General features: G+C 30.4%; 3 protein-coding genes across 4 annotated transcripts; 1 reads left to right on the top strand and 2 right to left on the bottom strand.

Annotated features, from left to right (window-relative positions):
* Positions 1–22,829: 22,829 nt before the first annotated feature.
* On the bottom strand, positions 22,830–39,040 carry LOC129976430 (uncharacterized). Its single transcript, XM_056089996.1, has 2 exons — positions 37,189–39,040; positions 22,830–23,633 (listed from the first exon to the last, which is right to left on the bottom strand). The coding sequence occupies exon 1, from the start codon at positions 38,719–38,721 to the stop codon at positions 37,648–37,650; it is 1,074 nt and encodes a 357-aa protein (XP_055945971.1). The 5' UTR covers positions 38,722–39,040; the 3' UTR covers positions 22,830–23,633; positions 37,189–37,647.
* Positions 37,189–37,596, bottom strand: LOC129975437 (speckle-type POZ protein B-like). The gene has a single exon (XM_056088500.1). It carries the CDS (start codon positions 37,594–37,596, stop codon positions 37,189–37,191), a length of 408 nt encoding a protein of 135 aa, XP_055944475.1.
* A 4,583-nt stretch (positions 39,041–43,623) lies between the features above and the next one.
* Positions 43,624–52,024, top strand: LOC129976721 (TD and POZ domain-containing protein 1-like). 2 transcript variants are annotated; one of them, XM_056090424.1, is made up of 3 exons: positions 43,624–43,685; positions 45,098–49,450; positions 51,669–52,024. In XM_056090424.1, exon 2 carries the CDS (start codon positions 47,948–47,950, stop codon positions 49,448–49,450), a length of 1,503 nt encoding a protein of 500 aa, XP_055946399.1. In that variant the 5' UTR covers positions 43,624–43,685; positions 45,098–47,947; the 3' UTR covers positions 51,669–52,024. The 2 variants fall into 2 exon arrangements, with proteins under 2 accessions (XP_055946399.1, XP_055946398.1); XM_056090423.1 differs by having other exon boundaries at positions 43,642–43,884.
* The last annotated feature ends 20,065 nt before the right edge of the window (positions 52,025–72,089 follow it).

Below are 72,089 nucleotides of genomic sequence, written 5' to 3' on the forward strand. Positions count from 1 at the left end.
TTATATTAATTGAAGATAAATTCTTTCCACTTTAATTTTAAGCTTAAATTCTACCGTTTTCAACCGTTTATTTTAAACGATTCGTTTTATTTTCTTAGTGTTTGATGCGTTTAAATTTAAACATTGTTAATGAATCGATCTGCTCATAATGAATCTAAGAAAATTTTGTTGACCAACTCTTGAGATATTACATAAATTAAAAAAGATATTCTTTAGTGCCCATAAAGTTTAAACGCTGAGTGACTCTATTTTCAGTAATCAGATTATAAAAAAATGCTTTGTTTCAGTAAAAAATATTATTATATTAATTGAATATAAATTCTTTCCACTTTAATTTTAAGCTTAAATTCTACCGTTTTCAACCGTTTATTTTAAACGATTCGTTTTATTTTCTTAGTGTTTGATGCGTTTAAATTTAAACATTGTTAATGAATCGATCTGCTCATAATGAATCTAAGAAAATTTTGTTGACCAACTCTTGAGATATTACATAAATTAAAAAAGATATTCTTTAGTGCCCATAAAGTTTAAACGCTGAGTGACTCTATTTTCAGTAATCAGATTATAAAAAAATGCTTTGTTTCAGTAAAAAATATTATTATATTAATTGAAGATAAATTCTTTCCACTTTAATTTTAAGCTTAAATTCTACCGTTTTCAACCGTTTATTTTAAACGATTCGTTTTATTTTCTTAGTGTTTGATGCGTTTAAATTTAAACATTGTTAATGAATCGATCTGCTCATAATGAATCTAAGAAAATTTTGTTGACCAACTCTTGAGATATTACATAAATTAAAAAAGATATTCTTTAGTGCCCATAAAGTTTAAACGCTGAGTGACTCTATTTTCAGTAATCAGATTATAAAAAAATGCTTTGTTTCAGTAAAAAATATTATTATATTAATTGAAGATAAATTCTTTCCACTTTAATTTTAAGCTTAAATTCTACCGTTTTCAACCGTTTATTTTAAACGATTCGTTTTATTTTCTTAGTGTTTGATGCGTTTAAATTTAAACATTGTTAATGAATCGATCTGCTCATAATGAATCTAAGAAAATTTTGTTGACCAACTCTTGAGATATTACATAAATTAAAAAAGATATTCTTTAGTGCCCATAAAGTTTAAACGCTGAGTGACTCTATTTTCAGTAATCAGATTATAAAAAAATGCTTTGTTTCAGTAAAAAATATTATTATATTAATTGAAGATAAATTCTTTCCACTTTAATTTAAAGCATAAATTCTACGGGTGCTAACAGAAAATGAGAGAGATACATATTACGTTATGACTGAAGGCCTTTATAATATTATGAATGAATTATATGATAATCAAAATTTGACGTTTTAAAATATTTTGATGAAGAAGCTATTAAAGTAGAAATTGCATAAAATATTTAATTATTAAAATTTTAATGAACATTAAGATTGGCGAACCGGCTGGTCGCCAAAGGCGGCTAGTCAGTATATAAATTTATACTAGATTTCTATCCACCAGATATTTTTTGGATTACTGAATTACTTGACATTGTCCCTTCATATGATACATTACGTCATCGTAAATATGTTAGCAAATAAAATCATTGGCTTATGAAATATAGTGATATCTTTTGATAATTAAAACTGACTGAGTGGATGGATCTGTGTGCAGTGGGAACTCTTCAGGCTGGAAATATAAACTGTCATATAATGTATGTATAGTGGCTTTCCGCCGGATGAGGATGAAAAGTGGTTATAGATGCCACTTACAGGGGTCTTGGAGAATTCAAAGAGACAAATTTTAATGTTTTAATGCCATTCTTTTAAATACGGGAAAAATTAAAAACTAATACCATACTTCGGGCACCATTTCCTGAGTGTATCTGTGCGTATTAGGAACTCTTCAGGTTAGAATTATATAGCTGGCGCATAAAGTACGTTCGAATGATAGCGTTGCCCTAGATGGGGTGCAAAGGGGTTATGGAACAAATTTTAATGCTTTAATGTCATTTGTTTAAAGAAAAATATGAGAAAAGTTAAAAACTAATACCATGCTTTGGGGTAAAATTGTGCTAAGAAAGTCACGGATCATGCCTACGGTATATAAAAATAAATCATTGTATTATATTCACCTAGGGCAATTACTTTGGCAATTATTGATAGGGCAATAATTAGGCAATTATTGCCCTATTACTTTGGATGCTGCAACTTTAGGGCTATGTTTCAAAGTTAGTTAGCATCGTTATTGATAGTTAGAATTTTTTTAAATTAAAAATTGAACCATTATTTATGCCTTCCTGATGTTCATTAGAAATTATCATTGAATAAAAATAACGCCAGCTTACAATACATGTCTTTTTAATGATTTTAATCTAATACTCCTCTAATTTCATTCTTAATAAATTTTTCAAAAATTGTATGCATATTTAAAATTTTTCATTGTTTCAATGAAATTTAAACCTTTTCTTTATTTTTACAAATTTTTAAATGTATATTTACACATGGCAGTTTTGAAAACAGATGAAATGTTAAAGTGAATTTTACTTGCTTACTTAACTTCATCAACATTTTTTTCCTGTGAAATCTCTAAACAAATTCTTTAAAAAAATAGATGTTCAGAAATATATTCTTAAAATTTCAAATATTATGATTGAATTTTTTCATTTTATTTTATCTGCATTTTTTAAAAATATAAGTAACCTGGTGCTGGGCTTAACACGCTCTTCGTGATTGAAATGTCGTAATCAAATTAATAGGTTGCATAATAAAAAAAAAGTTGATAACTCGTCTATCCGATCTATTTTCCGTCTGATCTCTTTAAAAATATTTATTACATAAGGAAATATTTACTTTGCCAAAATATTTTTCAAGTGTATCTCCTGCAATTTTGTAACGCTTAATGCAAGTTGTGACCCTTATATTTTGACTTTTACATTTCAATCAATCTTTTTATATAAGTGTAATCATTCTTAAGGGAACAGTAAATTGTTCAAATAATTTATATGAAAGACAAAACCTTACATTAGGCGTAATATTTTTGTTAAGTCAATTCCTTAAGATAATATTTAAGTATAGTTATCTCTTACTATATTTAAATATTACCTTTCCAATGATTCTTAAAGCAGATTTATCTTACCCTTGTATTATTGTTACTAAAAGTATCAAAATATGAAAAAAATACATAACAACAATTACCTTATAACCAGTGATGTATTTCTAATTATACAACATCGGATCGATTTAAAAAATATAATTAAGTATTTGCATAATAAAGAAATTCATAAAAATGAATTAAAAATATTAGAACTGTATGAAATTTAATTAATTAGCTCGGTATTCGTTACATTACGTTCGCTTATTTTTTTAGCATTTAAAACACAAAGCGTCTACTTAAATATAATTGCGTACGAGAGTGTAGCGCAGACATTAATCAGAACACATTAATTTTTTCAAAAATAATAATTTTTGCAGAGTTACAGGAATGAAAAAATAACAAAATAAATTACTAACATATTAATTAAGTTTAAAAATGTGACAACAAATTGACCAGTTTATTAAAAGAGAAACATAACATGCAATTCTTAGAACCACTAAATATTAATGTCTGCCATCGTTACAAATAGTGACAGATAATATTTAACATTTCTGTGTTCAGTTAGCTAAAAGTTCCATACTGTGTATGCTATTATTTTCGTCGAACCAATTGTTACAGAATTTGAAATTTAGCCAAATTTATATCCTGCACATATAAAAAAAATTAGAGGTGAAACAATAATATTTTTACCCATATTTAATTTCGATTTTAAACAGATTTTTTCCCACCAATTAGAAAACTTTATGTAGGTCTTTCTATATTTATTGTATTCACAAACAAATTAAAATTCAAAATTCATTTATGATGCATTGATTCATCTCATTTAATCCAAAATAAATTTACTAACTAGAAAATAAAACAAATGAGATGGTATAACATCTAAAAATTTTGATGAAACTGCGAACTTAGGAGACAGAAAACATAAAGAATGTGCGATACTTAATAGAAAACACAGTAACATAATACCTGTGATACATAGAAAACATGGAGAATAAAATTATCAGAGAAGTCCATTTTGTTTCACATAATTTCGAAAAACTTATTTTAGTCAAGATGTCTAAAGATCTAGAATATGTTAATACGATAAATATGATGTAATTTAATAATATTTCTTCATGCAGAGAAAGAATTTTTCATAGTATATTACGTAACTCCATATCCATAGTATGAGAGACAACCAAATAAAAATCCATTTTAATTATCCATTACCTAGCAGATAATAAGAAAAACTAAAAAGACAGAACAATAGCAGCAAATAATATACATTGTATATTTATTTGAGGTAAGTACTCAGTAATATTAATTAGTATTGTTACGGTAAGTTTATCTCTCTTTTTCCGAAACAGAATATTACTACATAAGTGATTAAAACAATACTTACATTTTCTCTCAGATTTATACCATAATTGAAATCTGGTTGCCTGCAACGTGCACTGAATTATTTTTCTGAAACTGCAAATTTCAATATAGAAAATTTTGCACATGGAATCAACTAGAATATTTCGCATTTGATCATTTTTCTTTTTACGTGTTTTTATTTGATTACAGAACAAAAGTACTTTTTTTGTACAAGAAAGATGAATCATATTTTTGATGTACTACTTTTTATTCCCTTCGTAGCGAGAATAAACTTCACCAAGCAATAAAATAAATGATTCAGTAATTATTTGATAAATATTTTGCCACATTTAAATTTCATTCATAAGTAAAAAACAGTGACGAAATTGTCTGATAATTTTGATAATCTGGGAAGAGGGAAAAGTATGTATTGTCGCCAAAATTGCCAATCTTTAATGGCGCAATGTGGAAACAAAACTGGGTTTTTTTATTACATTTGTTGAAACACCGATAAAAATCATCACAAAACTATTAACACATTAGACTTGGTTAACAATTATGAACGAAACACATGTTTTCGCCTATTTCTGCCAAACTCGCGACATATAAAATACAGACTATAATTACATGTCACATTTGGCTATTTATCGCTTTCAAAAGAATATAGTTTGGCGACTGCAGCAAATTCATTACTTTAACAAAGAGCTGTCGACAATGAGAAACAAAACAAAAATATCCCATATACTACTTACCATTACTTCGCCTCAGTAATGAGATAAACATTTGAACGTGGGCATAATAAAAAAAACCCACTTATATGTGTAATGCTAATAATATATTATGAAAATTTAAAATGATAATGACACAGTAAATTATAATTCATAATTTTCATTTGCTATATCGTTGAATAATTTAACTTGACACATAACAAATGATCATATTGTAGTAATCATTTTTCGCCCACCTATAATTGAGAATATGATCTTTTTAGATGCTAAATTTTAAAATTGAAATCAAAGAATTTTTAACATGAACTATTAACTGATAATTAAAATATAGGCCAATTAAAAGCATTTGATTTAAAATCGAAAAATTTTGATATTAATTTTAAAGTAAGAACAAAAAAAATATGTTTCTATTCGATGTAATTAATTAATAGCAAATTTAAACAATAAACAATTAAATTCTAGAGATTACTTTTGCATCTGAAATATAATATTTTTTTAATCAATAACTGATATTCAATATTAATTTTTTCAAAGTTTAAAGAGTTTGAAAAATAAAATAATGGAAACTTGTAATTATAAAATTACATTACGATGTGGAATTGCTTTTAAATATATTTTTACACTTTCAATAATTTTCATACAATTGAAAATTCAAATTAAATTTTAAACATATGAACGCATTTAATAGACAAAAAATAAATTTATTGAATATATCAAAGGAAAATACTCTTTTAACATTTCTTGTGCATAAAATAGAACTATAAAATATAGAAACCAAATACTTTTAATCATTATTACACTTTCATGTATAGGTAATGTTCGATTATTTTATTTCATAATTAGCAACAGAGTATCGTTTCTGGTAGAGATCAAATCTTATGCATTATAATGCGAATACATGAAAGAATTCAAATTCTTAATAAGACAATTCGTAATTATGAAAGAGATTCATTTATATAAATACAATAAAAATCAATTTCAAAATTAATCAAAAAAGAATATTAAAGTTCCTAAATTCTAACATTAAAATTTTACAAAATAAAATGAGCTTAACGAGTAATTAGTACAATCAATAGAACATCAATATTTTAAGAAATATTTTGTGTTTGTTGTGCAAAATTTTTAATCATTTAATACAAAACATTTATATCCGCGATTTCAAAAGGAAGATACAAAAAAAATCCTTTATTTTGCATCTTACATTTATATAGAAATTTAGCATTATAATAAGTTCATATGTAGTAAAATATGATAAACAAAAATTCAGATATTACTGTAAGTATATATTTTTATTTAAATATGTGAACACTCGTAGAAATAATATAAAACAATGCACTCTAATGTAAAATTATTCATTTCAATTATTTCAAAATTCACATTTATTATTAAAGAAAACCAATCAGTCCTTAGATTTTTCATGAAATAAAAATAGCAGAAGCATCTTTATTTTTTCAGAAGTAAATATAACAATATTAAAATATTTTCATCTTATGTATATAAGTGGACTGATATTAAAATACAAACAATATTTTTAAGAATTAAATTTAGTAAATAATCTAATATAATCTAGTATTCTTACTATTGGGAGTTTACATTTCAGTGAAATAACTATTTCTAATAATTAGGCACTAAAACGGATATATGGAAAATATAAAAAAATTAACAAGTTTAATAACAAAGCAGACAAATCAAACTGTAACTGTTTAATAACTAATTTAACTAACTAATATTTTAATACGGTTTGAACACCCGCAATATGTTTGTGTTTACATAAAAAAAGTAAAAAAGAAAATCATGCATTAAGTGATTATTAAACAGCATGTTATTAAACTACTAGTAAAACAAATTACTTTTAAAGTACCTTATTTCGTTTGTATTTCAAATGCATTGTTTTTATAACCAATTGAGGGTCTGTTTCTATAAGTTTTTCCCATTCCACAGAACCAAAAACCTCTTGTTCGTGTTCCAAGATAAAATCTTCGGCAACTTTCTTCAAATTAAAATCGTTATATGCATTTGCTAGAACTAAAAGTTCGGTAGCAGTGGATGTACTGAGATTATCTTCAAAAAATTCCGAGCATATTACTTTTAGTTTTTTTATTTCATATTTATCCGCTGCGTAGTATAATTTAGTTGCTGATTCCCAGTGTAGATTTTCGAGATGATCAGAGTAGAGAAAAAGCAACAATTGCTGCACAGTATCATTGTCTAAATCATCTATTTGGATGCAACCGGTATTTTTTTCTTTCATGTCGTTGCTCATCATAACTTTGAAGACGGAGGATCTAGCACACAACATTATTTTGTGAGCAAAAAACGATTTTGTCTTCGTTTTCAACTCCACATCAGTAAGGAATTGATTGTTGTAAACAGCTATCAGATCATCAAGCGCCGTAGTATAATCAGACGAGTCTTCTTCATCACTATTTTGATCATCGTCATTTAACTGATTTAACAGCACAGTAGGTATTTCATACAAAGTTTTTTCATGCATCTTATACTCCTCTCCAGTGGAAAAAACACATTCACAAAACACTGACAATCTATCATCCGGTAAATATTCACTTTTGTTGTTCATAATGGCCTCCTGTGTGAGGGTCAGGGGAAGGTTATCAATATTCTGCCTGTCAGGATCACATCGATCTGCCTCTCCACATTTCACAAAAACTCCAGATGCATTTAGCAAAGAAAGTTTATATTTGCAGAGGATTTGTTTTAAACTATGTGGCATAGTTTTCACTATTATCTTTCTTTCACAACATCAGGCATCTGTAACGTATACACTATTCGATACGGCACATTTCTTTTTAGAAGGATGTTTTATCTGCACAGTTTTCATTTGATTCGATTTGAGAGCGCTGAAATTTTCGATCACATGAAGAAAAGAAAACTGTTCAATTTCAATGCGAGTTCGGGCTCTAATCTCTGTAACATGTTCAGTGATCCCTTCTCCCCTCCATATCTTGCAGCGTACACTCAAAGTGTCTTGTGGTAAAAATTCAACTTTTCTTCGCAAAAGTACATCATCCATCCTTATCAGGTTTGACATTACATGTCCAATTCTTTTCTTGAATGTGAATTCCATTTCTTTCGACATAAGAGATGATCCATCTGCTGCAAGAATTGCCAGTTCGAACTTAAGCGGAAAATCTTCTGGACCATCATCTTCCCAAGATCTACGTAGAGAAAGACTAATGCTGTTTGGTTGCTTATCAGTTCCTCCTCTTGGATACAGATTTAGGCACCAGACAGTTCCCTCCAAGTCATCGTCAGTAAATTCTGGACTAATCAATTTTTCTCCATTCTTGCGCCAACAATAACTGTAATTTTCAATGAACCACTTGAATACAATTTCCTTTCTTCGGTTACTCATTATATCCACTTTCAAACCACACCGAGCTTCAACGAAAAGTAAAAATCGATTATCAAAATAACTTCCAGACGCATCGCGTTTTTCCCATGCTTGTCCTTGAAATATTAACCAATCACAATTCCTCAGAAATATTAACCAATCACAATTCCTCAATGAGGTCAGAGTTCGCCTTTCTTCCAATCTCAGTATAATGTGCCTCCTTTTTTTTTTTATTCACCGGAAATCAAAGCTACTTATGATGCATTTTCGATCCTTGTAATAAATATTCTTTTTTAAAAACTCTTGTACACTGCATATACATTTAGTAATGAGGAAAAAAAACTGTGCGTAAATAATAAAAGGATTCATTTTATAAATATATTACGTTGATTGAAACAAAAAACTGCACTACACGAACTTGGAAATCTACGTAATAAATTAGATAAATTGATATATCTTCGTAATAAATTATATATTTTTATACCCATCACCATAAATTACTTTAGATATCTAAATTAAAGTTGTAAAGAATAGTTTCGTTCTAATGTCAGTAAAATGCATTATGATTCAATCCTGAATCATTGACCTGATTCTTTCGATAATAATAAATTCATTCGATTTTAATAATAATGTAAATCATATCTAATCAACAGTCGAGTTTAGAAGCGATAGATTTGTGACTAGAAGAGGGGTGGAAATAGTCGAACAAATTTGTAAAAAAAAATTACGTACAAAACTATGAATTTTAAAAATGAGAACTTTGATGTATATTTCCATTGAAGTACTATAATCATTATTATGTAAAATTTCATCAGTTACTTATTTATTATATAACGAGATATTAATTATATATTTGATTGGTTATATTATATAACATTTGGCAAGACCTATTTAATAATAATTTTTAATTTAATATTTGTTTGAAGTTTAGTTATTACATCATGAATTATCAAAGTAATTAAATATTATTATTAAAATCCAAGGAAATTAGTAATTATTAATTAGTTTTTCAAGATTTTAATCATTTTTGTTTCTTTTTTTATCTACGATATTAAATTATATATTATATATAAAACTATATCCATTCAAAATTTGAAAAATTGATTAGATTTGATAGCAGAAGATAAAAACGTTTATTCATTTATTTAAAAGTTGGAGTGTCAAGATTATTTCGCAGAATGTGATTCCTTAGGGCCAAAGGATGTATAAAATTTAAATTTCATAATTTTTTGAAGTATATTTATAGACCGAAACAAAACAAAATATTATTATTGACATCATTCAAATCCTTTGGAGAGTTAAACTAAAAACTTAATTTTATGATGAATTGGAAATTTTTGCTGAATAATTCTTGAGACATTATATAAATTATGGAAATTATTCTGTAGTGAACATAAGACTTAAATGCTGAACGACTCTGTTTCCAGTACTCATAATTTCTTTTTAATTCTTAATCTCAGTAAAAAAAAAAAAAAATGTTTTGCATATTAATTGCAGTTTGATCATTTCCACTTTAAAGAAATTTAGAGAAATACATAGTACATTATGGCTTAAAGCCTTTATAATAGAATGAATGAATTATATGACTATCAAACTTTGAAGCTTAAAAATATTTTGAAGAAGAAGCTATTCAAATATTTAATTAAAATTTTTAACTATTATTAAAATAGGCGAACCGGATGAATGCCAAACATGTTAAATAAATAAAAACATACATATATTCACCAAGTTACTAAAATAAAAATAAAATACCGAAAATAACTTACTGTATTTTAATTTTTTGTTAATATGTGATACCAAATTGACCAATTTTTAAATGTAAGAATTTAAATGTGATTACATCGGGAAACAAAATGCTGAAATAAACAGTATAAATCAGGTTCAAGTCGCGATTATGTACAATATTTTTTATAATAATTAATAGTGTGGATTATAATCTAATGATGCAAAAATATTTTGCTCTGCAACATAATCAAAGGTCAATTGTTTCTTTTGGATATATAATTAGGCGCAATTCGATTTCAACGGCTACCAAAAAGCGCCAAGGAAAAATTTCGCCAAATTATAAAAATATACTCAAGTGCATTATTACTTATTATGAAAAATTTTGAACATGCGAATTGCATCTTATATAATTTGATGATTGAAATCGCTAAACTGGCGAAATTTTTTATCGGCGCTTGTTGGTCGCCGTTACAATTGACAAGTACCTATAATTATATTCTTTCTTCAGAACAAAAATTTGTATATGTTATGAATCTTGATTTTTTTTTATAATAGCGGGTTTCCGGCAAGGTACATGTGTTTAGGGCCGCTGGATTGAAGAGAGGATCCACAAGGGGAGGGTACGAAATTGAAATCTGAATTCGGGATGAGATTTAGTATAATGATAGCATTCATTTAGAAAAGTCATTCATGAAAATATTAAAACGCAATGGCCAGTCAATTTCGAGAAAATGGTCTTCAAACTTTTGGTAAAGCTTATATACTGATAACTTGACTCTCCTTTGGATGATTCTAATACCGTGGTTGTCTAGGTAACCGTCTCGTATGAGGAAGGTCAGTGTTCGAACCTGGTTGGGAATTTGTTTCTTTTTCAATAATTCTTATTTAATTAAAAATTCCCAAATATTCTAATTAATATGTTTTTAATTTTTTTTTATCCAAAAGTAAATATTTATTATTGAAATTCATAATAATAAAATTAAAATTTTTTTAAAAATATAAATACAGATGCAATTTTTAAAAAAAAATAACATTATTTAAATTTAATTAACTATTTACATATAGTTTTAATTAATATGCTACTTATTTTTATGCAAGGATAAATGCTTATTACTTTAATACTTAAATTGTAGTTTAATATTTAAAAAGTAGTAATAAATATAGCATAAATGGTGATAGCTATTAATTAATTATAAATACTCGTATCGTAAAAAAAAATATTCAATATTTCTAAAAAAGTATCCTATATATATTTTTTTTCAATTATATACAAGAACCAGAATCGCAACTATAGTAAAAACATTGGAAACAAAATATATTTCGGCATCTTGCACAACTGATAAATGATGATTGTCCACAAGAGCAAGGTTTCTTTAAGAGATATATGGGAAAAGAAACTTCATTTACATTTAAAAATATCTGTCTTTCGTCAGAAAGTTAAGCAGGTACCATGCATCCTTATCATCTTATTAAAAATTGGTGATGACAATTTATGGTGTACAATTGATTGAATTTTTATACTATTTTTCGGGAGAGTTTATTTCTGGATCATGTTCGTTAAAATAAGAAGAATTTTGTAGACGCTTTGAACCATCTACTTACGCATTCAATAAATTAACACCTGCTCTCTACTATTTCTTTTGATTACTGCAGTTGGGGACGTTTGCTTACATATTTAATAAATATCAGCTGCCCCCTTCAATTTTTGATATAAATACAGCTTCATTGAGTTAGAATTGATAATTTTTATTATTATTAAAATACAAGAATTTGAAAATTGTTTAAAAATGATGCAAGCAAGTTAAATTATCTGTAGCCATTAATGTTACATTTTTAATTATTTTCCTTTAAACATTAAATTATAATTTAAGTATTAAAATAATAAACATTTATCCTTGCATAAAAATAAGTAGCATATTAATTAAAACTATCTATAAATCGTTAATTGAATTTAAATAATTTTATTTTTTTTTAAAAATGCATCTGTATTTATAATTTTTTTTAAATTTTAATTTTATTATTATGTATTTCGATAGTAAATATTTATTTTTGCATAAAAAAATTAAAACATATTAATTAAAAGTATTTGTAAATTTTTAATTGAATAAGAATTATTAAAAGAAAAGATAGATAGAAATTCCCAACCAGGTTCGAACCCTGACCATCCGCAGCCGAAATGGTTACCTCGACAACCATGCCGTTGAGATCACCCTGACACATATTTCACAACCACCAACATTTAGAAAAACCATGGTTTTTGACTTCAAAAATAATCGAGTTATAAAATTCATTTCCCGTGGCCAGACATTTTTTTCCCTGAAGAAACCAATTTAAACCGGTTTGAAACAATCATGTGATTATCAGATTATGTCGATATTTAGAAAACGATAGCTTTTTTTCATCTCAAAATCGTTCCAGCTCCAAAACTTTTTTTGACAGCTAGATATATAACTTTCGATACCTTACCTCGCTGTTTCGCATTTATTCCCATTTTCTTCTATGTGCTTTATTTGCTTTCCTTTATTATCCTTCCCCTTCATTGGCCTGACAGGAGAATCGGGTATATGGAGGACATTCGCGCCAAATTACAACTTTTTCTTGTTGATGAACCACCAAATGTGACAATCTTCTTAATCATTTTGAAATAACTCTAAAAGCGAAAAATTGGTACCTCAAAAGCGATAAATTTCTAATTTATTGCCCGTGCATTTTGTGACCAATTTACTGCCCTTGCATTTTGTGACCAATTTACTGCCCGTGCATTTTTAACATCATATTCTCGCATGATAATTAAAATAAATCTTGAATATAGTTATTAAAAATGCATTGAAATAAGAAATTAAATTAGTCATTTATTAAAAAAAGCGCCATGTAATGTGCATTGCCTAAGGGCATCAAAATGATTAAATCCACCACTGTTTTTTCATCAGATTTCTAACACATTGCATATCTAAAAGCTGATTTTCTTTTACTTGAAATATTATTTACCGGAATGACCAAAACAGAAAACTGAACTTTTATGCAAGTATCATTTGCCAAGTTTGCAGAAAAGAAGTTATCATAAAGTGATACCCAGGGAAGACACGTTAGATCAGACATTATTAGTGTTACAGAAATATTTTAAGAAATATATAAATAAGAACAAATATATATATATATATATATAAATTTTTCAAAACCATATATAAAGTCTGATGCATTTTTAAAAAAAAGTTAAATAGTCAGTTTATGATATATATATATATATATATATATATATATATATATATATATATATATATATATATATATATATATATATATATATATATATATATATATATATATATATATATATATATATATATATATATATACATATACATAAGTCTCGCTTAAAGAGCACTGTAAAAAAAGCAATGAACAAAGAGCAAAGAGCAAAAGAGTGTTAACGAGCAATGTAAAAAACTGACTCTCTTAATGAGCGATGTTTCGCAGAACGAGTGACGAAGAGACACCATAACGTCACGTGCCGAATTCACCTTCATCAATCTGAATTGACCACTTATTTAAAGAAAATTCTTATATTTATACATAAAAAGTTTTTGCTGGATAGTGTTGTCGAGTTCGTCTCCGAAGGGTTGGAGTAATTGGTCCTGGAGGCGTATTGTATGTCTGGTCAAGATTAGAGGTGGATAGTAATAACAACTATGAGGTTGTGGAAGTACACAGCCAGAACTACCAAAAAGTTAAGTAGCTGCATTCTAAGTCACAGTAAAAAGCTGCGGAGGAGACTTGGTGAGAGGAAAAAATAATTGATGAAACAGAGCAACAACTTTCCAGTGAAATAAGAAAAATATTGATAGCAAGGGAAATGATAGTATCGTATATTGAGAAGCATCATCTTGAAAGGGCTGAAACTGTGCTTTCTGCAAATTCCTTTAATAGCAATGCTGACTCATTTTCACCAAACTTTAAAGCGTAGCCAAAGATAACAGTCCTTAAATGTCTTTACTTTTAAAATAAGAAATCATGATAAATGATAAATTACGTTATTATAAATTAGTTTGTGTATTTTTTTTATTCGTTGTGAGGGTGCGCTTGATTATAAACAGAATCAGCGAACTGTAATTTCATAAAAAATTTATTGTGAAGAAGCGTTATGCTTTACAGCGTTGAAGTCTACTCCACTTCCGTTGCCGAGAACGTCACAAAAAGACGTGCCAATTGGCGGAGAGTTCCGTCGCCAAGGTGCACACTATGGAACATTCGGAATGGAATGCATTGTCCTATTTTACATGAATTCCTATGGAAAAAATTGTTTTGTTCAATGAGTGTTTTGCATTACGAGTAAGAATCCTGCACGAATTATTCTCGTTAAAAGAGGTTCCCCGTATTAAGATGTCTAAATTTTTAAACAGCCAACAAACATTTTATATAAGAATTGCCCAAATGAAAAGTAGACACTTGCGATTTCGACAGTATGACTGCAGCTGTAGTAGCGTCTCTTAACAGGGACTTAAAGAGCGGTGGGTCATATGCACTGCATGCAATATTCAACTTTGAAAGCTGTTCGGAATACAGGAAATTGGTAGAAAGAAAAATCATGCTACACATGGAAGCGTCCAGATCGGAACAACGCGCGGTAGAACGGTTTGTGATTCTTCGATTGCCATGGATCACTCTTGATTAATTTCCTGCCCTAAGGAAACTCTATCAATTCAACACAATACTGCAGTGCTCTGACGAAGCTACGGAAAACAATCAAAAGCAAACTTCTGGGCCTAATTACACAGCAAGTGACAATACCAATGACAATACCCAATCACATGTCTCCAGATAAACCCGGGGGCCGCAGTGGCTTGGTGGTAAGGTCTCAGCTTCGGAACCGGAGGGTTTCAGGTTCGTGACCCGATTACACAGAAGAACCGTCGGGTCTGTAGCACGTTAAATCCGTCCTGACCAAACGTCCTCCCGCTGGTGTGGTGTGATGTGGAGAGGAGCTGTCAGCTCAGGTGTCGTCCTCGTCATCTGACCACGGTTCAAAATGACGAGGGCCGTCCCGAAATAAACCTAGTGTTGCTTCAAACGGTACGTTAATATAACCAAACCAGAGAAACCCAGACAACCATAAAAAATTCTTTTGGAAAGTAATGGAACACTCGTCGTACAGTCCGAATTTGTGACATGTTTGGGTAACTTAACTCTAACATCCAAGCACTTTTCAAGCGGCACTCCCTTTAACTCCCAGACTTTCTGAACGTCTCGCTGGGAGACATGGACTCTTCCAAGCTCAGGGGCAGTTACTCTCTGTGGGCCGAAGTCATAAATCTGACATCGTTCAACTTTGAACAATTGCCTTGCTTTTTTCCGACAACGGGTTGCCTTTACTACCGGCCTAAGTGTTTCATTCTAATGCATTGATATTTTTTACTGTGAAGCAAGTTTTATTTTAAATTTCCAAACCATTGAAATTATTGAAATAAAAACTGGCCTTAATATCAATCTCAAAAACATCTTTATTTTTCATCTAGTTTTCAACAGATTTTTAGAATATTAATTCAATTTGTTTTGGAAAAATTAAATAATGCGTCATATATTAATTAGTATGTAATTTTTTTTACTGTATGTTTTATATGACATACATAGGGTATATATCAATACTATTAGGATATTTTTTACATAGTATAGATGACTATGCAATTCAGAAATAAACGAAATAATGTTTTAAATTTTCATTTAATACTGAGATAAAAACATCCGCTGAATAAAAAAATAAAGAATGCGAAAACAGCACCTTGAAAGTCATTTCGAAAATGATTATTCATTATGTACTTCTTTTAGCAATCAGCTAAGATTTTTTTATTATTATTATTATCTTCAGTATTACATTTTTTTAAATATAAACTGTTATGTTCATTGAATTCTTGAATATAAAATATTATTTTGAATTTTCAATCGTAATGCAAAGATATTGTTTAGACTTTAAATTAAATATTTAAGGATGTTTTCACATTTTGTTTTCAAAAATTTATGCATTATTGTTTTTATTTAAATCATGAAAAAATAAATGCGAGATAAATATACATTCCAAAAATATATTTATTTTGCAACTCATTTTTAATTATCTTTTTAAATTTTTGTCAAACTTAGAGACTACATTACATCAAGCGTTATATATCTCATCTATCATAAATGTGAAAGCATGTTTCTAAAACTTCTTTGAAACCTAATATACAAAGAATTGTTCAATAAAATCCAGGGGAAAAATTACTCCGCGAAATATATTCTTTCCGTTTTCAGCCTGAACATTTTACTTTAGTTCATCCTAAATATTAGCTTTGTTTAAGTATAAACTTTCATACTAAATTTTTCAAGCCGAATTTCTAATTTTAAAATGTTATTTTAAGTTTTATATAGTATTATTAAGACAAGATCTTATTACAGAGAAATAAAATAAAATGTTGAAATCAAGTCCCATATTAAGTTTTCACAAATTTACGCATGAGTGAATCACGCGTAAATTTTTAGTAAATCATTTTTCGACCTCTGAAATAAAAGTTGGGGCAAATGTCTACACACACAAAAAAAAAAAATTCCTTATTTTTCATCTTATTTTTATTAAACTTTTAAAATGTTATTAAAACAATCGTTTGTCAGTCGTAGGCAATATGCCATATATTACTCCTTAATTTTTTTGTACATTAAAATAATCCAGAAAATAGACGAGATGGTTTTAAAACTTCATTTTACTAGGAAATAAGCAAAATAGATGAAATTTGAGAAAATGTTTCAAACGATCCATCATTTTTTGACCAACCATCATCTTCGTTTGACAGATAACTGTCGCTTTCATCAGTAGGGTAAAATTGTTTTAATTTCTTCATCAGTGAAGTCAAGTTTATTTTTACTCATAATGATGAAACAATAAGCCTTTAAATAAAAAAAATTACCCTAATAATACAAAAACCGATTCACAATATGTAAAATAAAGAATAGAAATTCAGGACTGAAGAGAAATTTTCAGAACAGCATTCATATAAGGAACTCTGCATTTATACAACTTATCTCACTCTATGAAGGAGGGAAAAAACTTTCAATCTTTTTTGGGTTTTTTAAAGCTATTTGAAAGCCATAGTTTGTACTCAGCATCAAAAATTCCGACTGTCCTTTCATGATAGAATAAGATGCTGGGGATATAAAACGACTTTCCTCCACAGTAACAAGAGTCGCTACCTATTTTGTGAGAAAATTGCAATGTGAATAGGCCGCAGTGTCAATGCAATAGTTTGTCTGTATATGATTACAATAGTCTTAATTCTGAAAAGAGCTTCTGATGCTTATCCGAAAAATAAACAACCTGTTGATATTCTTATATATCATTCATCGTTAACATTGAACTTCAGTGGTAAATTTCTTTTATATATAGTTATAAAATCTTTCCAATTTTGAGATAACAACACGTGGAATTCCTTTCAAAAATTGGGCCGCGGTGGCCGGGTCGCAAGGTCTTGGCCTGGAAACCGGAGGGTATCTGGTTCGAGACCCGATTCCACCGAAGAACCGTCGTGTAAGGGGGTCTGTTGCACGTTAAATCCGTCATGACCAAACGTCCTCCCGCTGGTGTGGAGAGGGGGTTGCCAGCTCAGGTGTCGTCCTCGTCATCTGACAGTGGTTCAAAATTACGAGGTCCGTCCCAAAATAGCCCTAATGTTGCTTCAAACGGGACATTAATATAACTAAACTAACCTTTCAAAAATTAATTAATCCTTTCTAAAAAGTTAAAATTCTTTCAAAACATAAAATATTTTCAAACAACCTATTGAGTGAATCCCTCCGCAACCCAATCACCTTAGGCACAGGGGAAGCTTCTATGAAAAAGCCGCGATGGTGAGAGATAACTCGGACCTCTTGGAGTGCTTAAAACAGAGCCTATTTTAATACCCACCTCCACCATGACAGAATCAGGCGCCCGAAAGCGACCCACTTGAACGTTAAAGGAAAATTCCCGAAAGCGCCCCGCTGGAAGTGATAGGGTTATGTGGACATTGCTGGGGACATGTTTCCATTCGGACGGCGAAATGGAGGAAGCTGTGCAGGATTCCCTCAAGAATCAACCACCATCATTTTACAGAAAAGGCATAAACCTAACGATGGGACCACTGTTACAACGCCCATGAAAATGTCTTTTGATTTCCTATAAAGGTTCTTTTCATTCAACTTGTCCACTTTCCATCTGGGCAAACATTTATAAATAACAGATATAAATAACAGATAACAGATAAATAACAGATATTATAACAGATATAAATAAGAAAATTTTACTCTTCTGCGCCCAAACCAAATATGAAGTTTTGAAATTCATTTTTTCAGGAAATTACAGTCCGCCTCCAGCAAATATTGCTCGTTCTTTTAGAGGGCCTTCATCGAGATTGATTTCTAAATTTATTAAAGAGTCTACAGGGTGTCCCAAAAAATGTATACACATTTTAGCAGCTGATAACTAAGTTATTTCTTCTTTCTTTACATACTGAACCCATTGAACCGAGTGGTGGCAGACAGACTTAAATTTGAAGAAAGGAAATTTATTCTAAAATGCTACTGGAAGTATGAAAATACAGTAGAAGTGCAAAGACAATTTAAGAGGGAGTTTAACAAAGAACCACCTACACGAGTTACCATCACTCGAATTAGAGATAAGTTTGAAGCTGATGGAACTGTTCAGGACGTCCATAAACTTGCAACAGTCCCCCCCCCGCTCTACACCACACCAGCGGGAGGACGTTTGGCCTTGACGGATTTAACGTGCACCAGATCCCCCTTACATGACGATCCTTCGGTGGAATCGGGTCTCGAACCTGAAAACCTACGCCTCACGAGCAGAGACCTTACCACCAGACCACCGCGGCCAATCCGGCGGAGTGACGAAAAATTAGTAAATATCAACTTAAGAGGGGTGAATAACAACGTCTGAAAAAAAACCCATAAAATTTAATTTTTACATTTTGAACAGTATTTATTATCATTTCAAGTTACAAACTTACAAATAATAGATAATCTATTTTTAAAAAATGGCAGAAAAAACATCACTGTCCGCTTATAATGGTTAACGATGGTGAGTAGGGATTGCAATACCGGACCAAAAGTTCAATACCGCTATTCGGTATTTTTTAGATCTTAATACCGGGATGCCGGTTTTAATACCGGTATTTGATATTTTAGAAAAAGAAAAAAACACAGGTGTTTCTTTGTTTTATTTACCAGTTTTATTAGAGAATGTAAATATCACAAAAACAATTTGTAGCATATAAATTATAACTGTTTATAAAGAATCACTAAAAAGTAAAGGAACATCTTCTTTATTTCAATCACAAAAAAGTGTTGTTGTTGTTTCTGATCCAAGGTAGTATAGCTGTACTATACCACCTCCATGAAACCAAAGATCTCTAAAAAGTCCAAAAACAATAGCAGATCCCTTAAAATCTCAAAAATCTTAAAATTTAAACATTTAAGAGTATGATTGGGGGAGGCTTGATCTGCCTTGCACCAAGGATATTTAGCAAGGATCCTCCGTCCGTGTTGGAAGATGAGGGATTTGGTGTGTCCACTTAAAAAACGAGAGAGAGCCGTTTGCTGTTTTCTAGAGATATTCAGACGGTGACACCAATCGGGACTTTTACCAAAGTACCAAAGGTGAATAGGGTTGACTCTCGAAAGTGCACTCGACTCCATCTTTTTGATAGAGGAGATTTCAGAATAAGTTAGTGTTGCATCACCATGGAATATGTCTGCTTAGGCAGTCTTAGCTAAATTATCCGCTATCTCATTACAATTTAAATCAACATGTGAGGGGACCCACTGAAAGTGTATAGAGTGTTCAGCAGAGAACCTGGCAATAATAATGTTTAGATAAACAAAAAAGTGTTAACATCACTATTCAGTCTTTGGTACTACTACAAATTTTTGAAATGTGATCTTAAAAACATAATGCATCAATTGTACTGTCATTAAGCCTGGAATGTAATTTTGGGCAAAAATTATCAGCGTCCTTTCGCCATCTACGATTGTTGGTGGTACTGTTAGCAATTTGTGATATACTTTTTCCAAATATTTTCTTCTAAATACCTTATCTTCAAATAAATCAATTACTGGTCGGATGGTTTTGGATATAGCTGATTTCTGTATTGTATTTTGGTTTGTTGAATATTTTTTATTTATCGCTAATTCTAATTTTTGTTCACGGGACAATTCCTTTTCACTATCGAAGTTTGTGCCATGATAATCTCCGACAACTGTACCGAATTCTTCTAATGTTTATAGGTTTGTGGGTAAAAGAAAATTTACTATAATATATTTAAGAAAATTTACTATAATATATTTAAGAAAATTTACTATAAGCTTGATCAGATTTGAATTAGTTAGTCTCTTTTCTTCTTTTTCATTTTTAAAATAATTATAATTATGTAAATCCCGTAATAAATTTTCCATTTCGGTATGCCTTTCTTCTATGCGATTTTTCAATGTAATATATAATTCTTCAGATAATGATGTGTGCTGTTCTTTCAGTGACTGCAACATGAAATTTATTGTTGCATTCGCTGTTAATAAATTAGAATCTCTCCGACATAATTCCTGAACAGCCAGTTTTAATATTAAGTTTATATTAAGTTATAACAACCTGTTCTGGATATTAAGTCGAATTCACTATCTGAAAAATTAATTTTCTGGTTTAAGTCGATTATTGCTTTTTGGATTGGATATCTCAGTTTCAAAAATCGTTCCATTATTAGGAGTAAACTGCTCCAACGTGTTTTGAATCTCCTCCTAAACATTTCCTTTCATCTTTCCTCTCACTCCTATTTTGTCAAAGTAAACGCGAAGTTCTGCGCAAAAGGTGGAGGCTTTAACAATCCATTGTCATTCAGTATTTTATCACTTCTCTTGATTGTACGATGCAACTTTGTATTCACAGTCTAATTAATTTCGCCCGTTAGGGAGACATAAAAACAAAAACGTATACTATTTTGCTATGCTGGCGATCCCTGAGCAATTTAAAAAATTACAAGGCAATTTTAAAAATTTCTATTAAATACCGAAAAATCGGTACTTAAACTTGTGAATGCCGGTATTATAAAATTGTACAAATGGCTCAAAATACCGGTATTCGGTATCCCGGTTTTGCAATTCCTAAATACATCTATTACTCCTAATTGAATTAAATGTACATAGCACAATTGCTGATTTGCAGCAATCAACTGTCCAACTTTTTTCATAACTGTTGCTCCATCAGTCGTTATGGATACAATATCTTTATTCGGGGATAATCCATGTTTCTCTAGTTTAGATTTAAGCAATTAATTAAGCCATTAATTAGTTAATTAATTTCGCCCATTAGGGAGACATAAAAACAAAAACGTATAATATTTTGCTATGTTTGCAATCCCTGAACTTATAGTGGAGACAGTTTTAAAAATAATTAGTAATGAACGAAAAACCGGTATTTAAATTTGCGAATACCGGTATTACAAAATTGTACAAATGGCTCAAAATACCGGTATTCGGTATCCCGGTATTGCAATCCCTAATGGTGAGAGAGGAGACTGAATAGCTTAAGTACAAGTACTACAAAGCTACAAAGAAAGCAAAATCTACAAGAGAGCTACGAGAAAGTTAAATAAGAGAGCAAAATTCTGTGAAGTTAAAGCTACGAAGAGAGCAAAATTCTGTGAAGTTAAAGCTACAAAAAGAGCAAAATTCTTTGAAATTAAAATATCTGTTGCAATGTTTCAAAATGTATGAGTGTGAAACTAGCGGGACAAGTGTAGAAAAATATATAAAGAATTGAAAACATATATAAAATTTGATTTAATGAGCAGAAAGTACAAAACAATTGTTTAAAAAACACTATTAGTAACATTATTTGATGTATTAAATTCGAACATCAAGAAAATAAAAGATCCTAAAACATAGGGAAAAAAATTAAATCATTTCAAACAGACAAAAAACAAATTTCAAATAAAATTACATATAATTATTAATATAATATTTAATTAATAGTTGGGAAATAATAAATAAAAAAACTTCAATCAAAATTATCAGGCCATAAAATGTTCAAACGAGTCACAGGTTTGCTATTTTTGAAATCAAATTAATGTAAGTAACAAATTATTTTCATTTGATTGCGAAAGTTTTTATCTATAAACTCTATATTCTATAAAAAATAAATATAATGCATAATTTTAAAATTATATCAACCAATTTGGTACGAAATGTTTTTTAATAATAAAAACAAAATAAAATAAAAATTGCAAGCACATAAGAAGCCGAATGGGGTGATAGTTATGTTTCATATAAAGAGAAAGAAAAGTGAAACAAATAATTAATTCAAATTTCGGAATTTTTCGATTTTAAATTTTATTTTACTCATAATAACATTGAATATGTTAAAACTTTTCATAAAGTAAGTTTTTATAAGTAATTTGTCAATACTCATATTAGACCATTTACAGCAAAAATATTGAAATAAACAAAAAATTGCAATGCACAAAATTCGCAATTTGAAATACAGATATTTTTTAATTCTAAATTTAGATAAAATGTTTATTATGGTTCATCATAATTGTATAAAGATTCATAAAAAATATTTAATTCCAGTTTCAAACATTCTGTAATATTTTATCGTTAATAAAATTATGAAATTTAAACTAATATTCTATAATTATACAACAGATATGTTTTTAAGGGCACTTACTGATAAATTAATAATAAAAATTAAATTTCTTTCAAAAAATATTATTTTAAAAATATCTTATTATTTAATTTTAATTTGTTTGCTACAAGTTTCGATTACTACTTTTAAATTTAAAAGATGCATTATTCATCAAAATGTACAACTATGTGAAAAGGAGTCAATGGAAATATGCATCACTGTCCAGTGCATCACGTTTAAGAAATGAAATTCCAACGGAAAATCAATTATGAGTTGCCAATTATTTAACATTTTTGTAAAATCTGAACTTATGAAATAAAAAAATAAACTAAGTGATGTGTAATTAACAAATTATTTGAAGTGCACAAGAAATCAGCTAATGAAAAATTAAATTTTCTCTAAGAAACGTCATTTAGAAAATACAATAAAATATACCACCAATAAGAGAATATGACAAAAACATTCGTGTGAAGCCCTTAGAAAGTGTACATCATACAACACAATACTTGTATTTTCTTCTATTAGAACATTATACAAAATATGGTTTTAAATATAAATCCTTCTTTCGAATTTTGTCATCTCTTCTTCATTTAATGTACAATCCAGCATAAACTGGGGGAACAGTTCATCTTAATTCAGTATCAAATGATTCATATTTCTGTACTGCTTCATATATTCATTCATATTTCTGTACACAGAAATTGCTTTAGAAGAAAATAAATCCAGGCACTAAAAGAAAGATCATAAAATATGAAATAAATATAAATAACAGAATGAAACATGAGTATAAGTGTTACATCTTTCAGTATTAATGTTAAATTGAGGATTACAGAAGCCCAAAAAGAATTTAGAAATAAATATTTGTCAGAAAATGAATCACTAAATATTTATTTTCTAATAAAATATCTGCATGTCTATATAGGGTGTCGAAAAAAATGGAATAAAAATTTATTATTCTAAATAAAAAAAATTATTACTCTGCAAAACATAAGACATATGCTTCCACTTACAAAGTTTCATGAAATAAGATATGCATTTTTTGAAAACTCTTTGTGGTGATTCAAAATAAAAAATTAAATTTTTACACGCCCCCTTAGTGTAAAAATGTCAGTAATTAAAATATTTCTCTAGCTCGATATATTCGATATTTTTTTCCTCATCTCAACATCATACGAGCTGAAAACTTTTTCTACCTGCTAAAAAATTATATTATATATATATATTATATATATATATATATATATATATATATATATATATATATATGTAATGATATTTTAACTCTAATTTCAATTTAATTAATTTTCAAGCTTTTATCTTAATATAGCCCATAGTAAGTTCATTCTCTTATTTCGTGATCCAATTCCCCTGTCTCTACTTAATTAATTCAAGAGAAGCTTTGTTAAATTTCTGAATCAGCTAAAAGTCTAACTTTTCCACACTCCGCGTGAAAAGGCAAAATACCGCTGATGAGGCAAATTCTTTTTTAAAATCTCCCTGTGTTTCCCCTGTCTTGTCCACGCGTGTAACGAAAATCCCTATCGAAATCTCATAATATATTAGCACTGTAAAGAAATATTTTCCCTATCAAAATCTGAGGTTATATAAGACAAGGGATAAAATGTCCAAGGGCTTTTTCCTCATTCCTTTTCTGTGTCGTTCTGTGTGCTCATCGCTTGTACATATGCCTGCTTCTTAAAAATGAAATAAAACGACGTCACGAAATTAAAAGTATATTCATTGTCTTCAAACTGCATAATGCTTCATATAAAATAATGCTTACATTATATTTTAATGATATTTTAATTCTAATTTCAATTTAATTAATTTCCAAGATTTTATCTTAATTTAGCACATAGTAACTTCATTCTTAGCCCATAGTAACTTCTCTCTTATTTCGTGATCCAATTCCACTTTCAGTGTAATTAATCCGTTTGTAAAAATAAAACGCCATCAGTACTACATATCAAATGAAAGTGATACTTCCGTTTTTCTTCTCAAGGTATGCATTGTATGCTTCTCACATGTATTGCATTGGCGTATGGCCAGAAATCTAATATTTTATAAGACTAGTGATCATTTGTTTCGGCCCTGTTTTCCCTTTCTTACTTCTGTGTTTGTGCCGCGCTGCATCTTTTTGTTAATAATTATGCTTTCCCAAAATGGATATTAAAACGAAATTAAAAATACCAAGTCTCTTCACTGCTTCGAACCTGTATTCTACTTAAACCAAAATAACCTTACATATAGATGTAATGACATTTTAAAACCTTATTTCAATTATAATTAATTTTCAAAATTTTATCTTAATTAAACCCATGTTAACTTCATTCTAAAATGTTCTCTTATTTCCCGATCCAATTCCATCTTTTTTACTTAATTAATGTAGCACTAGTTCTGAAATTGCTGAAGTCGACAAGTTCTCATACTCCGAGTGAAAGGATAAAAATTTGTCTAGCTAAGCGAATTCTTTTTAAAATATCCCTATAATTCCATTACATAAATCAGTGATTCTCAGCCTTATTTTTATTTTATTTATTTTTTTTTTGTCTCGGCACACTTTTAACGATTTCAAAATTTGGCGGCACACAAAGAAAAAGATATGTTTGAAAGTTATTTACTTATCCTATAATACAATGAGTAAAATTATTTAAGATAATAATTTGCACCAAAAACTATACATTCATTAAGGGATTAATTAAAAGGTAATGATATGAATACTTTTAATGAGAAATTTGAGCTTAATATTTTTTGATAATTTCATTTATATTTGGCTGTAAAAATGACGCTACTCTCATATTGTCTTCTACACTCAAAAGTCTCGACCTTTTTTTCGTTTTTATGTTGGTTAATACTGAAAATCCGAATTCACACAAATAAGATGTAGAAAACTGCAATACTATTTTTATAGCTTTTTTGGCTAACGTGGGATAATCACATCTAATATTCATCCAAAATAAATGAATTGATTCTTCCGAATGTTTTAAAATTCAATCTCGATTATTAGAAAGCGGAATGAGTTCTTCCTCTTCATTCAAAGTTAATTCAAATACAGAAGTATTCGTTATCACAAATGGATTACGAACCCAATGAATTTTTTTTATATCTAAATTAGAGAAATAATGAATAATTCTCTCCTCTAATGTTGTCAAATGGTCAATAACAATTTTAAGAATAGTTTTATTAAAATCTTTTGGGATTGACTCAAACTTTTCCAAATTGCCTTCCTCGGCTTTATTCTTCCATAAAGCTATTTGTTTTTGGAATGCCACCAGTTTATCTGCTGAGTTTAATGCATTTTTTTTCGGCCCTTGCATGCATGAATTTATTTTATTAAAAATAACAAAAATGTTTGATAAGTAAGTAACTTGCAGTTTTTAACTGTTGTAAAAACAACAATTTTCTTTTACAGTTACTTTTTCAAATTTAAACAAACCTTACTTGTAATAAAAAAGCATTATAAATTTTACTATATGCATTTCTGAAATTTGGCGGCAGACTTTAAGAATTTGGCGGCACACAAAAGTGCCGTGGCACAGTGATAGAGAATCACTGACTAAATCGACAAGTGTAAAGAAATCCGTATCAAAATCTCACACTATATAATCACGGGGATAAATATTTCATTAGCGTTTCCTCTCTTCGCCCTTGTGTCGTTCTGTGTTGATGTGCTCATCGCTTCTGCTTGTACATAAATTATGCCTCCCGGGATGGAATAAAAGCGAAATTTAAAAATGCAGTGTTTTCTCTCTCTGCGGTCACGACTATGCTAAAATATTATGTTTACATATATATAAATTTCGATACTTCCGCTTGCTGTTTAGCGTTCATTCCCATTTCCTTTTCTGTGCTTCTTCGGACATTAACTTCTGACCATTCTGCCCTTTATTAGCCTGGCAGTAGAATCGGGTACATAGCGGACATTCACGCCAAGTTGTAATTTTTTGTTGGCGATAAGTTGCCAAATGTGATAACTTTCTTTATCATTTTCTAATAACCTTATAAGCGAAAAATTGATGCCTCAAAAGTGATAAATCGCCAATTTTCTGCCCATGCATTTTGAAGTTTCAAGAATCCCAAATCAAAACAACGTCAAGTTCTTACATGATAATAAAGAAATAAACATAATTTGCCGAATATTTTTGAAACGGGAGGTCAACCCTCTTCAAACCCCTCATCTAAGGCAAGTTCTCAATTTTAAAAAGCAGTTAGTTAGTTGCCTTTGGAGTTTACAGAAGTGACGTCCAGATGTTTGAACAAATTGTTACTGCAGATGCCGATTTCTCAAACGTATTGTAACAGCTTTGTGAAGCTAATTTTTGTAAATACATCTCGGTTATACACTAGACAAGAATTAAATAGGACAAGAAACAAGAGGAGAGTAAATTATTTTCTCGTGATTGTAATAACGTTGTATTTGTTTACTCAGATATTTATTGAAAAAAATTTCTTAACAAATCATCGGGTATTCATTCTTGGTTTTTTTCCCTCCTCCATACTAGACTTTAAGGAATCTAAACTAGATATTCATTCCACTCCATTACGTCAGCGTTCCACACTGCTGCACCCCTTCTCCTTAACTAAAAATCTTACACTGGAGGGGATACACTTAGTTTATTTCGTTATCTGTCAGGGGACATTAAAGTATAACCACCAGAAAAATAAATGGCAACTGGAAACTTATTAGAAGGTTTCGGCTCACTTCAACGATTGTAAATTATTTACTGTATTAATGCTTATTTCATCTTTCATTCTATATTTAGCAAATTTATTTCTCATATTAAAACAAAATAAATCATTAGCATATTAAAAATGTGCTAAAATGTGAATCTAAATTATTGACCAATTTATTAAAAGAAGAATTCATATTATGCACTAAATATCCAACAAAACTATCCAAATCGGCCATTGATTGGATTCGTTGACATATAAATCAGTAATTTCTTCATATAATGGATGATTCACATTTAAAATTCAATCAAGTACGTATGACTACAGTTATAAACAAATAAAAATTCTATTTTCTTTTAACTCTCAAACAATGATTTTATAAAAATAATAAAGGCGTTGTACAACGCTTAATGATATTTACAAAGACTTTAAAACATAAACAGTAATTTATAAGAAAATATTTAATAATAATATTTCGATTGACTTTGAAATTTATAGTGAAACACGAACAAAAAAAAATAACAAAATATTTAAAAATAAAAATTAATATTGTATTAGTTACAAGAATATTTGTTTAATATGGGAAATATAAATATAACAAATATATTCAAAAATAACTAAAAATATTTAAAAATATTGGTTACAAATATTGTATATTATTAAAAATTATATATATTTAAAACAGTTTGTTAAAGAAGGGAAGATAAACAGGAAAAAAAATTAAACTAAAAAGTTTCATTACATAGAATAATAATAAATAAAATAGACTAATTCTCAGAAATTATTTAAAACTTACGGTAAAATCCTTACTGGGCCCACCTCTTGGCGACTTATTTGAAATCTCGCCAAGTTGACTACTAATTGAATATTTGTTATTATTATTTTTCAATTAAAAAACGATACCTGAAGGCCAGAAATAATAATAAATAAAAGAAAAGAAATATAATAAGCAAAACAAATAATTAATAAATAATAATAAATAAATAATAAAAATAAAATAAATATAATAAAAAATAAAATTAAAAAAATCCGTCTAGGTTGCCACATTGGCGACGTTATCGCCACTCATATGGCGAGAATTCAAAAAGATGCCAAGAAGTGGGCTGTGCTAGGATCCACCCAAACTTCCCTACAGTTTTTTTATAAACTTTAGACGCATTGTTTTACTGACTAACAAGGGATTTGTTTCCATTAAATTTCCCCATTCATCGGAACCAAAAACCTCCTCCTCGTGCTTGAAGATGAAGTTTTCCACGACCTTCTTGAGGTCGCAGTCATTGTGGGTATCCGCTAACAGTAGAAGTTCACTAGCATTGGACGTGCTTAAATTGTCTACAAGGAAAGAAGAGCATATCACTTTTAGTTTTTCTACTTCATATTTATCTGCGGCGTAGTACAATTTAATAGCAGATTCCCACTGGAGATTGTCAATATTATCGGAGTACAAGAAGAGAAGGAGTTGATGAACAGTATCGTTTTCCAAATCATCCACTTGGATGCTGTTAGTGTTTTTCTCTTTCATGTCATTGGTTAGCATGGCTTTGAAAACAGAAGACCTGGCACAAAGCAAAATCTTGTGGGCAGAGAATGATTTCGTTTTGGTTTTCAACTCCACATCAGTAAGTAACTGATTGTTGTAAACTGCTTTCAAGTCATCCAGTGCATTAGGGCATGCAGAGAGTTTCTCAGCTGCATTATATATATCACTACACTGAAAAGTTTTGCTCATTTGATTTTGTGCCACAACACATTTTCCCCCCAGTGCTCTTTCCATTAACTCATATTCAACACCAGTGGAAAAAATGCATTTGCATAATAATGACAATTCATCATTTGGTAGGTATTCAATTTTTCTTTCTAAAATAGACTTTCGTGTTGGAAACAAAGGTACTTTTTTTATCTCCTTTCTTGCATCATCGAATCGGTTATCAGCCACACCACATAAAATAATTTTTCCAGATCCATCAATCAAAGAAATTTCACAACTGGAAAGAATTTGATGTGCACCGAATGGTGTAATTTCCATTATGATCTTTTCTTCGCAACAGGAGCCATCAGTAAAATACAAACCGCTTGATAAAGAAAATGCTTTTTTTGAAGTAGAACTAATGTGAAAAGATTTCTTTTGCTTAGTTTCGATTGTGCTGAAATTTTCAGTTACATGAAGAAATGAAACCTGTTCGATGGCGATGCGAGACCTCGCAAAAATATGTGTAAGCTTTGCAATGTTTCCCTCACGTCTCCAAATTTCGCAGCGCACACTCAAAGTGTCTTGGGGTAAATATCCTTCAATTCCTTCTGAAAGAACCTCTTCCCGTTTTAAGAACCGAAACCACCCATCTCTGGTCCCTTTTTTGAACGTATATTTCCATTCCATAGCATGAAGATCCGTTCCATCTCTTCGAAGAAATGACAATTTGAACATTAGGGGAAAGTCTTCTGGACCATTATCCTCTTCATTTCTTTTTAGAAAAATGGAAATATAACCACTATCTCTACAACCTCTCGGATACAATTTTACAGTCCAAACGGTATCTTCCAAAACGTCGGTAGTAAATTCAGGACTGACCAATTCTTCTCCATTCCTGTGCCAGGAGTGACTGTAATTTTCTATGAACCAGGTAAATATGCATTTATTCTTTGCACCATTCATATCGATTCTTTTAACACAAAGCGAAACTTATCCAAGGCAGACGCAGAAAGAAAAAAAAACCCGAACGTTTCACTAACGTCCTTCAATTTTCTATTCTGATTCAGTACGAAGTCCGTCGCCGAGCTTGAAATAATTTATCTCTTTTGCTATCAATAAAAAAAATCAAAAGGGAAATCCCCGTTTGTTACGAATCGCGGCTGTTTTGAATAAGCAAATAATAGCTCGAAAAAGAAATTATTTATTGCAATTCTTACGTTTACAAACGGTAGATGGCACCGACCAAAAAAGAACATACTGTTCGTTTTAGTATTCTGAAACGACCATTTTTCGACGATTCTATCTCATTAAAGGTAGAGACGCAGAGGGATGAGCGCATTTGCGAAATTCTTCGACCTTGATTTTCGCCCGATTAGATATGCCTTATTGTTCAATTTTTTTCCACGTGTATGTGAGTATCGCGCCATTTCTGATAGTATTATTTTAATTTAGTCCGCGAGTAATTCGAATTTATTTTATTGTTAAATGTGAACATTGCCTCCTTTCATTTTTCCTCTCACCCCTATTTTGACAAATTTAACCCATCCTAACGCATGAGCAAAAGCGCGGAGGATTTTTGAATACGTTGTCAAATAATAAATCGGAAACTAAATTTGTTTGCAATTTAATTTATTAATGTTAATAATTTTATTAATTTAATTTTATTAATGTTATTAATTTTAATTTATTAATGTTAAGTGCTAAAGAGAGAAAGAAACTTAGTTGTAACAATAATAAGCTGTAAAACATGCATTAATCAATGGATTAAAAAAAATTTACTAGAATTTTCGCTAAACATGATTTTTATGACATATTCTATTACATCAGCACAGTTAACACATTGACTGTCGCATGACGCGCCAGTGCGTTACAGATAATATGTAATTGTACCAAACCATCTATGTTATTAGATGAAACATTCTCTACTACAGTCAGGAGATAGCAAAGAAGGGGTCATCTAACCAGATAGAGGACCCGAATATTGGGTGTGAGTCGTGGCAGCGAAAGTGTTAATGCCCAGCTGAAAACAGATAATGAGACGTTGTAGAACTGTTTCGTTTTAGCATGTAAACGGAGAAAAAAATATTTCGAAAATATTTATTTCCTATACCAGGGGTGGGTCAGTCGTCCGGTGGACTACTCAGACATTTTAAGGCGACCACCTTTACTAAGACATAAGACGCGCATAATAAAAGAAACTAATTTTTACATTCATATATTACCCATTGGTGGTGGGGAAAGAGAGAAAGTGGAAGATACAACTAAAAATATAAATTACATATTCTTTTTATTTCTTAATGAAAATGAATCCTTCAAAATGACAATTTTAAAAGCACTTAGTTCAGAACCTAAGAATAATCTAATAGACGAAGTAAAATATCCGGATTTAAAAAAGTTGTACATCATTTAACATGGGTCTTTTTATCTACCTACTTAAGTGAATCTGCATTTTCAACGATGAATACAATTAAGACAACATATCGTTCCTGTCTCACAGACGACTATTTAGAAGCCAGTGCAAGATTAGCAATTATAATTATATACCGAGATAAGCAGAATTGACGGACAGTATGCAGACTAAGTCTTCTACGAACTATAACTAAAAGAACCAATTATAGATGAAAATTATTTACTTTTTAATGTATTTTGAATTATTTGATATTAAATGCATCATTTGATATTATTATATTTGCGGCTATTATTATTTTGTTTGTAGTTATATAGATGTAAATACATATTCCGTATTTATTATTAAGTTGTAATAAATATTGTAGGCCATTTTTTTAAGCCTACCACACCTACACCACTGGGTAGATCACAACACCTTTAAAAAATTGAAGTAACCCGTACTCTTGAAAAGTCTGCCCAACCCTGGCCTAAGAAAAAAACACACACTATATATAGTTTTAATTCGAAAAATGCTTTAAATGAAATTACTATTACATTTGGCAATGTTTCAGTCAACTAATGCATTATCGAAACACGTACGGAATCCATATTTTAATAATAATAGTTTTAATTCGGAAAATGCTTTAAATGAAGTTACTATTACATTTGGCAATTTTTTAGTCAACTAATATATTATCGAAAGAATTATGGAATCAATATTTTTATGCCATTCCACCCCCGTACCAGCTTGCACATATTCTTTAAATATAGTGAAATATTATAGCACATTAACACTTTGAAGGAAAATCTTATTTTCTGCGAGAAACATCGATTCAAATATTAAAAAAAGAGTATCATTATTTTTGCCTCAAAGCAAATCATCTAATTAATGGATTCAATTTCTTCGATTTGGCCTTAATTGATGATCTACAGCATTAAAATTTAATGTTTCATAATTCGATCAGTTTTGATTGCAAGATGATGGTTCCTTTTTTTTATTTTAAACTTTAGAGAGCCTAGAATGTTTTACTGAATATGACTAATAAGACCAAAGCGACTGTATGAACAATTAGACTTCGAAATCCTTCCAAAAATTAGTTATAATTTTAAAAAATAAAGTACGATTCCTTATATCATTTAAAGTATTTTTTCTAACTGTAATGGTTAGAAATAGTATACCCATTTCTAACTGTATAGAAATTGATTCCGAACCACAATTACGAGTGGTCGCTAGGGTGTTTTTGTATGAATATGAACCGTAAAAAAGTTGTGAATTAGTACACAAAATATACAATAAGAAAAAAAAATTTAAAAAATCCATTGTTATCTTCCTTTCCCGCATGGCTTTACAAAATTTAAAATGAAACAAAATTGAAGGTTTTCTTTAATTTTTTAAAAATCTCTTTCTATTTGTTTAATATAATACTAGCTGTAAATTATTCAATGAAAAGTAACAAAATTTATTTTATCAAAATAGGTAATTTTCAATCGCACGTTCACTAACTACAACGCAAACAAAGAGATAAAAAATAATGTGAAATTTCTTTAATAATCATTTTTTAGTTCTTAAGCATTTGTAAGCTGTATCTGGAAGAAAGAGCCAGTTTTTAAGTTACGGAATGATTTGCAAGTTTACAAAGAAGTTAGTTCCATTTCAAGACAGGTATCTCCATCTATTAGGAAAAAGCGCAATTATTTTTTGGCCAAAATATTTTAATTTATGAAAAAGAATATTGGTATCAAAATCTACATGCAAATGTTGTAGATGGTCGTTTAAAGAAAAATGGTAGTATTTAACTGCATATCAAATGTAAATATTTTAGAAGTAAATACTATTTATTTCAGTTCTCGTAAAATATATCAAATAAGCAATTTTTTTGTAATTTAAACCTCATTAATTTTTAGAAAAGTTGTATTTATATTTATTTAAAATTTATGAAATAACAGTAGACATTTAATATGACAGAAACTAAAGAGATTCTTATGAGAATATTTTCAAAAAAATCTCTTTTTATTCAATTTATAAATAAAAATTAAAACCAAAATAAAATATCTTGATCATATAGATATGAAAATACTTTATATCATGAAATATATAGATCAAAACCAGAATTATTTCATCATATTTAATTTTTAGAGTTTAATTCATTGAAATACATAATTTATATCTCTTTTTGACTGTGCAAGGTTAATTTATTAGTAAAGATAATAATAAAATTAATTTTTATTGAACAAATTAGCAAAATAAATAGTAATAAATGGGATAAACATTGTTAAGAATGCGAGTGTTAGAAACTTTAAATTCTATTAAACTTTCCAAATATTAAAAAAAAAACTTTTTGATATTAATGAGACTGCTTGTAAATTTATTATTTATTAAATAAATTAATTTATTAAATTTAATCATCTTTAGTAAATAATAGCTTTTTGTCAGCTTTTACGTAATTCATAATGAAAAAAATTAAATAAACTGTATTGTTGTAAACTGTAATATATATATATATATATATATACTAGCCGCCTTTGGCGACCAGCCGGTTCGCCAATCTTAATGTTCGTTAAAATTTTAATAATTAAATATTTTATGCAATTCCTACTTTAATAGCTTCTTCATCAAAATATTTTAAAACTTCAAATTTTGATAGTCATATAATTCACTCATAATATTATAAACGCCTTCAGTCATAACGTAATATGTATCGCTCTAATTCTCTGTTAATTCCAGTAGAATTTATGCTTTAAATTTAAGTGGAAATGATTAATTTGCAATTAATATAATAATATTTTTTACTGAAACAAAGTTTTTTTTTTTTTTTTTTTTTTTTTGTAATATGATTACTGAAAACAGTCACTGAGCGTTTAAACTTTATGGGCACTAAAGAATATCTTTCCTAATTTATGTAATATTTCAAGAATTTGTCAACAAAATATTCTCAGATTCATCATGACCAGAACGATTAATTCACAATGTTTAATTTTAAATGCATCAAACACTAAGAAAATAAAACGAATCGTTTAAAATAATCGGTTGAAAACAGGTTAAAAAAAACTACTTAAAAAACGATGTACTTAAAATTATAAGCGTATACAAAAAATATATAACTAACATAAATACAATTTAATTACAAAAACATGCAACTAACCTAGAAATAATTTAAATCATCCGTTGATAATGGTTGTCATGTCAACAATCAGAACACAATGCGCATGCGTGAATTTTCATCGCCAGTTACGGTAACGCAAATGCATGAGTTTTTCTACGCCTGTTGGGGTAACGCTATGCAGATTAGAAATTTTTAATTTCCTTTATTCTGTTTTATTTTAATTCAAAAGTACTTAAGAATGAATCTGAAAGATCGATTAATTAACGTTTAATTTTAAATGCATCAAACATTAAGAAAATAAATAGAATCGTTTCAAATAATCAGCCGAAAAATCTTAAGCCTAGCCTCATGACTGTTGGGGAAAAAAACTGAAGCCGTACTCATTTGGCGTTGGGGAAAATGAACAGATTTTTTGGCGGGAAAGTTAGTTTTTAATTAATAATTCAAATTCTAATTAAAAATTCAAAAAAAGGGCTATTCTATCTTTTAAGTTAGACCAAACTGCACACGGTGTGCAAATTTGATTAAAATCGGTTAAGTAGTTTAGGAGTCCATCGCGGACAAACAACGTGACACGTAATTTATATATATTAAGATAACAGAGAACGTCACAAGGGAAAATGAGGAAAAGCTAATGAAAAATTTATCCCTGTGATTATATACTCTGAGATTTTGAAAGGGATTTCACACACGTGTTGACCACAGGCAAGGGAATCATTGGGATCTTTTAGAAGAATTTATTTAGGTCAACAATTTTGTATAGTGTGTTAACCGCTGACGAAAGCATTTTCACAGAGCTTTCTGCTGCATTAATTAAATCGAAAAGTGGAATTGGACCAGGGAATAAGAGAATATTTTAGAATGAAGTTAATATGTGCTGAATTGAGCTAAAAGTTAGGAAAAGAATTAAGTCTAAATTAGATTTTAAAATTACACACACACACACACACATACATATTTATATATATTAAACATTTGACCTTTAAAGGAAGTAATTTAAAAATAATATTGAAAAAAATATATTTTATTCATGATATAAATAATTTCCCTTTATCTTTATAAGTTTCTAATAAATTTAAATTTAAGACTAATTTTCTCTTCAATGAGGACATAAAGAATACCATGTCCAAGAAATAAATTTGTGGGAAAAAAAATCATATATACTATATTTGATTACAACTAAGGAAAAACATTAACATGTATTCTTTTGATATCAATAATTAAAAGTAAAATTGAAGAAAATAATTATTCGATTTATTTGAAATCTTAATTTTTAATTTAAATTTTTCAGCTGAGTCATGTTGTTAAACAGAAATTCGACTAAAAAAAACTCTGTTTTCAGTCTCAAAAAGAAGGATGCATATAAATTATTATTTACTAAGGGATTATTAACTAATTTCAATTTAGGAAACAGTGCATAGATAAGAATCCAATTAGCTGTATAGAGTAGAATAAAAAAATTTTTTTTGCACATAAAAGATTCATATGAAAATCATGAATTAAATGATGATTCAGATTTAAAAGTCAATTCAGTATATATATATAATGATAAAAAAAAAGCTAAGTATATATAATGATAGTAAAAGCTAAGTATATATAATGATAGTAAAAGCTAAGTATATATAATGAAAAAAAAAGCTAAGTATATATAATGAAAAAAAAAGCTAAGTATATATAATGATAAAAAAAAGCTAAGTATATATAATGATAAAAAAAAGCTAAGTATATATAATGATAAAAAAAGCTAAGTATATATAAGGATAAAAAAAAGCTAAGTATATATAATGATAAAAAAAGCTAAGTATATATAAGGATAAAAAAAAGCTAAGTATATATAATGATAAAAAAAAGCTAATTATATATAATGGTAGTAAAATTTAAGTATATATAATGATAGTAAAACCTAATTGATAATTCCAGTTTGTTTTCAATCTACTACAATAATTTTAGTAAATTGATGTTATTAAAAAATACGAAATGAAAATTAGAATCTTGAAATTTAGAATTAACTAAATTAAATCTTTACTTAATTTGAATATGTCTGTTAAAAAATGAGTAAGTTAGAATGTCTCCACTTGAAAAAAATCCTTTCTCGGACTCAAAATATAGAATGAGTAGAAATATATTATTTTTAAATAGATTATAAACTTATCTGTAATTATTTCTACCTGAAGGAGAACTGCATTATTACCAATAAAAGTCAGTGTGATGCTTAAAATTTTTGTTTTAATAACATGACAAACAACATATTACAATTAAATTTCTAATAATAATATATTTTTATGAATAATTGCGAAACATGAATACAGAATTATTTATATAATGATTTGAACTCATTAAATATGACATCAGTCATAAAGAATAAATATTAAAACAGTATAATTAGGTAAATAATATCCAGATTTATTAAAGATAATTCGAATTAACTCACTTATATTTTTCTTTTGAAAATCTCGAGCATTGTTTTACTAACTAACGTAGGATTTCTTTTAATTAAATTTTCCCACTCTTCTGATTCATAAACCAATTTCTGGTGTTCGAAGATGAAATCTTCCAGAACCTTCTTTAGATTAGAATCGTTGTGGGTATCCGCTAACAGTAGAAGTTCACTAGCATTGGACGTGCTTAAATTGTCAACAAGGAAAGAAGAGCATATCACTTTTAGTTTTTCTACTTCATATTTATCTGCGGCGTAGTACAATTTAATAGCAGATTCCCACTGGAGATTGTCAACATTATCGGAGTACAAGAAGAGAAGGAGTTGATGAACAGTATCGTTTTCCAAGTCATCCACTTGGATGCTGTTAGTGTTTCTCTCTTTCATGTCATTGGTTAGCATGGCTTTGAAAACAGAAGACCTGGCACAAAGCAAAATCTTGTGGGCAGAGAATTATTTCGTTTTGGTTTTCAACTCCACATCAGTAAGTAACTGATCATTGTAAACTGCTTTTAAGTCATCCGTTGCGCTAGGACCTGCAAATAACTTTGCAGTGGTATTATATACATCCTTATTCTGTTCATTTTTACTCACTTGATTTAAATCGGTCTCTCCCAGAGTACTCTCAATTATTTCGTATTCCAATCCAGTGGAAAAAATGCATTTGCATCTCAAAATCAACTTATCATCTGGCAAATATTCAGATTTTTTATCCAGAACAGCTTGCTTTGTGAGGCATAAGGGTATCTTTGTAATGTCCTTTCTTGCATCATCGAATCGATTATCGGCCGCGCCGCATTCAATGAATTTTCCAGATCCATCAATCAAAGAAATTTTACAACTGGAAAGAATTTGATTTGCACCTAATGGTGTAATTTCCATTATGATCTTTCCTTCGCAACACGGGCCATCAGTAAAATACAAACCGCTTGATAAAGAAAAGGCTTTTTTTGAAGGAGATTTAATATGAATAATTTTCTTTTGATTAGGTTCGATTGTGCTGAAACTTTCGACTGTTTGCAGAAACGAAATCTGTTCAATAGCGATGCGAGTTCGAGCAAAAATGTGTGTAACTTTTTCAATATTTCCTGTACCAACATTAATCCTGCAGCGGAGAGTCAAAGTATCTTGGGGTAAATATTTTTCATTATCTATTGAAAGAGCCACATCCCTCTGTAAGAAGAAAGTAAATCCCTCTCTAGTTCCTTTAGGGAATACATATGTCGAAGTCATGGATTGAAGATCTGTTCCATCTGATTGAAGGAAGGATAGCGTGTATGTTACTGGAAAGCGTTCTGGACCATCATCAAAATAAATTCTTCTAAGGGAAATAAAAATGTCACCGATGCGTTCATCATCGATTCCTCTTGGAAACAATTCCATATACCAAATAGTGCCATCCAGTCCGTCGGCAGTAAACCCAGGACTGACCAATGGCTCTCCATTTTTATGCCAACAGTAACTGTAGTTTTCTATGAACCATGTGAAAATGCATTGTTTCGTTCCGTCAGTCATGTCACCTGTCATAAGCCAAAGCAATGCTATGAGCAACTAAGGCGAAAGGGGAAATCAGTAGAAGCCAAACTTCCTTCACGTTTCTACAATGATTCTGTTGCAAGCGAAGCTCTTTTTAGAGATAACTCTTTATCTTTATGATAAAGAAATAATTATAAACATGATAAGAGATAAATTTATTCTTTATCACATTCACAGCGTACGAACGGAAAGTTCACATACGCACGACTTTTGATACCTGCTTCTTCAGATTGCGTCTCATGTGATCCAGTACAGAATAAGAGTTTTCTGAAAAATAAATAACTCTTTGAAAAAATTGTCAGAAAGTGAAGTGATGTAGCCCTTTAATTATTATAACGATTGTCTTATGTTTATATATAAATTCGTCTATTTATAAATAGTGGTAAACCGAAATTAGAGAATTTTAGTGCCAACCGGTAAATGCCTACTGTATCGATCTCTAAATGTCGACTTTATATATAAAAATTTAAGAATTTACTTAATTGAAAAATCCTCATCACGAATGCTTTGGTCACATTGCATAAATAACGTTATTTTTTTATATTCAAATAACATTTCTTGATAAAAAAATTTATTTTTCAATAAATAAATAAAAAGTTAATTTTCTTGATGACGTTATTATACAATTTTATTTTTATACCTTTAATTTAGACCTTGAAAAATTAAAGATGAATTAATAGTTAATAAGGTGCATGTAATTTTAGTGATTTTGATAAATAATTCCTTTTTTAAAATTTTCATTTGAAATTTTTTGTAACAAATTAAAATTAAACAGTAAGAATTTGAATTAATTAAAATTAAATTCTTACTGTTTAAAACTAAACAATAAAAACTTTGAAAATAATTACATATTTTAGATAATTTTTTAACTTATTTATGTATATTCCAATAACTATTATAGAAAATTCTAACAAAATGACGTGTTTCATAATATGAATATTTAAATTTAATTTTGTAAATGATAAAAAATACCGAATGTCTATTTTAAAATTTGCATAATTTTTATTTTTTCCTTTGAATTCATAAATATAATAAACTAATATTTTTTCTAATTTTAATTTAATGAAAATTAAAATTAAAAAAATATGTTTATTCCATGCTGAAGATTTTGTTCATTATATTTTCTTGTTTGTTTCACTCTAATTTATTGTTTGAGTTTACATGTCATAAAATATAAACTAATATGATATTTCAATTCAAGCTAAAAAAAATCACTTTTTTTTATGCCTGAAATTTAATCTGAATCAAGGAAAATTGGGATAATAGAAGAAAATGTGTTATTTTTTACGTTTTTCTTTTATACGTAACATTGTGGATATTTTGTGTATTTACATTTTTGATTGTTGTTATTTTTGTGTATTATTTTATATCTATGTATTAAATATAATTCATTAAGTACACTAATTTTAATAGGTGTTTATCTTTTATGCTCTAAAATATTAATTATATTTATACCTCTCACGTTTAATATGTTTTAAAATATTTTATCAAAAATTTACTTGGATATTTATGTTGAATATTACTGTAGAACCCAATTACGAATACAAATGATTAAAAACTAATTATCATTTACTAATTTGCAGACTGAATTATATTGAAATCTCAGTACGAGATTAGAATAAGTCTTCATATTAAATAGGTCGAATAAATATGTAATAATAACATATGAATTTTTGCAGTGAAAGTACATTCATTTACAGTAATTATTTTGGTACAGTAATATGTCTTTCTTTTCATAAACATGGTTCAGATGATGAAGAGGGTTTCGAAATAAGCTGTACACACTTTCAATTATCATATATTTTTATATCAAGAATTTCAGTTGAAAATTTAATTCAATTAAAAACAGATCCTTATGCATATTAAAATATTGCTGTAATGGGGATTTAAATGTAATATTTATGGAAGAAAATGTCTGCTATTTTGAAGATTCGATAATTTAGATTATTTTCAGATTTCTTATTAATAATATAGATTTAATGCTGTCTGATGAATGTATTTCCATCATCAAGTTTTTAAGTGTGATGAATTGCTATTTAAATTTTTTTTGGATAAAACTGGTAATTCAAATATATAGCTAGAATACATCAAGTAAACGTTTTAAAATCAACATCGTTCAAATGCATTAATTAGTTCCAAAATCAAAAATGGAACTCTTATGCATAAAGAATCAAATAATAAAACTTAGCCATTTTAATTGCATGAATTCTAATTTTAAATTTCGGTACATATTTTAAATAAGTATGCAATTATATCTAAATATAGTGATTTTATTATACAAATATTGACGAAGCTATAAATAAATGCATTTTTCCACTTTCACTTCTCATATATTACTATAATTTTCCCTTTATTTTTGAAACCAAGATGAAATTATTTTTATTTCTAGTAAATATGGCACGAAAATAAAATTCAAATAATTTGAAATGAAAAAAAATGAGATAATTTGATAACTCGATCTAATATTCAGGAGTCGTAACTGAGTAATCCGGTATCTCTTAATCCACAGATCAAGATAAAAAAACAATTTGTAAAAATGTGACTAAATATTGTGCAATACTTAAGCCAATATTCAGGAGTTGTAACTGAGTAATCCGGTATCTCTTTATCCTCAGATAAAGATAATAAAGCAATTTGAAAAAATGAGACTAAATATTGTGCAACACTTAAGCCAATATTCAGGAGTTGTAACTGAGTAATCCGGTATCTCTTTATCCACAGATCAAGATAATAAAACAATTTGTAAAAATGAGACTAAATATTGTGCAATACTTAAGCCAATATTCAGGAGTTGTAACTGAGTAATCCGGTATCTCTTTATCCTCAGATAAAGATAATAAAACAGTTTGTAAAAATGAGACTGGATATTGTGCAACACTTAAGCCAATATTCAGGAGTTGTAACTGAGTAATCCGGTATATCTTTATCCACATATCAAGATAATAAAACATTTTGTAAAAATGAGACTAAATATTGTGCAATACTTAAGCCAATATTCAGGAGTTGTAACTGAGTAATCCGGCATCTCTTTATCCACAGATCAAGATAATAAAACATTTTGTAAAAACGAGATAAAATTTTGTGCAATACCTAAGCCAATATTCAGGAGTTGTAACTGAGTAATCCGATATCTCTTTATCCACAGATAAAGATAATAAAACAATTCGTAAAAATGAGACTAAATATTGTACATAAACTGATATAATTAAAACGATAATTATTTGTGTGTTTAAAATGGTGCAAAAATAATTTTTGCTCAACTAATTTTCTCTGTTATTTATACGAAAAATGTGCCGTATAACATTGAAATGGGATTTTATTTTTAAAAACTAATATTTGAATAAAAATCCAAATGAAATTGGAATTTAATATGTAAAGCACACGTGTTAAATTTAGTAATTCATAATTTCTGGTCTGTTCTTGAGATCGCCAGCATACAGACAGAACAGAGTTATGACTTTATCAGTTTAGAAAAGAGATTAAACGCAAATTCTGCCTTGAATTCTTGAAACATGTACAGTATTGCGTTGTTTGTTTGTTTGTTTCTTATGGCGCCACTGACAAGCCCGCTGTTACGAAGACTGCTATTTATGCCTGAGGGGAACGTCTCTTATTTTTTATAGCAGCGCCAACTAGGGCCAAGAGTATGACTTTGCCACTCACGCATCACTCATTCGCTTGCACAACCCCTTTTTACAGGAGGGCACATTCACACATCTCACAGATAGAACAACAGAAGAACAACCATGCCCAAACCGGGACTCGAACCCGGGACGCCCAGATCACGGGGAAGACGCGCTACTCCTATGCCAGGACGCCGGCACAGTATTGCGTAAATTCTATGAGTGTGAGGGATATTGCTACAGCAGTTAGAGTTGAAAAATCCAGTGTTTCTTGGATTATTAATCAGCAAATTATATTTGGGACAGTTTCTCCAAAGCGAAAGATTAAATGTGGACTCAAACGCAAGACAATACCTCGGAAAGACAAATTCCTTGTACGAAATAGTAAAATGAATCCTCGCAAAACTAGCAAAACCTTCAGAGAGAATTATTAATTACTGGCGTGCGTGTTGATTCATAGACAGTATGGCGGAAGCTTACTGAAGCGGGGAGATGGTCAAGAACACCAGTCAAAACCAGTTATTAACGACTGTAATGAAGAGAAAATGTTTTCATTGACCCAGGAAATATCAATATTCGATTGCACGAGACTAGAATAAGGTTATATTCGGCGACGAAACGCATTTTCTTGTGCAAGGGATTCGATCAACATTTGCCAGATGAAGTCGATCAACATTTGCCAGATGAAGTCGATCAACATTTGCCAGATGAAGTCGATCAACATTTGCCAGATGAAGTCGATCAACATTTGTCTGGAGTACCCATCAAGGAACGACATCATAATCGAACAGTTAAGCACCCTCAGAAACAGATGTTTTGGGGTTATTTTACATCTCGAAGACCTGGCAGCTTGTACCAGTTGAAGGGATGATGTCTAAAAAATACATTTCATTATTAGAAAAAAAAATATGTGCCTCAGATGCAAGTGTTTGCTGGTGGTGTTGGTGCCTTTCAGCAAGATCTTGCTCCATGCCGTAATTCCAAACTGCCAAAAAAAATTTCAAGAAAAGATGTTAGGAAATTTCGGCAGTAAGGTTCTAAATTCCAAATTTTTTTGTCTCCCGTACTTTATTGAAAAATGATACAATGCATTTTGAACCTGCCATCGTGCGTTATTAGTTTGAGTAAATCACTTCACTTGACATTAAACATATAACTATTCAATCGGTATCGTATCTGACATTTATTTAACCCGGTAACCGTAGCTAATATGCAAATATAAGAATCAAAAGATGATATAAATATGTGTCATTATGTTTGTAATGGGGTTCGGTGCTGGTCTCGGGTCCTGTAATGACTGTCTGTGTGGTTATAGGTTTCCCCATCATATCTGTAAATAGTTCATCATGTGTTTAATTTTATTTCCTCTTGATAAGTTGTGTTTAAATTAAACCTTTCCTTTTGTCAGACCCAATCTTTGGAGACCTTTTATTTGTCATCTTTTCCACTGCAATACTTTAATATCAAACGGCTGAATCCCCAGCGAAGATATCACTTTAACAAAAGAAATTAACAGTTTTGGATTGGCTTGGTAATTCTCCTGATGTAAATCCAATCGAAATTTGTGGAGCATAAATAAAAGTCATGTGTGTAAAATGGACTGTTTATTAAGAGAAATACGAGTGAGAATGTCATAAAAGTATGGTTTTGTGATGACTGAATCGAACATTTGTTATAAATTTATGGAATTCATGTCAAAAACGTGTACGCCATCTCGTGAAAGCTAGAGGGACATATTTGCTACTAGATTGCTATACCAACCACGCATATAAATGAACTTATCCTAAAAACAACATATATGAAAAATTTTTGTGTTTGTTCCAATTAATTTGTACAGTACTGTATCTCTTGTTTATTTCGTCTTTCTTGCTGCCAAATATATCTATTTTAGCAGACGGATCAATTTTATTTACAGATATGAAAATGAGCTTCCAAAGAGTTCACTTTGCTCGTTTCCTCTTTTGGTTTGGTTACTGAATATCTTTATCGTATCTGAAGACTGATACATTATAGAAATTTACAGCTACAGTTGACTCAAAAATGAAAGATTTTATCAGTCCCGAGTTTAATGTCAACAAGAATTTCTCCTCTGATAGTTCTTTTAATATCTTCTTTATTGATATCAAAGAATTAAACTGCTTCCGGTTTGGCGACGGACGTCATTTGGAATCGGAGCAGAAGCGATAAGGACGTCTGAAAAAGATTTGCTCTTCACTCGTTTCTTCTTTCGGAGTTTGCTGCCGAAGGTTTGGAGGGCATTATTTGGACTATACAATTGTATCTGAAAAGAAATAAATATAAGAACCAAAGTAATATTTATCTTTTTCTTAATAGAAAAGATTGTTTGGAAATTTCGGCATTAAGGTTCTAAATTCCAAATTCTTTTGTCTCCCGTACTTTATTCTAAAAATGATCCAATGCATTTTGAACATGCTATTGTGAGTCATTAGTATGAGTAAATCACTTTACTTGGCATTAAACGTATAACTATTTAATCGGTATCGTATCTGACATTTAACTCGGTAACCGTAGCTAATATGTAAATATAAGAATTAAGGCATGATATAAATACACGTCATTATGTTTGTAATATGGTTTGGTCCGGTGCTGGTTTCGAGTCCTGTAATGACCGTCTATGTATATATAAGTTTTTTTTTCTTCATATCTGTAAATAGTTTATCATGTGTTCAATTTTATTTCCTCTTAATAAATTGTGTTTAAATTAAACCTTTCCTTTTTTTCAGACCCAATCTTTGGAGACTTTTTATTTGTCATCATTTCCACTGTAGTACTCCAATACCAAACGGCTGAATCCCCAGCCGTTATATAAGATATTACTGTAACAAAGATGATAATGGCCCGAAAGACTTTTCAGTAAATTTTGAGCTATCGGTTGTTGCAGCAGATGATTCATTTGTATCTCTGAAAGGAAATAATCGTACATTCAAGAGGGAAAAAGGATTTGGAAATGTACAAATCATACAGAGGGATGAAGTGCTTCTACTTAGAAACCCTGAATATTTACCTAATGACACTCTGACTGGGAGATTTGGAAGGAAGAAGTGAAAACCAATGAGAGAGTTACACAAATATACGTTCGAACTCGAATCTGCATCGAATACGTTCCATTTCTTTATGTAGTCCAGGGGTGGACAGACTTTTCCAGGGTACGGGCTACTTCTACTTTTTTCAAGGTATTACAGTCCACAAAGTGGCGTAGGTCTACAATATTTATTATAACTTAATAACAAATATGGAATATGTACTTACCTACATAACTACAAACATAATAATAATTACCCCAAATATAATATCAGATGATGCATTCATTGATAAAAATCATTCGTCTAATCATTTCATTCAGTAGTTCTCGTAATATTAGTTAGTAGAAGACTTCGGCTACATACTAATCCACCAATATCTCGGTATATAATTACTAACTGCTAATCTTGCACTGCATTCTAAGCGGTCGTCAATGAGACACGAACGATATGTTGTCTTAATTAAATAGATAGGAAAAATCAAAGAACGATGTTAAATGATATGCAACTTTTTATAAATTAGGATATGTCTATTAGATTCCAAAAGTTATTCTTAGGTTCGGATATACATGCTTTTAAAATTATGCCATTTTGAAGAAAAACTTCATATTCTCTTTATCTCTTGAGAAAAACAATGTTTCATAAATATGTTTCTTTTAGTATGCGCATCTTAGATCTGAATAAAGGTGGTCACCCCGAAATGTCTTGGTGGTCCACCGGTCGATCGCTATGGACTGAATGCCCATCCTTGATGTAGTCGAAAGCTTCAGTGCATTCAAACCCAAATAGAAGAGAACTATCCAAATTGGATCTCTGATGGCCAATGTAATAGAGAAAAAATAATGTTGGAAATTACTTCCTCTGATACAATTCAAATACTTTTAAAATGTAAACTTTCTTTGCCAAATGCATCTGCAAAATATATTCATGGATGTGGCGTCGATTATAGATTTTATGCTAGAAGAAAGAACATTAAAAATATGCATCTGTCTCTTACGAGATTGGTAATTTTGAATAGAAAAAGTGAATAATCACCAAATGATACATTGTCTTTACTATGCGAATGCGCGTTTTCTTGTGGAATTAAATATCAGAACATTGAAAGATCTTTCCAATAGAAATCTGTCCCAAAATATCATAGAGTTAATGAAAACTTGAATGTATGGTTAATCCATTTTCTAAATTTCGTTGCATTATAACTTCACTTTTTCAGGGGCCTTTACTTTTTCAGAAGCTACTGCACAAACTCGCCAGCGTCCTGGCATAGGGGTAGTGCATCTTTCTCGTGATCTGGGCGTCTCGGTTTCGAATCCCGGCTCGGGCATGCTTGTTCTTTTTCTGTGAGGTGTGTGAATGTGCCCCCCTGTAAAAAGGGGTTGCGCAAGCGAATATGTGTGAGTTTCATGAGCTAGAAGTCAGACTCCTGCCCTCGGGTGCTCAGGGGTCTTTAACCTCAGAAGCTACTACACTCCCTTTCCGTGGTAACGCGGACACGACATCATCATCACTGCACAAACTAGGCTTAAATCGCAGACTTCGTCAACGGGTTTGTCTATGGCAAGTGCCATACCTAACAACAATTTTCTTTACTCGTCTCATAAATTACACATATATTAAACAGAATCATCCTTTAGCTTTCTACAATGGAAGGAAATCACTCAATTAAATATTTGATGAAACAATGAAAACAATTTAAATATCGAGGCAGGAATGTAATGTTGTCAGAAATAAGGCAAAATTCAAAAATAGCAAGCTGGTATCGTTGAAAAGATAATTTTTTACGTCATTTAAAATTCAAAAAAATATTTTTGAGCTATATTAACTTCAGAAGTCATGATGGGGAAAATGTCAAACTTTCCTTTAATTGTCAATTAATTAAAATATTAATAAAAATCGTTCAGGAGTGTATATTCCCTCTTTCCAAATTACACATGTGACTTTGCTTGAGATAAAATGGTGTAGTGAATGGCCAAAATGAATAATAATGGTGTATTCATTTGAGCGCCAACGTACACAGAGATGCACACAAACATATACATTCATCTTTATTATCAATAAAGATCACCTTCCATTTCTCCATTCAAATTCATCATAATATCTGGGGTAATCTCAACAATCTATTTCAATCATTATGCGTTTATTTGAAATTATATATAATATAGAGACTATCCTGATGATAGTTGAACAGTCATAATAGTGAAAATTTCATTGGATCTTCAACTGCCATTTATTTTTCAGAAAACCCCCAATCTCATATTAAATCATATGAGCGTTAATCGAAAAAAAGAGGAAAGGCTGTACGAAACACTCAGAACGGTAATTCCCCATTCAGAGTGATAAACAATACTTTTATCTCTAATAATTCTTTTGATAATTTTTGCTATCAAAAGCACAATTCGTAAACAAAAGAATTACTTCATTTTGAAAGGTACTAGGATTAACATTGTGAAAGTCAGTGCATAAAAAAAGTCACTTTAAGCGCATAAAGTCCTCTAAGTATTTTCGGTATCATCGTCGTTGTTTGCAACTTCATTGTGCTTAAAGAGAGACACTATGGATAACGGAAGTAAATACTACACATTCACTTGGTTCATAGAAAATTATAGCTACTGCTTGCTAAAAATTGGGCAAAGATTGATTAGTCCAGAGTTCACCACCGATGGCTTAGAGAGCACTGTTTGGACCCTCAGGCTGTATCCAAGAGGGTACAAAGATAATGATAAAAATTATATTTCTCTTTTTCTTAATAGAAGTAAAGATGATGTTTCTCCCACAGAGATTTCGGCAAAATACGAACTATCAATTCTTGCATCTGGTAGATCAGCTATTTGTTACGAAAAAAATGAATCCGCATTCACAAAGGGAATAGGTCGGGGACTGGTAAGATTCGTAAAAATGCAGGAAGTACTTTTGCATAGAAAGGCTGATTATTTACCTGATGATACTTTAAGAGTGCGTTGTAAGATTTGGAAGAAAGAAGGAAAATTTCAGCCAATTACAGACATTTACGCTCGAACTCGCATCGGAACAGAGCATGTTTCGTTTCTGCAAGTTGTCGAAGATTTCAGCACTCTGAAACCAAATGAGAAGAAGACTTCTCAGTACAAATCTCTTTCACAAAATGGAGGTTCCTTATCATGTAGTTTTTATTTTACTGATGCCTCATGTTGTGATGGAACGATTATGATGGAAATCACACCATCCTGTAAGACACACATCCTTACCAAATGCAAAGTTTTTTTAATGGACCACACAGGAAAAATAATTAAATGTGGTTTCAGTGATGTCCGATTTAATGCTATTAAAACTGAAATGGATAAATTGGCCCTCATCATCACAAGGGGGAAATTATTAAACAATAAAACAGAATATCTACCTGATGATAAACTGACTTTGTTATGTGAATGCATTTTTTATACGGGAGTGGATTATGAGAAAATCGAAAGGATTCTGCAAGAAATGCCTTTCGGGGTTTTTAGTCAGATAAATGACAGCCATCAGAATAACGAACCATGTTCCGGTGCACTGGATGACATAACAGAAATTTACAATAATCATTTGCTTAGTGATGTGGAACTAAAAACAAAAACGGAGTCTTTCCCTGCCCACAAAGTTGTGCTTTGTGCCAGGTCTTCTGTTTTCAAAGCCATGCTGACCAATGACATGAAAGAGACAAACACTAATATCATCCAAGTGGATGATTTGGAAAACGATACCGTTCATCAATTTCTGTTATTTCTGTACTCCGATAGCATCGAGAGTCTCCAGTGGAACTCTGCTGTCAAACTATATTACGCAGCAGATAAATATCAAGTCGAAAAACTGAAGATGATATGTTCTTCCTTTCTGGTAAACAACCTAAGCATATCCAAAGCTAGTGAACTACTTCTTCTGGCAGATACTCACAGCGACTCTGATCTGAAGGCGGTTGCGGAAGATTTCATTTTGGAAAACGACGAGCAGGTTTTTAGTACAGACGAATGGGGAGACTTAATGGAGACTAATCTTCTGTTAGCTAGTAAGACAATGCGCCTGAAATACATTAGAAAACTGTAGGTAAGTCCAAAATAATTTTGATGATTTATAGATAATCTAACCTAATATTGTTCAACTTATGCAAGCATTTAAGGTATTTTGTTTTACTGATTAACAAGTATCTTTCCGGTATTCACAGTCTAGTACTAAAAATTATATGTTTGAGGAAGCAACTTGTTATTTTTTTCTTGCTATCATTTAAGAATAATTTTTTAAATTTTATATTTAAAATGACACTTCATGTAATAGGATTATGGGAATACGGTAATTTTTATTCATTCACTGCATTAACTAGATATAATTTTATTTCTGGTTTCTTTTATTAATTTTGTATGTTGTAATCATGAGTGAATTAATAGAAACTGACGTGAAAAAAGTCAACAGATACCTCTTAACCCTTGGCCTCTCAAACCATTCCATTGCATGATGATGGAAATTTCGATCATAACATTTAGTGAAAAAAAAATTGTACTCAAAACAGGTGTATTGTAAATTGGTTGTTGCTAAAACATTTTCTACTATTGCGTAATAAGAAACGTAGCTGTAAAAAAAAATCAAATATTACAATCATTATAGCGAGTTTGAACTCATTATTCAGCTATTATAATTTTTTTATAACTAATCAGAGATTTTTTTTGCCAATAAAAGCGATAATGAGAGGATAAATTTAAAAGAGAGGAGCAGTGAAAATTTTGTATTGAGCTAAACATGTAAATTTGCATGATGATGGATATTTCCATCACACTGTTTGTTAATTATTTTATATCATATATTTATACTAGAATCCTACCTACTACCTATATCATTTAATCTATAACTTGAATCCTCTCACCCTGATTTACTTCACATTAAAAAAGGAAAAACCCATGCGCAAAGAAGGATTAATAAAGGAGGGTATCTTTTTGTAGGCTGAGATACAATAACTCGACACGGCATGGACTCACAAATTATTGGTAGTCCTTTGCAGAAATACAGAGCCATGCTGCCTCTATAAACTTCTATAATTACGAAAATGTTGCCGCTTCATAATTTTGGTATACGAACTAACTTCTCGATTATGTCCCATAAATGCGCCATGGAACTCATGTCGGGCGATCTAGGTGACCTAATCATTCACTGAAATTGTCTGGAATCGCAACAACAACACCATTCCACTTTCAAAGTCAGTTAATTCCCATCTTCCAGCCATAAGTATTGGCACAAAATGTATTTATGCATTTTGTACGTGATAACACTGCCCATGACTTTTGCCATCTCAGTGTATAATATATTTGTTTAAAATTAATGGGTTTTTAACTTAATAATTAAAAAAATTAATAGCTTGAAATGAAATTTTCAATTTTTTTTCTTCGTTATCTACCAATTAAAGAAGACAAAAATGCTGCTAAGAAACGATAATGTAAGTCTGAAGATTATAAAATCTATCTTATAAACTAGTAGGAGAAAACTTTTATGGCACAATAAATATGAGGAATAGGCTTAACCAAAGGTTATTTGCTAGTATTATTAAAAATACAGCAATCCATTTTTTTTTGTCATGAAGAAAGATCTAACTTTTATATTTTTGCATTACGGCTATTGAAAAATTTTGATCAATTGAAATTCAAGAAAATAGATATTCGAGAATTTAAGTACGATGACTGTTCCAAAAGTCGGACATGCACCAGCAGAACAATATTATCATATTGAAATATCCATTTTAAAATGATTCTATTGAATTCTTGATAAAATTATCTTGAAAGTGCTTTTTGATGATGGTATTATTTCACTTAATGATGGTATTATTTCCCTTTATGGTATTTCACTTAATAAAGTCACTGTACGAGCAATGATATTTGAAAAAAAAAAATGCAACCTTTCTAAAAGTTTCTGCAATTTTTGGCCATTACTATATATCAACTTAAAAAAAATAATTAAATTACATTTTTTAAAAAATATCAAATGGTTTCCTTACAGGCGAAAAAATTTTTAATTATTACGATAAACAATAAAGAAATGATAAATTTCAAACAAAAAATATATCACAGAATCTGCCAAATAGTATATAACAAAGAAAATTAAAAATTGATTAATATTCCAATAGATAATCTTTAAGCAATGACTTATTTTTTAATTAATGGTTTTAATAGTTTTTTAAGATAATTGAACGTCCTAATATTTGATAATTAGGAGATGTGTATTTTTCAGAAATTTATTTATTTGCCAACCAATCTAATAACATATTATAATCCTCCTCTAGGTTTCTAATTATCTGCAAAGAGGTCCTAAACAACATTCTTGTTGAATATCCACCACTATCTGCCATCAGTATGATGAGGTAAACTCTTGACAGTGAGACTAGAAAGCATTATTTCGTTCTTCAAACGTGTTATATTCCAGTTGGCAGGTTCTCCTATATTTGATAATTTTTTATATTATTATTTTGAATTATTTTGGTGAGAGTTTTGTAGTTATTCAATTATAATTCATTTTTATTCCTAATATGTTGATCACGTTTTAATCGTCCTTTTATTTTCGATGATTTTTATTATTGAAATTTATTTTAGACACCAGTTAAAAATATTTTAAATATATTAATTTATAGATTTAGTATGATCCCAATATTTCTTCATCTTTAAACTTCTGATGAATCATGTTTATAAATGTGAATTTCATATATTTTTTTCTGTTTTCATTCATTTTTATGTTGTATCTGTTTGAGAAATGAAACGATTAAAAAAAATTTTTTTTGCGTAGCAATTATTATTTTTCATTTAAACATCATTAATTTGACATGTTTATAACATAACATCTAATATGTTTGGACTTTATAATCTGTTAATAACTGAAATCTTCCAACTCCAGCATTACAAAATATTTCATGCACTACTGTAAAATTCCTTAACAATTCTGAATTGTGTCCAAATAATTAAGACAAAATCTATATCAGCAACATTGTTTGGATTTCCTCGTGAATTATGGGGGAAATGCGAGGGCTTTACTGAACTTGGTGAGGATTCGCAGTGGACCAGATGCGGCAGTTTTAGATGTTCACTGTGCCGCACATGTGAAAATGAGCCTCATCGGTCCATAGGATGTTCCACGTCCAATTCTGTTCCACCTCTATCCGTGACTAGAAAGTTAAAGTGAATGTTTTATGCACATCGTTATCAACTGGCTTTAACTCTTGTAAGAGATGGGTCTTATATATATAAGCTTCGAATGCTTCCAACTATAGTATATGGCAACTCCAGTTGCCTTGATATGGCTCGAGCACTAGATGTTCCTGCTGTGTTCGAAGAAGCTTGCTAAATGACAGATGTTGTGACGGCTTCAGTCACCTGCGGTATCTGTGTTTTACGTCCAACATGTGATTCCACACTAAACTGCCTGTTTCCTCGAAACGTCTCCAGTTGCCTTGATATGGCTCGAGCACTAGATGTTCCTGCTGTGTTCGAAGAAGCTTGCTCAATGACAGATGTTGTGACGGCTTCAGTCACCTGCGGTATCTGTGTTTTACGTCCAACATGTGATTCCACACTAAACTGCCTGTTTCCTCGAAACGTCTCCAGTTGCCTTGATATGGCTCGAGCACTAGATGTTCCTGCTGTGTTCGAAGAAGCTTGCTCAATGACAGATGTTATGACGGCTTCAGTCACCTGCGGTATCTGTGTTTTACGTCCAACATGTGCTTCCACACTAAACTGCCTGTTTCCTCGAAACGTCTCCAGTTGCTTTGATATGGCTCGAGCACTAGATGTTTCTGCTGTGTTCGAAAAAGCTTGCTCAATGACAGATGTTGTGACGGCTTCAGTCACCTGCGGTATCTGTGTTTTACGTCCAAGATGTGCTTCCAAACTAAACTGCCTGTTTCCTCGAAACGTTTGACCATTCGCCGTAGAGCTCAATTTGTTATTAGACACGCACGCAAAGATATCTGTCCTCGGTATAACCGAATCGCTTTGGCAGCGTTATTGCTTTTTGGTAAAATAACTTAGTAACAACACACGCTCCGGCAAAGAGATAATCATCGTCGTGGTCTATGAATGTTCAGAACCTGTGCACCCAGCTTTTTATCTGTTATGAATGTTCTTTTGTTCGCCAATTATGCAAATTTTGTTCTCCATTGCAGCTCGCAATGTCGAATATTCGAATTTTCATCTAACGAGTGAAATTTGTGCGTGAGTAATGCAATAATGTAGTTTATTATATATATCTCGTATTCTGTCCTTTATTGTTAGTGTGATGTTTTATATTCCTTACCTTAAATCGATTGCAGCTCCACATTTCATCTAGCGGTCTTTTTTTTAAATTAATTTTTTTTATTACACCATTCAATTTCCCATGGTCTGAAACGTATATCCTCCAAATATGAAGTCGTTAAGTCGACTGGTTCTTTTGCCAAGCGTCCGAAATAAGGATACTTTAATTTGGATCACCCGGTATATTAGTTCGCTGCATTTTTTTTATTATTTATATGTAAGCTCATTGACTTAGATCTTCATTTAATGAATTTCAGTCAAAACTTGCTGAAAATATATATATTGAGTTTAAAAAAATTAATATATATTTATCCGTATACTTTATACTGTTTCGATAAAATTATCAAAACACATACTTTTTTGAAGATTTATGAAACCTAATTTCAGTTTGAATTTTAGTGGCACAAGAGCCAAATCTGGCTAAGCTGCGCCAAACATTGATTAAAAACGTAAAACTATGTATGTAAAATGTTTAAACATACGCGCTACGATACAAGATAAACATGAAACAAATGTTAAACAGCGAAGAAGAAATAAAAAAATAGCAAAATATTAAAATTTCAAATGAAATCTAAAGTTCATATAAACATCTCAAATACAAAAAAAGCCAAAATATGAAGAAAATTTTCTAAATTTTTGATAAAAATCCAATACGTTTAAGGAAAGCAAACAACTGTAGGTAGGGTCTTTTCCTATGAAACCTAATGAAATCTGCAAATTCTTTTACATCCAGAGATCGGAGGGTTATTTTTATTTTTTATTTTTTGTGATTATACATTTTTTCGCTATAAAAAGAAAACAAATATTACTCTTAATGTTTATTTAACCAAAATTTTTAAATTAGCATAATATTTTTGTGTAGTTTAGTACAAATTAAAAAAACACTCAATGTTTTCACTTTAATCTAGTTAAATTAGAAACCTATATGAATGCATGCAAATGAAAAGGAAAATTTTATAAGCGTATATATTAAGTGCTTGCATGTATTTAATCAGCAACATCTGTTGGTAAACATTCGAAGTATCTACATAGGCAATGGTTTTGGGTTTTACCAATTTACTATTGTTTTATTGTTATCATTTTGAAAGTTTTCCCATTTAGTATCATTGAGTTATTCAGTGTATAAAGACCCCAATCAAGGAACGCTCCAAATTGCATTCTCGGCATTCATTTCTTTTTTTTTTGTTTGTTTGTTTGATTTGAAGAAATCTGCTGCCGAAGCCCAGCAGATACTTTTAGAAACCGATGCTGATGCTGCTGCCTCATATCCCAATTGTCGATCTAATCCATAAGTCTGTTATTTGCACGGATTCTCTAGCGTCCTACAGGCTCTAAACTCTTCATCTCATGGTCACCCACTTCTACAGGAAGTGAAGAGGATGTACAGTCTTCTTTGTTTGAAAAATATTAGAGTTTTGCTTGCCTGGATCCCTTCGCACGTGGGTATTTCTGGGAATGAAATCGCAGATACAGCAGCTAAGTCAGCGAGCGTAAATTTGCAACAACGTCTTTTTTATGAGGATATACGTACATCTATTATTTGTTGGTGCTATCGACAGTGGCAAAATAAATGGGACATGGAGACTGACAATACGCTTCATTTTGTTAAACCACAGTTGGCAAAATGGTCTTCTAAATTAAACAGGCGCTATGATGTAATTTTGTCCCGACTACGCACACTCGCTTGACACATACATATCTACTTTTTGCCGAACCTCCCCCGATATGTGGTCATTGTCGAGTGATTTTAACAGTTCGTCACATTTTAACAGAATGCGCAAGTTTTATTGATCTTCGTTATAAACATTTTAAATCCAACAATTTTACGTTAGATTTTTTATTGGGTGAGACACATCATCCAAACATTTTCTTGTATGTTAAAGATGTGAATATCATCCATGAAATTTAAGCTGTAATTTTTTGACTTCCTTCCTTTTTTAACTTTTGACTAGATTGAACACAGTCAGTTTCATTTTCAACAACGTTAAACTACTTTTTACCTTGCTGGGAAATTTTAAGCTTTTTCGGCTCAGCATATTCTGAATCAGGATCTTGCGCCAGAAATCCAAATCCAAACCCAATTGTCGATTTTGGTACAATGATTTAAGAGTGGTGATTTCGATGACAGTGACAAAGAACGGCCTGGAGGACGAAAAAAATTCGAAGACAATCAATTGCAAGACTTATTGGACGAAAATGGGAAAACGTTGTAGAAAATGCAGGAAAATATTTTGATTGATATATATTGTGCCAATTTTTCTCAATAAATGCTTTTTTAAAGTGAAAAAATGATGAAAATAATTCAAGCACCTAATAATTTTATTATTCCCTTTCTCAATTAACAATAAAAAAAATCGCTTTTTTTTTGTATATTAAACCAGTGACAAATTAAAGTGTCTTTCGTCCCTATGCTATGTAAATCAAGAAGCCCCTCTTTTTGATGAGCTAGTTAATTTCGTATCATATTTCAGCACATATTTGGTATATTGATTTATTTTAATATTTTTTTCTAATATTTTGAAAATGTTTTTTTTTTAATTCGTCTTTTGTAATCTTAACTTTGAATACAATATATTTAATCTGATGTTCGGAATTCTAAATATTCCATAACTAAATGAATATAAGGAAAAAAATAGGAACTCGACTAGTTATTCCTGACAAATTGTTTAAATTATCCTAATATTTTATCAGTTATAAAATTTGTAACCGAAATCTCGAAATCTAAATATTTAAGAGATAAGATATTTTTTTAATACCTCTATTTTATTTTCAAAAAATAAAAAGTAATACTTTATTTGTTCAAATATTTTTAAAATATTCATATAAAAAAATCGATTCTGGACTTTGGTAAAGAGAGGAGTTTATCACAAGTCAGAAAGCCCGACACAACAATTTGCTTGTTTTATATTTAAGAATCTGCTGACACAACTGGAATAAAAAAGAAATCATGATAATAAACAATAGATCTTTTGTCACCTCATTTATCATTTGACAAATTGGTTGACTGCGATTTATCTGGAGTTCATGGTGGTATTATTATCAGGCTTTAATTTCAATGCAACAAATTCACTATCATGTGCTTTTCCGAAACTTCATATCGTAATATTTATTTATCATTAAAACTGCCATTAAGACAAAAAATATTTCTGAAACATAGCTCAAAGGAAAAGAAAATAATTAATGTATAATAAATTATACGGATTATTAATTTTTACAGTCTATTTCTGAAAATAATTGTTCAATGTTAGTTAGCTTGCTAAGCTACTCAACCGATTTGTTATCAGTATCAAAAACGAAGGTCTCATTTTCGAGATTTCGTTTTTAACCAAACTCGGAGCAGTCGATATTTCGTACTCAATATTGCATATAAAAATTATTATTTTCTAATCACTCAAAACTAAGCTTCATTTTAACTTTAACTTCTGAATTTTTTTTAATTCCCTCACGATCATTGTAAGAACGTATCAAACTAATATATTTATCATTAAAACTGCCATTGAGACAAAAAATATTTCGGAAACATAGCTCAAAGGAAAAGAAAATAATTAATGTATAATAAATTATACGGATTATTAATTTTTACAGTCTATTTCTGAAAATAATTGTTCAATGTTAGTTAGCTTGCTAAGCTACTCAACCGATTTGTTATCAGTATCAAAAACGAAGGTCACATTTTCGAGATTTCGTTTTTAACCAAACTCGGAGCAGTCGATATTTCGTACTCAATATTGCATATAAAAATTATTATTTTCTAATCACTCAAAACTAAGCTTCATTTTAACTTTAACTTCTGAATTTTTTTTAATTCCCTCACGATTATTGTAAGAACGTACCAAACTAATATATTTATCATTAAAACTGCCATTGAGACAAAAAATATTTCGGAAACATAGCTCAAAGGAAAAGAAAATAATTAATGTATAATAAATTATACGGATTATTAATTTTTACAGTCTATTTCTGAAAATAATTTTTCAATTTTAGTTAGCTTGCTAAGCTACTCAACCGATTTGTTATCAGTATCAAAAACGAAGGTCTCATTTTCGAGATTTCGTTTTTAACCAAACTCAGAACAGTCGATATTTCGTACTCAATATTGCATATAAAAATAATTATTTTCTAATCACTCAAAACTAAGCTTCATTTTAACTTTAACTTCTGAATTTTTTTTAATTCCCTCACGATCATTGTAAGAACGTATCAAACTAATATATTTATCATTAAAACTGCCATTGAGACAAAAAATATTTCGGAAACATAGCTCAAAGGAAAAGAAAATAATTAATGTATAATAAATTATACGGATTATTAATTTTTACAGTCTATTTCTGAAAATAATTGTTCAATGTTAGTTAGCTTGCTAAGCTACTCAACCGATTTGTTATCAGTATCAAAAACGAAGGTCACATTTTCGAGATTTCGTTTTTAACCAAACTCGGAGCAGTCGATATTTCGTACTCAATATTGCATATAAAAATTATTATTTTCTAATCACTCAAAACTAAGCTTCATTTTAACTTTAACTTCTGAATTTTTTTTAATTCCCTCACGATTATTGTAAGAACGTACCAAACTAATATATTTATCATTAAAACTGCCATTGAGACAAAAAATATTTCGGAAACATAGCTCAAAGGAAAAGAAAATAATTAATGTATAATAAATTATACGGATTATTAATTTTTACAGTCTATTTCTGAAAATAATTTTTCAATTTTAGTTAGCTTGCTAAGCTACTCAACCGATTTGTTATCAGTATCAAAAACGAAGGTCTCATTTTCGAGATTTCGTTTTTAACCAAACTCAGAACAGTCGATATTTCGTACTCAATATTGCATATAAAAATAATTATTTTCTAATCACTCAAAACTAAGCTTCATTTTAACTTTAACTTCTGAATGTTTTTTTTTTAATTCCCTCACGATCATTGTAAGAACGCGTCAAACCAAACCCCTGCTTCGGCAAATTCCATTCTAAAACTGTAAAAGCTCAAAATACTTCCACGGGCTTCTTTTTTATGATTTTTGTTTTCCCTCGTCGGACATCACCTCTCATCAATCAAGAACTGTAGATAGAATTTTTAATATTGTTAAAAATTGAACTTTGCATGGTATATCTTGAAAATAATCGAATGATAGAATGATGCTTATCGTTTGCATTTTGCACCCACAGTTTGTAAATAAAGCCCTGGACCAACTGAAAATTGTGAATCCCAGTGTCCTAATGGCAACGTTGGAGATAGAAGGCTCCAGGTTCGGAACCCTATTCTACCGAAACGTTGCCGTGTAAGTGGGTCTGAAGTACGCCAAATCAATTTGGGCTAAATGATTGCTTGCTGGTATGGAGAGCTTAAACATAAAATATAATTTTGAACTACAAGTCAAAATTTTATGGACTTATACAATGCAATTTTGACGACAATTCAAAATTGTATGGGCTTACAACCCGAGTGCTTCTTCAAAAAGGAATGCTTATACAATATATCGTTATTGATACTTTACGAATCTCCTCTATTTCAGCACAATCATTTTCATTTCAGAATCCGCATGCTTTGATTCTTAAATCTAATGGTTAATTTAATTTTTTCATATTGTTTCTTCATTTCTTATTCATTGTGTTATCATATTCTTTGTTCTTCGCTTCTTTTTCAAATGGATCAGCTAAAATAAGATTTTTTACGTGATCCTCCTTTAGACTCTTTCAGAAGTGAATTCTTAGAGAGACATATAATATTTGAGAATGAATGTTTGCATTTAAAGCCGAACTGCAAGAATCATATACAAATCAATAAAAAATCTCGCGAGTTATAATACATTATAATCTCCCCCGAGATTTTGTTAGAACTTGTCTTATCGTATAGTTTCGGATATTTTTGTTCATTTTTACAAAATAAATATCGAAATTAATAAAAAAAAATTTAATAACCCTTCTAAAACTTAATACATAATAATATTTAATGCATAATACTAAAACTTAATAAATAAACTTTAATGATAAAAAAACTGAAATCCTTTGAGCAATGCGCGTGCTACTACTGACCTTCTGTAACAATTAGCGTCTAACTTCCTATTTAAATAGTGGAATAAGAATGAATAGTTGTCCCGATTAAGTGGAAGAAGAAATAATAATTTTTCAAAAACAAAATATTGTTACGAATCTGTAATGTTGCTTCCCAGAACAGTATGTTCAATTGTAAGAAAGATAGTTTTACGATCAGCTAGTTCTATTGGATGCCCGATCAATAATCCCAAGCTTGGCGACAGACTTGTAGACGAATTTGGCGACTTTGGTGACAAAATGGATAATTTTGGAATCTATGTTACTTTAGTTTGAATTATACGTATAACGAAAACATTTACTACTATATAATACAAAATGTATTTTTTAGTAGTATATAAAGAGTTCTTAGTTGTTAGTATTTAGTTTTATTATTTTCCCAATAATCACAAGTCAAAACTATTTTACGGCACGTCCATACCTCAGTAAACATTTCTTTAGAAAAAATGGCACGTTGATCCATAAAGGTTCGCCACCCCTGCTATAGAATATTTATGGGAAGAAATCAATCGTTAACTAAAAAAATACGCCACAAGGAACAAGGTTGAACTCAAAGGGGTCATTCAAGACATTTGGAGCAATATTTCTTCAAAAACAACAAAAACACTTGTGGGGGTTATGCCAGAAAGTTTGAGAGAAGTGATAAAAGCCAAAGGGAGGTCTACCGATCATTAAATGCAAGTTGGTCAGAACATCGTCATGTACTATGCAAATACTGTGCGGAAACTCTTTTGTTCCTCATTTGTGGCATTTTTTGATTCTCTAAATTTACGTATTTAATTTTTTCCATAGTTTTTTTCTTTATAATATTCATAAATAATAAATGGAATTGTGTTAAACTAATTTTAAAGTTTTCATTTTTATAACAAAATATTTGGCGTCAAAAATTAAACGTTCATTAACAGTTACAGCTGCGAACGGAAACTTTTTTTACCCACTGTATTTTGATAGACTAATTAAAAATTTGAAAATTAAGCATTGAAGTAATAATTATTTTCTTCACTGATTGTATTATTTAATAATTATTTCCGTCATTGTTGGTATAGATAATTTTTATAGGGGATATACGGCGTATTTCGATTAAACTGGGATTGAACATAAAAGTAATTTCTATGCCTAAAAATTAGGGCGTGGATGATCCGAATAAACATTTTTCAAACATAATTCAAAAATAATTATGTGAATTCGGCTCCCTCATTCTATGTTCTTTTTTTCACGCGTACTTTTGAAGATGTAGCTTTTTGTTTATGATATTGAAAATGCTGTGTGATCTTCTTTTATTCGTCTTTTATATATATATATATATATATATATGTGTGTGTGTGTGTGTGTGTGTGTGTGTGTGTGTGTGTGTGTGTGTGTGTGTGTGTGTGTGTATGTGTGTGTGTGTGTGTGTGTGTGTGTGTGTGTGTGTGTGTGTGTGTGTGTGTAAACATATTTTAACAAATGCTTTGCTGAGAAGAAGAGTCTTTAAAAATTTTAACTTGGACTTAATTTTACAAGAAACAAACTATCACAAAAGCGTCAATCTACATCGCGACACAGAGCAGAAGAGACCAAAATTTTCTTTCAGTGGTTTTACAATGGGATTTTGATAGGGATTTCTTTGACACGTGTAGTCTCAGAAAAAGAAATCTTAAATATCTTTAAAAGAATGTTGTAAGCATTAGGGATTTTCATCTCTTCACTTGAAGAAAAAGCTGCGGTCAGTAGTTGTATAAAGTGCGTGTAGAATTAATTGAATAAAAAGAAGTGGAATTGGATCAAAAAATAAGATAACATTTTAGAATAAAGTTAATATAGGCTAAATGAAGATAAAAATTTGGAACTTAATAAAGATTTAAATTAGATTAAGAGGTATCATATATATATATATATATATATATATATATATATATATATATATATATATATATATGTGTGTGTGTGTGTGTGTGTGTGTGTGTGTGTGTAGCTAGCTGTTAAAGCAGAGCGCGGGTATGGTTCTTCAGAAGTCTTAGCTAAAATAAGGAACTACGTGAATGCGATTCTCGGAATTAATTGAATTCCGGGAATTCAATTAATTCAGGGTATTAATTAAAGGAATTAATTCAATTCCTTTATTTCAATTGGATTCTAAAAGTTCAAGCTGTTCCAAGCTTAATAAAACAGGACAGTGTAATATCTGCTATGAAGCCAGAAGAAGTGACAGAATAGAAAATAATCTGACGTTGCTGCGAACATTCAAATATCAATTTCGGATTTACATACACTATATGTAGTTCGCAGCTGACGAAGATGCAAAAGTTCGAAGGGGGTGGGAAATGAAAACATCAGGTAGAAGACCATGGAAATTGAAATCAGTAATGAATTGAAAATCATTTAAATCAAAATGTACAACTCGGCGAATTGCTAAAGCATGAGAGATTGCGACAATATGTCACTTACACTCTTGGTTTGGTTTGGTTTAGTTTAGTTATATTGACGTCCCGTTTGAAGCAACACTAGGGCTATTTTGGGACGGACCTCGTCATTTTGAACCGCGGTCAGATGACGAGGACGACACCTGAGCTGGCACTCCCTCTCTCCACACCACACCTCACCAGCGAGAGGACATTTGGTCAGGACGGATTTAACGTGCAACAGACCCCCTTACACGACAGTTCTTCGGTGGAATCGGGGTTCGAACCTGAAACCCTCCGGTTTCGAAGCCGAGACCTTACCACCAGGCCACCGCGACTTTATACTCTTGGATTAGATGTCTCATCTTAGGAGCTTGTGCGCTTATACATTTCGCGGTCTAAAACAGAAATTTCCAAAAAAAACCATCCTCTAAACGCAGTACGATAAATTTATGGATGAAGACTTCTTCGCAGGGAATTGTGAAGAAGAAAATATATTTAAATCACCGGCATGTCGCATTGCAGGCACCGACACAAAACTGTTTCATTCAATAAAAGGTAAAAATCCAGGTACAAGATTTCATTACCCTTCAGGACCAGCGTGCGGAATCGAAGTGTTGTCACGGGACCGAGCGTTCTTAAATGGAACACCGACCACCGGTTTAAGCATTTTTCGTAGTTAAACCTAATTTTACAAAAAAAAAAAAAAAAAAAAAAATCTTATTAAATTAGCATTTTAATATAATGACTTCAATTTTATAAGTAATATATATATATATAATATACTACTATTTAATATATATACATATATATATGTATATGTAGGACTCAGAAATCACTACTATTTTAGAACACACATTTAATTACATTTAGGACGATTAGGACATATATACATAACATAAAAGAATTGAACATTCAGTAGATTTCGTCGAATACGTCGCGTCTCGTCTCGTCTTTACTTTCATCCAGATCCGTCTGATCTGACACGTCTTCACTCTCGTCCAGATCCGTCTGATCTGCTCTCCGTCTAACCAGCGTCAACTCCGTCTAACAACCAGCAGATGGCCCTAGCCAACAGGCGCTCGTCATATTATACAAAGAATATAACATTAATAGAAATGAATAAAACAAGTAATACACTTAAATTTCAATTCTCACCCCTTAAAGAGTAAATTGATGGCACTCCTCTAACTATAAAACCAAAGCAATCAATAAGAACGCTGGAGTCTCTTTAAATCACGCGTGTACTTCTTATGTGATAGCTTTATTAGTATAAATAAATGTGTACACGTTTATTTATACCAACATAAAACATATATGAACCAACGTGTACACGTTTATTTATACCAACATAAAAGATATATGAACCAACGTGTACACGTTTATTTATGCCAACATAAAAGATATATGAACAAACATGTACACGTTTATTTATATCAACATAAAAGATATATGAAGAAACGTGTGCACGTTTTTTCATGTGATAGCTTTATTTTTTATGTGATAGCTTTATAGATATAAACAAACTTGTACACGTTTGCTTATACCAATAAATCTGCTACATCCAGAAACGCAAATCAGAAACTAATACCCCTACATGAAAGCCACATGACATATAGTAGCATTTAAAAGTTCAAATAAAATGTTCTATTTCGAAATCACAAATATGCGAAACTGGCTGGCTCTATAGAGTTAACTTCAGCGCTTAGCCAGGACGCGATGTTGGGCCGATACGTGTGGGAAGAGCGAGTCACGCATATGGACGCTGGCACTTGAGGGGTTACTTCAGCAGACATCCCAATCATGTGGCTTAGGATTATTTTTCACAATAATAAAAATGCAAGAAGTGAGACGCTTACTCCAAACTATAAGAAAAAATTTCATAACTATATCACCTAGTTAACTAAAAAAGCAGATGAGACAGATATTTTCAGACCTTTTACTTATCAAGAAAACTGTGTCATAGAATTTGATGATTGGGCAATCGAGCTTCATGGTGAAAGGCATATGGTCAAACACTATGTGTGGTTTGAAAATATAATCTCTAAGAAAGATATTTATGTAACAAATAAAGATTATAAAATTTTGTGTGAATGAATCGGGAATGTCAAAGTACAAATTTTGAGCACAAAATATTATAAATATAATTATTTTAAATGCATTATGATATAATTATGTAATGTTCTTAAATTAAGAAGATGTAATTTATTGTCTGTAACGTTTATTGTTTGTCTGTATTGTCTATAATTTATTAAAGGCTGAAGAATAGTTATCAGTAGAGTGAACTCTCTTACCTTTAATTTCATCATTACATACAATCAATGTAATGATATATTGCATTGATTAGATTGATTGTATAGATAATTAATTAATTATTAATGTCTATAAGAACAATGGTAGATTGGAAGTGTATTTAAAACCATTAGATAATTTAGAGTAGAACTTTTCTAAAAAAAATTATTAGAAATTATAAGATTTGGAATAACAGGTTATGTCATATAAATCTTAAAATAAAATAATCTGTTGATAATGGTGATATAAGTGATTTTAAATGTGGAATTTGTGACACAGTAAACTAACCTGAAAAATTCACTCTAATGTTGAAATAATTCTAAGTTCTTGGTGCTCTTATTCAACATGATTAATTCTGTGGCGCCAAATACTTCATTGTACTGACGGATGACTTTTCAGTATGCACTTTGCTTATTTCTAATCAAATAAAAAGATTTGTTTAAAAGTCAGATATTGTGCATCGTTTAGAATGGATAGCCCACGTATGAGCTATTGCAAAGGAGATTATTCTTCACATACAAAAAGAATACCGTATGAAAATGAAATTCAGATTGTTTTTTCATCGTTTAAAGTTAGAATAATAATGTGTGGTGAATTGCATATAAGCCAGTAACAGCGCTTCTGCCCGAACAGCTGTTTTAGCAAAATCGGTTAGTTACTGGACTGCTAACCTAAAGGTCCCAGGTTCTAACCTCACGCGTCTCTTACCGCTAAAATTGGTGACCTCGGACGCTGAACCTTCAACCCTCGTACAGCTGTTGTGGCGCCATCTACCCGCAACTAAAGTCGCCAGACTCACTTGGCGCAGCAAAGTCGTCAGACTCACGTGACGCAGCAACCCAAAAGTCGCCAGACACACTTGGCGCATCGGCACCCACAAAACGCTCGCCATAACGCTTGGCGCTATTCAAAACTGGGTACAGGCCCATTAAGACAACAGCTACTACTCGCCATATCGTTCGTCTCCCCTTCGCCTCACTGGAGAGAGTACTGTGGTGAATTGCATATAAGCCAGTAACAGCGCTTCTGCCCGAACAGCTGTTTTAGCAAAATCGGTTAGTTACTGGACTGCTAACCTAAAGGTCCCAGGTTCTATCCTCACGCGTCTCTTACCGCTAAAAATGCTTGGCGATATTTTTTCCGTAGAAATATTTATTATCAAGAATTCCTTTCGTTTTCTTTGCGAAATGTTAAAATTTACTTACTTGTCGTCATTGTGGATTAATGTACAAGGGGTGTTCAAATGAAAAGGTACGAAACAGCACTGTGGGTATGAATGCAGACTTTATTCAAAGAATACGATCCCATTGATTAACGAGACGAATGATTCCTTGTTCCCAGAATTCCTGTGGCCGTGACGTGACCCAGTCCTTCACAGCGTCCTTGAGTTCGTAGTCAAAGTTCCGCTACTTGTTAAATTCCTCGAGCACAGAAAAAAACATAAACTCCGAGGTGTACAGTGTAATGATTCAGATTCTTTCCTGCTTGACCATGGTGACGTTTCTTCCCCACGCTCCATAATTAACATCTAGACAGCATTATCAGCAATGGCGACGCCCTACCGCAGTGTAAGTGCTTCCAGAAGTGCCAGGTGGTCAACCCCTTTAAAGTAAGGACATCTGAGCAATTAGTGCGAGTCCAGATAAGGGACCCCACCTGCATTGTATTTGAAATAGATGTAAACCTGCATTCTTTACATTGTGGAGGGTGGCTCTCCAACGGATTCCCACGGTCGACGGTAGACCAATGAAGTTGTTGCTGAACGACTATTGGATAACCGGGAAAATGGTCCGATATGAATGAGGGTGGGGACAGAATAAAAGTGCGAGGAGATTGGAAGAGAAGGAGAATCGTGGACACTGAGGCAGAGAGCGGAGTGTCCGACTAGAATTCCACCCGAAAAGATTCGGTGGATCCGTGGAGCTACGCCTGGTTGCGAGAACGCTAAGAGTCGGCTAGCCGTTTCCTTGGAAGGTTTCTCCGAAAGTATTCGAGGAACTATCCTTGTTGTGTCAAATAAGAATCATTTAACCTAGTACTCATTTAACCTAGATGATGAACTGTAATTTTATGTAAATTAAGCTGTAAATAAAGAATTTGATCGTAACGCTACCTTTTATTGGATAGAGACTTTACAACAGTGAGATACTCCGATGACTACGTAGGTCTATCAAGAACAAAAGATGGGGACTACTCACGGAGAGTGTGATTCTGCTCCATGAGTAGGGTTTGACGGTTTTTCAAACCCGGTTTTAAAAATCCGGTTTTTTAAAGTAAATTTGTCGCATTTGAAAATCGGTTTTTAAATTAAGAAAACCGGTTTTTCTGAAAGCCTAGATATTCCTTTTCTTAAAAAAAATGAATTTTATCACTTGGGACCGATTTGTCTAGCAGCTGAAGGCTTAGGCGACGAGATACCAATTTATTAACAAGAAAAGGTGTATTTGAATTTCTGTTAAATGAACTAAAAAATTTAAACACTGAAATAACTTTAAAATTATTGTATGCTTTAGAAGAACGAATTCAAGAAAGAAGTAGAATTAGCAACTCTTTTGCTGTATTTGCATATTTATAGTTCAGCGAAAAAATCTAATGTACTTTCTTTAGCTTCAAAAACCAAAATTATTAATTTATCTGGAAAGATACTGTATTGAATATTTTCGAATTCTTACGTGGAAACCAGTTTCGATGAAGAGCAAACCGAAGAAACTACTCATCAGAGTAATGCTTTTTTAAAATAAGCCATTGAAAAATCATTTCAAAAGTTTCTTGAAGACCCTGAAGAAAAATTTAAAAATCCAAAGATACTGAAAACTGAATTTTCATTATTTGAATCAACAAATAAAAGAACAAAAACAAAAAAAAAATAGATTTGTTATTTGATGCCATAAAAACTATAAAATCAAGCTTAGTAGCTAGTTTCTATTTCAGGCAATATTGTGTCCAAAATAAGAACAAGACTTAGTCGCTGTTTATGTTTTTTAAAATCCCATTTTCTTAAGAGAAATTAAAGTTAGTGAAAATAATATACATATTATTTGAAATTTTTGTTTGAGTTTTCATTATTTTGTGCAAGTAATATGTATCTATAATTCGTAAGTTTTTTTATATATATATTTTGACTTTGACATTGATTTAGTTTTTGGTTATTTTATATAAATTAAAATAAAATATTTTCCCCTATTCTATTTTTTTTTGACAAAAATTCGGAAACCGGCTAAAACCGGTAATTTGAAAGTATTGAATTCGAAAACCGGTTTTTCAAAAAGTCGGATTTTGTATAAACCCTATCCATGATAACGCGCGTCCACACGTCTCCAGGGTCATACACGCGGAACTAGGAAAGTTCAAGTGGGAGCAGCTCAATCATCCGCCCTACAGCCCAGACATGTCGCCCTGCGATTTTCATATTTTTGTTCCCCTGAAGAAGGGAAGCGCTTCAACTCGGACGGCGAACTCAAGGGCGCTGTGAAATAGAGATGCATAATCCACGATTTTTTGAATAACAAATAATATTGCTATTGTTATTTTTAAATATGCGTTTCAAATATCTGTTATTTCAATCATATTATTAATTAAAAATTATTACTTAATATTAAATATAAAATTTATTAATTGTAATTAATACTTAATTTACTAATTTAATTAACGTGTGATTGAATTAATTTATCTGTTTCAGCTTACTTCTTAAATTTCAGCTTACTTTTTTCCCTCAAAACTATTTATTTAATTTATTTATTAGAGTGAACCATTTCCTGGAAAAGGTGAGTTAAAAATATATGTCATTTCTTTAAAATGTTTACTTTAGTCCTGTATTCTACCAACAGATGGCGCCAGCAGTAAACAGAATACATGTAATCAAAGTCAATCATGTCACGAGCAATTAAAAATGATCTCTATGGAATAGTGCATCATCAAATACGAATATCGGTCACTCCCGTAAAGTGGAGCGGTGACTTCGCACTTTCCGGTGAAATCACCGCTCTGACAAATTTCATGATATGCAATTCAATGATACGATACGATACGATAATTCCAATAACCGATCCGTTCACTTTTCAATCCAATCACAGATTTCTTTCGAGAGCTTCCATTGGACAGATCGTATCGATTGTTACTTTCCAGTGAAGTCACCGCTGCGGCAAATTTCAGTGATATCGAATCGATTGTTACTTTCTATCGTGATCCAAAACCTGTAATCGAAATATCATCAGTAAGATCGTATCGAGGATTTGAATCACACCTCTCTTTGAAAAGTATTGTTCACTTGTATTTGTGACTTTTTGATATTGGTTACGTAATAACCGCTCTTAAAATATTCGTCATCCCTACTGTGAAGGATTGGGTCTCGTCACGGCCACAGGAATTCTGGGAACAAGGAATCCTTCGGCTCGTTAATCATTGGGATCGTTGTGCTCAGGCCTACGGTGTATACTTTGAATTCTTCATTTATACCCACAATGTCGTTTCTTACCTTTTCATTTGAACACCCCTTGTAACTCTTTCATATTTTATGCCTCCCTTTTTTTATATCTCTTTCTATCAAATACCTTTTCCTTTATATTTTAGCTCCAAGAATTATTTTCTTGTGAAACAATTTTTGCCCAATATGGCAAAAAAAATGAAGCATTTGATGACGGAATGTCAATAGATTAGTTAACACGATTTGTGTAGCATACAGATCAAATAGAGTAGACTCATTAATGTTTAGAAATTTAGAAGATAATTTTGTGTTGAAGACGAATTCTTTATATAAAATTTACAACAATTGTGAACACTGGCGTTGCTATTTGTGAAATTATATAACTTAAAAACCGCCATCATGAATTTTGTTGTCACGTTCTATTAATAACGTTACTTTTGTATATTCAAATGACATTTCTTTGTACAAATTTTATTTTTCGATAAATAAATAAAAATAATTTTTCTTAATAATATGTTATTCAATTTTACTGTTATATCTTTATTTTAGAGTTCGCAAAATTAAAGATGAATCAATGGTTATCTCAGGGAATGCATTAAGTATTTCGATTTAAATTACAAATATGAATTAGCAGTATACAGTTAGGCAAGTTCGTCCTGATATTTTTAAAAATATATATATATATATTGTTGTTTATAATGGCACTTGCCATGGACAAGGGAAAGTCTCTTGTTTTAGTAGCGCCAACTAGGGCCAAGAGTACGTCTGAGCGACTCACGCATCACATTCGCTTGCCCAACCCCTTTTTACATGGGGGCACATTCACACATCTCACAGATGAAGAACAACCATGCCGGAACCGGGACACGAACCCAGGACGGCCAGATCACGGGAAAGACGCGATATATATATATATATATATATATATATATATATATATATATATATATATATATATATATATATATATATATATATATATATATATATATATATATATATATATATATATATATATATATATATATATATTTATGTAATATTATTTGTTGTGAAGCATGATGCAGTTTGAAGACAGTGAAGATACTTTTAATTTTTTTTTAATCCATCGGGAAAGCATAATTATTTACAAGCAGAGACGCGGACAAGACGTCCGCCACAGCGCAGTACAAAAAGCCGAAGTGGGGAAGAAGGCACAAAATAAATTATCCCTCGCCTTATATAACCTTAGATTTTGATAGGGAAAATATTTCTGCACATTGCTAATATATTATTAAGATTCTGATAGGGATTTCTGACGCATGTCAATCACATGTAAGGGAAACACTGGGATCTTTTAAGAAAAAATGTGCTTACTGGACATTTTTTACCCCTTCACGCCGAGCGTGGGAAAGATCGGCGTTTAGTCAATTCAGCAATTTTATAAAGCTTCTCTTGAATTAATTAAGTAGAGAAAGTGGAATTGGATCACGAAATAAGAGAATGAACTTACTATGGGCTAAATTAAGATAAAAGCCTGGAAATTAATTAAATTGAAATTAGAGTTAAAATATCATTATATATATATATATATATATATATATATATATATATATATGTAATGATATTATAAACTTTAATTTCAACTTAATTAATTAATATATAATATTTAATTTATATATATATATATGTGTGTGTGTGTGTGTGTGTGTGTGTGTGTGTGTGTGTGTGTGTGTGTGTGTGTGTGTGTGTGTGTGTAATGATATTTTAAACTTTAATTTCAACTTAATTAATTTCCAAGATTTTATCTTAATTTAGCCCCTAGTAACTTCATTCTAAAATATTCTCTTATTTCATGATCCAATTCCACTTTCTCTACTTAATTAATTCAAGAGAAGCTTCATAAAATTGCTTAATCAGCTAAACGCCGATACTTGCACACGCTCGCCGTGAAGGGGTAAAAAATGTCCAGTAAGCACATTCTTTCTTAAAAGCTCCCTGTGTTTCCCTTACACGTGATTGACATGCGTCAGAAATCCCTATCAGAATCTTATTAATATATTGGCACTGTGAAGAAATATTTTCCCTATCAAGATCTAAGGTTATATAAGGCGAGGGATAATTTATTTCGTCTCTTCTTCTCCGCTCCCGCTTTTCTGCTGCGCTGTGGCGGACGTGAATTGCTCGCGTCTCTGCTTGTAAATAATTATGCTTTCCCGATGGATTAAAAAGAATTTAAAAATGTAAAAAGTCTCTTCACTGTCTTCAAACTGCATTCTGCTTATCACAAAATAAATGTTATATATATATATAATTAAAAACTGAAATCGCCTCCTTCTTTTTTTTTACTCTAAAATTGTTATTGAACATTTTTTCTTCTTCAGTTTAATACATTTTGAAATAGATGCATGTCAAAATATGTATATTTAAATTTAATTTTTTAAGTGATAAAACCTTACCGAATGTTTATTGTGGAATTTACATAGTTTTTAAATATTTTCCTGTGAATTCATTAATATAAAAATACCACTTCAATATTTTTTTTCCAATTTTAATTTTAATAAAAATTAAAATTAGAACAAATTTAATTTTTATTCTTCGTATATTTACATGCTGAAGATTTTGTTCATTACGTGTTCTTGTTTGCTTCACTGTAATTTATTTTTTGAGTTTACATAACATAAACTCTTATTTGAGTCATAAAACCTACACTGGTATAATATTTCAATGAAAATTGTAAATATATAAACTTTCCGGTCGTTTTTTATGTCTGAAATTTAATTTGGATTAAAGAAAATTGTAAAAATGTAAGAAAATGTTGTTTTTTACGCTTTTTTTATCTGTAACATTGTGGACATTTTGTGCACTTATATTTTTGTATATAATTTTGTATCTGTATATTAAATATAATTTATGAAGTACATTTATTTTAATCCTAATTGTTAAATTTGGTATTAAATCTTTCCTTATTGTTAAATTCATTGTTTTTATGTGCTTTTGTGAGAAATTTAAATGTTTTAGAAACTTATTATTTTCATTCCTTTTATATTTAACGCATCTGAAAAATCTTTATCTAATATTTACAAAGATATTTATGAGAAAAAATAATGAAATGTTTAATTAGAAATAATTAAAAACTGAAATCCCCTCCTTCTTTTTTTTTACTCTAAAATTGTTATTGAACATTTTTTCTTCTTCAGTTTAATACATTTTGAAACATTTTATACGACATTTTTTCGATATTTATGTTATTATTATTATTTCGATATTTTGATTGATATTTATTT

The sequence above is a fragment of the Argiope bruennichi genome, chromosome 7, assembly GCF_947563725.1.
Source record: "Argiope bruennichi chromosome 7, qqArgBrue1.1, whole genome shotgun sequence".
Taxonomy (NCBI): Eukaryota; Metazoa; Arthropoda; class Arachnida; order Araneae; family Araneidae; genus Argiope; species Argiope bruennichi.

Bases quoted from the DNA above. Each gene is read 5' to 3' on its own strand.
- LOC129975437 (XM_056088500.1), bottom strand. From the start codon at position 37,596: ATGCTAACCAATGACATGAAAGAGAGAAACACTAACAGCATCCAAGTG.
- LOC129976430 (XM_056089996.1), bottom strand. From the start codon at position 38,721: ATGACAGGTGACATGACTGACGGAACGAAACAATGCATTTTCACATGG.
- LOC129976721 (XM_056090424.1), top strand. From the start codon at position 47,948: ATGGATAACGGAAGTAAATACTACACATTCACTTGGTTCATAGAAAAT.